At 40.0% G+C, this 60,948-nt stretch overlaps 2 protein-coding genes across 2 annotated transcripts; both read right to left on the reverse strand.

Moving 5' to 3' along the window:
• Positions 1 to 46,685: 46,685 nt before the first annotated feature.
• On the reverse strand, positions 46,686 to 48,820 carry LOC114293628 (protein FAR1-RELATED SEQUENCE 7-like). Its single transcript, XM_082918724.1, has 3 exons — positions 48,392 to 48,820; positions 47,812 to 48,109; positions 46,686 to 47,455 (listed from the first exon to the last, which is right to left on the reverse strand). Exons 1-3 carry the CDS (start codon positions 48,818 to 48,820, stop codon positions 46,686 to 46,688), a joined length of 1,497 nt encoding a protein of 498 aa, XP_082774850.1.
• A 2,362-nt stretch (positions 48,821 to 51,182) lies between these two features.
• LOC145822124 (uncharacterized) lies at positions 51,183 to 53,125 on the reverse strand. The gene is made up of 6 exons (XM_082918725.1): positions 53,016 to 53,125; positions 52,344 to 52,440; positions 52,119 to 52,262; positions 51,791 to 51,910; positions 51,481 to 51,696; positions 51,183 to 51,224 (listed from the first exon to the last, which is right to left on the reverse strand). The coding sequence occupies exons 1-6, from the start codon at positions 53,123 to 53,125 to the stop codon at positions 51,183 to 51,185; spliced, it is 729 nt and encodes a 242-aa protein (XP_082774851.1).
• Between the last annotated feature and the right edge of the window lie 7,823 nt (positions 53,126 to 60,948).

A 60,948-nucleotide genomic window follows, 5' to 3' on the forward strand; every position in this document is an offset into this window, starting at 1 on the left:
ACTAAAACTAATCGATTGAATGTGTCATAGAGTATGACGGTGGATTGAATACATTAATTTTATGTATTGATTAATTGTGTATAGAACCTTTGTGTTTATATGCATTGTGTATAGAGGAGGAGATGGGGGATGTACTCCGCGGTTTAGGGGAAGATGGGGGATGTACCTCTAAACCGGATAGTGTTGGGAGGAGATGGGGGATGAACTCTGTAGATACAGCTCATATGCTTGTCTAGAGAAGTGAAGATACAGCTCATAGGCTTATCTTTGAGAAGTGTAGATACAGCTCATATGCTTGTCTAGTGAAGTGTGGATATAGCTTATATGCTTATCTGTTGATGCGTGATATGTTTATCTATTGATATGTTGATATAGCTAATATGCTTATCTACTAAATAAAGGTGGAGAATGAAAAGTAACATAGACTTGTATGTTATGAAACTGTGATGAGATATATGTGGATGTATCGGTATTGGCCATCTATCAATTGCTAATCTTTTAGTCATCGTTCATAGTTGGTTTAGTATATCTCTGCTGGGCTGTGGCTCACCCTATATGGGAATATCATTTTCAAGTACAGGTAGCATGCCACCTCCAAGGACGTAGCTTGGGAGGCTAGAGGCAGGCGGACTTTTGTCGTTTTATTTCTTTGATGTATTACATGTATATTCAAGCCAATGGCTTAATGTGTAAATGAGTTAGCACTCTCTTGTTGTAACCAAGTGTTAACTTGGAAAGCTGTAAGCCCGTAGGGCATTTGCTTTTGTTGTTAACATGTAATACTTTTGTAAGAAACTACTCTGATGAATAGAAGAATGTTTATCTTTATTACCAATTCATGTCTATATTGATGGGTTTAATGTTATTATTTTGAGAGCGTTACATTAAATGAATTGAAAAAAAAAACCATACAAAAATAATTTAAAAAAAATAAGAATTTAGATATGGATCTCAAAAAAATATGACAATATCTAAATTTGAATGATGATTTAGTAATATAATTATCTATTTTTCTTATGAATATCTATCAAAATTTTGAATCACTTATTGGGACAAATTAATCAATTTTTAAGTCTTATTTAAAAAATAATCTGATTAGTCATCCCAACTCCTACACTTCGCGGGCACTGGCGGATGATCTAATGGAGTGGGTTAGGTGAGGTCTAAGTTGTTGGAGGTAATATTCTCTCATTCAATAAATTTATTTGTTTTTTTCCATGTGTGATTCTCTTTCTCTGTTATTGGTTTCGTTTTGGTTTTGGTTTTGGTTTAGTTTTAGTTTCGGTTTTAGTGAGATTTATGTGTTTGTTTACAGGTTTACATGGTGGAAAAAAATTATTGGTGATTATGGTTGCAATCAAAGTATCTATGTCTGTTCAGTGGTAAGGATTTTAATCAGATTTTGTTTTCTTCAATAAAGACCATAAAATTGAAGTAAAAAAAAGAAAAATAATGCAGACCACTAATTAGTGGTTGCTCTAATTATGTGGCAGTGGGTCCCACCCACTGCCACATGTATTTTGTGTCTTAGTTTTGTTTTGTTTTTTTTTGCTTTCCACATCATTAGTGGTGGTGTTAGTGATAGGAATTTAGTAGTCTGTAGCATTGTTGTAAAAAAAATGGGTATCAATTTTTTTTTATATTTTTTTTATTGTCATTGTAACGCCCTCAAAATAATAAACAAAACCCATCTCATTAGACATGCATTGATACAAAGAAACCAACCACCTTTCCATTAAATCAGAATGGTTCTTACAAGAGTATTACATGTTAACAACAAAAGCAAATGTCCTACGGGCTTACAGCTTTCCAAGTTAACACTTGGTTACAAAAAGAAGAGTACTAACTCAATACATATTAAGCCATTGGCTTGAATTCACATGTAATACATCAAAAGAAAGCAAATAACAAGCAGTCAGTCTGCCTCTAGCCTCCCAAACTATGTCCTTGGAGGTGGCATGCTACCTGTACCTGAAAATGATGTCCCATAAAGGGTTAGCCACAACCCAGTAGAAATACACTAAACCAGCCATGAACAATGACTAAAAGATTAGCAGTTGATAGATGGCTAACACATATACATCCACTTATATCACATTTTGATTTCATGACGTTAAGTCCATGTTACATTTCATTTCCATGTCTTTTCCAACTTTGAGTTTGAAAACAAGGCTCAACACCTAATCAAATAACTTAATGAGATTTAGACTCATCTTTAAAACACTTTCAAAATCCATGAAGGATACACATTTTAATGTTGTATCAACATTACATAGATTCACTTCTATACTTTACAATTGATAACGATATACATTTTAGTGCTATATCAAATCAATTCAGACGCTTCCATAAGTCTCAAATAATACACATTGTAGTGCTGTATTAATGAAACAAAAGCACTTCTAATTCGCAGCCTGATACACATTGTAGTGCTGTACCACTGTCACACAAAATCCGGTTTAGAGGTCCATCCCCTATCTTCCCCTAAACCATGGAGTAGATCTCCCATCTCCTCCCACACAACACATGTATATAAACATAGATCATATACAATCAGTCCATACATAGAATTTATGTATTATTCCACTTGCTATATTCAATAGCATACTCAATCGATTAGTTTTAGTTTGCCTAATCATCATACAGTGTCTACAACAATCAAGACTATCCTCCACCGATAGCCCAAAGCAGTTATTTCTATACTGAAAATAAATGCACCAAATGGATATATAATCAACATTTAAACTAGGTGAGCGATAAACGAATCTAGCTACACCCTTTAATCCCATACACCTCCAATTTCAACATTCTCAACTTAATTCCTCTTTTCTTCAAATTAATTATACCAATTAATTCATCAATGTAATTAGAGCATTTCCCATAATTAACATCACAACCCTAAGGTTCCATTTTTTTACCAATAGACCAATATTGATCTCATTTCTCTATGCCAAACATGCATATACGTTTATATAAATAAAACCCCAACTTTTGTAAAATTACACAAGGGCCCAAACTTTCTCAAAATTACCCAACAACCCCCAACTTATCAAAATGCTAAAATTTAAAGACAGAACTCATGAGAAGGAGTAGGATATCCCTACCTCGAAGTTAGAGCTCAAACGGAGAAGGAAGAGAAAGTGAAAATACCCCAAACACCACGATTCTCGGATCAAAACGAAGCCCTTGACGATCAACACACTTTTTACAAAGACCGGAGGATAGAGAGACACTCTAACTAGATCAAACCCTAGAGAGAAGAGGGTTTCTAGAGAGAGAAGCTCTCAAAATAGCTTTTTAGAAAGTAAGAGAGAGAGAGAGAGAATGTAAAAAGTGATTTTAAAATGCCCAGCTACCAACTGATATACGACATTCTCGCTTGAGCGGAGAACACAACGCTCGAGCGTCAAGAACAAAAAACTAGGTACGCTCGAGCGCAAGATGGCCCGCTCGAGCGCCAAGACACAAGAATAAAGTACATCCGCTCGAGCGCGTAAACCAGTCCGCTCGAGCGTAGATTTCCCCCTCCCAGAACTTACACCAAAAATACTACCCGCTCGAGCTCCATAGCACCCGCTCGAGCGCTACCGCTCGAGCGTAAAGAAACCCGCTCGAGCGTAAAAATCACACCTGCAGAAGTTTTGCAGGGACACAAAAAACTGGGAGTGTACAATCTCCGCTCGAGCGCAACAAGGCCCGCTCGAGCGGAATGACCAAAAACCTGGCAACAAGATTTTTAGACCAAGGTTCAACCCACCTGTTCGAAACAAGCCCAACACATCCTAAAACTCAAACGAATGGAATTAAAGGACGACAACAAGATAGATACAACTACCAACTCCATGGAACTGAGTCCGGAATAAACAGAACAGTAAAGGGACAACCAGGATCGCTATAACCTCTCCCCCTTAAAGAATTTTGTCCCCGAAATTAAATACAAGTTTTCTAAAAACAAGTTTTCTCCATTCTCAACAATATTACGACATAATATTAAACAATCCGACCCATTACCGGTCATCTCATCTCTTTTCAAGAGGCATTTTACAACATTTTCCGCAACATGCATTCTAGTTATGCATTCCCTAAAATTTCACAGTTCTACATCATATTCAGTATTCATGATATATTTCCATTTCCATAATACATCCAACATATGCAATGTTACATTAAACTTCCATTTTGAGACAAGTTTCAAAATACTTCCATTAAATCAAAACATAAACCATGTTTTACAACCTAAGATATATTCAATACTCTTAAGGTCCAACAATACTGCAAAATTATCAAAGCATGGTTACACATCAACAAACAAGTCCGGATGTTTCTCGCGGACCTCTAACTCACGTTCCCAAGTGGCTTCCTCAACTCCATGATATTTCCACAAGACTTTTACCAAGGGAATGGTCTTGCCTCTCAAGACTTGATCCCTCCTATCCAAGACCCGAACTGGTCTTTCCTCATATGAGGCATCCTCATCTACCTCCAAGTCGGTCCAATCTAACACATGGGACGGATCCGGCTCATACTTCCGAAGCCTACTCACATGAAACACATTATGTACTCCGGACAACTGCGGTGGCAAAGCCAAACGATAAGCGACCTCCCCAATCCTCTCAAGGATCTCAAAGGGACCGATAAACCGAGGGGATAACTTCTCACTCTTCCCAAACCTCATCAAACCTCACCTAGGTGATATTTTCAAGAAGACATGATCACCTACCTCAAACGCCAAAGGCCTCCTCCTACGGTCGGCATAACTCTTTTGGCGACTCTGGGCTGTAACAAGCCTCCTACGGATAAGCTCAACTTTCTCCGTCGTCTCCCTAACCAACTCCGGACCCAACAAAGGTGCATCACCCACCTCAGCCCAACACACTGGAGACCTACACGGTCGGCCATACAAGGCCTCAAATGGTGCCATACCGATGCTAGCCTGAAAACAGTTGTTGTAGGCAAACTCCACCAATGGCAAGTGCCTCTCCCACGTCCCACTAAAGTCAAGGACACAACCTTGAAGCATATCCTCAAGGATCTGAATAGTACGCTCGGACTGCCCGTCAGTCTGAGGATGATAAGCCGTACTAAAGGTCAACTTAGTGCCCAAGGCACTCTGCAGACTCTGCCACAACCTAGCAGTGAAACGAGGATCTTTATCTGAGACGATCGTCACTGGGACTCCGTGCAATCTCACTATGTCCCGAATATACAAGTCGGCAAGATGATCTACCGAATCTCTCACGCGCATAGGAATGAAATGCGCCGACTTAGTCAACCGGTCTACAACCACCCAAATGGCATCACTACCCCGCTGAGTCCTCGGAAGACCTACAACGAAGTCCATAGTGACATGCTCCCACTTCCACTCGGCAATAGGCAAGGGTTGCAACAAACCCGCTGGCCTCTGATGCTCGGCCTTCACTTGTTGGCAAGTAAGGCACTTCGATACGAAAATAGCCATATCTCTCTTCATACCCCGCCACCAAAACTGGCGACCCAAATCCCGATACATCTTAGTGCCTCCTGGATGCACCGCAAGGCGTGAATAATGGAACCCTTGGAGTACTTCCTCTCGGCAAGACTCCGGCACAAACAAACAGTCTCGGTATCTCACACTCTGGTCGGGATAGACCGTCAAACCCTTCTCAACTTTCCCACTAGAGATCTTCTCTTGGAAGGATTCTACCTCAAGGTCACCTCTCTGTGCCTCTAATACTCGGGTCACAAGTGTAGGCTGTGCAACAACAGAAAACAAGGCCGCAGCCTCAACAGATACGCCCAGTAGCAAATCGAACTCGCCAAGTGCACCTAGCATCTCCCATTCCCAGATGGCTATACAAGCTACATCACTAATGGATTTCCTACTAAGGGCATCGGCCACAACATTGGCCTTCCCTGGGTGATAGTGCAACTCAAAATCATAGTCCTCAATGAACTCCATCCATCTCCTCTGCCTCAAATTCAAGTTCCTCTGTGTAAACAGATACTTCAAACTCTTGTGGTCCAAGAACACGTCGAACCTCTCACCATAAAGGTAGTGCCTCCAAATCTTCAAGGCAAAGATCACTGCTGCTAGCTCTAGGTCATGTGCAGGGTAATTCTTCTCGTGTATTTTCAACTGACGTGAGCCATAAGCTACCACTTTCCCCTCTTGCATCAACACACAACCCAAACCCTCTCGTGAGGCATCACAATAAACTGCATAACCCATCCCTCTCTCCGGAATAATCAAGACCGGAGCAGTGGTCAATCTAACTTTCAACTCTTGGAACGACTTTTCACAAGTCTCACTCCATACAAATTTGACCCCTTTTCGCATCAATCTGGTCAACGGGGAAGCAAGCCTGGAGAAATCTTTCACAAACCGACGGTAATACCCAGCTAATCCCAGAAAACTGTGGATCTCAAACACACTCTTACGCTGTGCCCAATCTAGCACTGCCTCTACCTTGGATGTATCAACAGACACCCCTTCCCCGGATACCACATGGCCTAAGAATTTGACCTCTCCTAGCCAGAACTCACATTTCCCAAACTTGGCATACAGCCTATGGGCTCTAAGCAACTCAAGCACCACTCTCAAGTGTCCCTCGTGCTCCTCCTCAGAAGGCGAATAGATAAGAATGTCGTCCACGAAAACGACTATAAATTGATCCAAGAATTCTCGAAAGATCCGGTTCATCAAATCCATAAAGACAGCCGGTGCATTGGTAAGCCCGAATGGCATCACCCGAAACTCATAGTGGCCATACCGCGTACGGAATGCCGTCTTAGGAATATCCTCCTCCCTGACCCTCAACTGGTGGTAACCCGATCTCAAGTCTATCCTAGAGAAACAACGGGAACCCTTCAACTGGTCAAATAGATCATCTATACGGGGCATAGGGTACTTATTCTTGACCGTAGCCCGATTCAACTTCCGGTAGTCTATACACAGTCTCAAGGCACCATCTTTCTTTTTAGCAAAGAGGGCCGATGCTCCCCACGGCGAAACACTAGGGCAAACAAAACCCTTATCTAGCAATTCCTGGAGCTGAATCTTCAACTCACTCAACTCGACTGGGGCAAAACGATACGGTGCCATAGAAATTGGCGCTGTGCCAGACACTAAATCAACAGAGAACTCTATCTCTCGGTGAGGTGGCAAACTAATGAGATCCTCGGGAAAGACATCCGAATACTAACAAACCACCCTCGGCAATACAATCTGGGTCTCATCACACTCACCACTCATAAAGCTAGCAAGTAGACCACTAAGCTCACTCCGCCCTCGCGGATCATACAACGGTGGCGATACACTACCAACTCGATCTCTCAAGAAATGGAAACACTCCCCGCTCAAGGTACAAACAGTGACCCTCTGGCGGTAGCAATCAATAACAGCTCGGTATGACAATAGCCAGTCCATACCCAAAATAACATCAAAACCCTTCATGGGCATGACAACAAAAGGAAAAGGAAGTCTATGGTCGGCGACCTCTATGTCACAACCTCTAACACCTTGTTTCAAGATCAACTCACCACCAACAGGCGATACTACACATATAGGAGATGCAAACTGTGCCAACTCCAATTCCCAAATAGATGCAAATGCAGCCGATACAAAAGAATGAGATGCACCCGTATCAATCAATACACTAGCAACCGAGTTGCAAAACAGAAAGGTACCTCTCACAACTGACGGATCAGGTACAAGATCTTGCGCGGTAACAGCATACACGCGCCTTGTAGGTCCCTGATCCAACTGCTCACCCCTCGGAGCATACGACTGCTACACAGACTGGGATGATGAAGCCCCCTGATTGGCCCTCGAGGCCTGCACAGACTGAGCTGGCTGAAAACCCTGTGTCTGCCTAGAACCAGACGCGCCCGAAGTGGCACTCAACTGTGGGCAAAACCTCTTCAGGTGCCCAGGCTGACCACACTGATAACAAGACAAGGGCTGGCCCCTGCCCTGACTCTGGCTCTGCGGTCTAGCTGAAGATGAAGCAGCTCTCTGGCCTCCTCCCCTCTGTGGGCAAACTGAAGCCTTGTGGCCCAACTGACCACACTTGTAACAGGTGAATTCCTCCTGATTACCTCTCCCCGAGCTTGCACTCGGCACTGGAAAATTCAACCTAGTAACACCACCCTAAGACTGCTGAGGGTTAGCACCCCTCTGTCTCCTGCCATCACCCTGACCATCTTGGCTCCTCTTGGAGCCTCTCTGTCCCTCATCTTCCTGCATCATGATCTTCATATGGGCTGCAGCATCAACCAAGCGCCCATAATCTCGGATCATCGAACCTCCAACCCTCATCTTGAGGTCGCGCCTCAATCTCTTCTCGAACTCAATACAGCAGCGTTCCTCGGACGCCACAAGTTCAGGTGCGAACCTGGACAAGCTAGTGAATGTAGCCTCATACTCGGCTACGGAAGAACTCAACTGCAAAAGCTGACAGAACTGGTCTCTCAGCTTCTCCTTGACTGCTGGAGACAAATACTTCTCCTGAAAAGCCTCCACAAAAGCCTCCCACGTGCCAGCAATACGGCCCCTCATGTATTTCCACCACTGACCCGCACCTCCTTTACGCTGGAAGGATGCCAAGGTCACTTTCAACGCTCTGTCCTCGATGCCAAGCATCTCGAACGTCTTGCTCATTTGCTCTAACCACTCGTCAGCCTTCAGTGGCTCCTTCGAATCCCCAATAAACTCGTCCGGGTTAGACCGGAAGAACTCCCTTTTCAAGAAGGAAGGCCCTGCCTCAACAACTTGGGCCTGAACTGGAGCCTGAACTGGATTCTCAGCTCAAAAGATACCCACAGACTCCCTCAAAGCATCGGCTATCCCTCGGGCTAAAGCGCCCATAGCCTCCTGACTTGCTGGCTCGGCCACATTGGCCTGGCCAACCCCCTCCTGCTGTGCCGGAATATCATCCGGTAAAGGCATCTCCTGCCTACCACGTCTGCCACGTCTGCCACGTTTACGTCCTGACATCCTAATAAAGGTAACGAAGAACGTTAGCACATTTATAAATGTGCCAAAACTAAACACCCGCGTCCTAATACATGGACAACTGTAATTCACTCCACGTAAGCACATAAACACATAAGCACTTACGAATTTTATTTCCGGATAATGATAGTCCCGAGGCGTTACTAGAGTTCCAGTTAGAAACAGCATTGATCAAGTGCTTTTTCAACAAGACTCACAGAAACCCAAGGATCCAATCAACATCCTAGAAACTAAATCCCATACCCAAGTAGTCACATAAACATGTTATCAAATAAACACATAATGTCACACATAAGTCTCTAACAAGCGAGACAAACCCATTGTGATACTAATCACTTCCCACGTACCCAAAGTATTCGAACCCGGTACGCTCTGATACCAAGTTGTAACGCCCTCAAAATAATAAACAAAACCCATCTCATTAGACATGCATTGATACAAAGAAACCAACCACCTTTCCATTAAATCAGAATGGTTCTTACAAGAGTATTACATGTTAACAACAAAAGCAAATGTCCTACGGGCTTACAGCTTTCCAAGTTAACACTTGGTTACAAAAAGAAGAGTACTAACTCAATGCATATTAAGCCCTTGGCTTGAATTCACATGTAATACATCAAAAGAAAGCAAATAACAAGCAGTCAGTCTGCCTCTAGCCTCCCAAACTATGTCCTTAGAGGTGGTATGCTACCTGTACTTGAAAATGATGTCCCATAAAGGGTTAGCCACAACCCAGTAGAAATACACTAAACCAGCCATGAACAATGACTAAAAGATTAGCAGTTGATAGATGGTCAACACAGATACATCCACTTATATCACATTTTGATTTCATGACGTTAAGTCCATGTTACATTTCATTTCCATGTCTTTTCCAACTTTGAGTTTGAAAACAAGGCTCAACACCTAATCAAATAATTTAATGAGATTTAGACTCATCTTTAAAACACTTTCAAAATTCATGAAGGATACACATTTTAATGCTGTATCAGCATTACATAGATTGACTTCTATACTTTACAATTGAAAACGATATACATTTTAGTGCTATATCAAATCAATTCAGACACTTCCATAAGTCTCAAATAATACACATTGTAGTGCTGTATTAATGAAACAAAAGCACTTCTAATTCGCAGCCTGATACACATTGTAGTGCTGTACCACTGTCACACAAAATCCGGTTTAGAGGTCCATCCCCTATCTTCCCCTAAACCGTGGAGTAGATCTCCCATCTCCTCCCACACAACACATGTATATAAACATAGATCATATACAATCAGTCCATACATAGAATTTATGTATTATTCCACTTGCTATATTCAATAGCATACTCAATCGATTAGTTTTAGTTTGCCTAATCATCATACAGTGTCTACAACAATCAAGACTATCCTCCACCGATAGCCCAAAGCAGTTATTTCTATACTGAAAATAAATGCACCAAATGGATATATAATCAACATTTAAACTAGGTGAGTGATAAACGAATCTAACTACACCCTTTAATCCCATACACCTCCAATTCCAACATTCTCAACTTAATTCCTCTTCAAATTAATTATACCAATTAATTCATCAATGTAATTAGAGCATTTCCCATAATTAACATCACAACCCTAAGGTTCCATTTTTTTACCAATAGACCAATATTGATCTCATTTCTCTATTCCAAACATGCATATACGTTTATAAAAACAAAACCCCAACTTTTGTAAAATTACACAAGGGCCCAAACTTTCTCAAAATTACCCAACAACCCCCAACTCATCAAAATGCTAAAATTTAAAGACAAAACTCATGAGAAGGAGTAGGATATCCCTACCTCGAAGTTAGAGCTCAAACGGAGAAGGAAGAGAAAGTGAAAATGCCCCAAACACCACAATTCTCGGATCAAAACGAAGCCCTTGACGATCAACACACTTTTTACAATGACCGGAGGATAGAGAGACACTCTAACTAGATCAAACCCTAGAGAGAAGAGGGTTTCTGGAGAGAAATGCTCTCAAAATAGCCTTTTAGAAAGTAAGAGAGAGAGAGAGAGAGAGAATATAAAAAGTGATTTTAAAATACCCAGCTGCCAGCTGATATACGACATTCCCGCTTGAGCGGAGAACACAACGCTTGAGCGTTAAGAACAAAAAACTAGGTACGCTCGAGCGCAAGAAGGCCCGCTCGAGCGCCAAGACACAAGAATAAAGTACATCTACTCGAGCGCGTAAACTAGTCCGCTCGAGCGTAGATTTCCCCCTCCCAGAACTTACACCAAAAATACTACCCGCTCGAGCTCCATAGCACCCGCTCGAGCGCTACCGCTCGAGCGTAAAAATCCCACCTGCAGAAGTTTTGCAGGGACACGAAAAACTGGGAGTGTACAATCTTCGCTCGAGCGCAACATGGCCCGCTCGAGCGGAACGACCAAAAACCTGGCAACAAGATTTTTAGACCAAGGTTCAACCCACCTGTTCGAAACAAGACCAACACATCCTAAAACTCAAACGAATGGAATTAAAGGACGACAACAAGATAGATACAACTACCAACTCCACGGAACCGAGTCCGGAATACAACAGAATAGTAAAGGGACAACCGGGATCGCTATAGTCATTTTATTTTATAGAAAATGTGAAAATTTATTGAGAATTCAAGATTTTACTATAACATTAGGTAAATTTAAAACTTTTAAATGTCATTGTGTTATTTATTTTTATCCTCTTTTTATCCCATTATACAATTACAACTATTTGTTAGTTTGTTAATTATAATTCAATTAATTGAAAATGAAAACTTAATATAACTTTTCACATATATTATAGTTAATTTGTTATAGCTATAATTGTATATAATAACATAATATATAGGATAATCTCTAAATATAATTTCTATATTTTATGTGATTAAATAGTCCATCTTAAATAGTTTATAGACGAATTAGATGGCTTCTTTCATCTCTAAAAAACACAATCTAATTTTTTTGTTTTACTTTTTTTTTATATAAATTGAAACATCAATTGTTTATGTCCATAAAACAAAACTGATAAACATATATCCAAAAGCAACACTTTTTTTTAATATGTAGGATATTTACAAATGAAAAATGTTTGACAACTCAAATTTTTTTTCCATAATCTGACTTATAATGATGTAGTCATAAGTGTCAATTTTTATACAAATATGATAAGAGAATTAATTAAATTATACATTTCAACCGACTACATACTCAAATTTTGACTATTTAAAGATGTTATTTCACTATAATTCCAATTAAGAGAATTTTCAACCATTAATATTTTTTTAGTCAAATTATAATTTGATAAAAATTTAAAAAGATGAAATATTGAAAATTATTGTTTTTTCCATCAAAATTGGTGAAAAGGAAAAAAAAAATGGGATAAGAATGAAATTATTTTAAAAATTGATAAAAATTTAATGAAAAATTTAAAGTAATTCATATAAAATCAAAAATTATTTTCAAATTTAAAATCAAATGAGATAAAAAAAAATGGATGAAAGTTTGAAAATATTTTGAAACCTTCTTATTCTTAAAGATTAGAAATCCATGTGTGTATCATATTCATATTATATTTTTAGTTATGAAATTGAAATAAAAAGAAATGTAACTTAAATTATTGGATTAATAATAGAAATATCATATTAATTATTGTTAAATACCACTTCACTTCATATTTAATAATAAAATTGTATATTTGTCTTACATATAACTTTTAAATTTGTATATTTTCATAATAAGAAGAGGTATGTCATAACTCATTTAATCTCATTTAATCAGATTTAACTTTTCTTTTTTAATACAAATGATCAAAATTGCACTAATTAGACTTATATATATATATATATATATATATATTTTTTTTTAAATTTTTTTTTAAACTAATAATTTTAAAAGTTATAAACATAAAAGTTATCTTATAAATTTTATGTATACCACAAGATAAAATATTAAATTATTTCAAGATAATTATAATAATTTTTTTAATTTATAAAATCTTGTGCATAGCACGGGTTACCACTAGTCTATACTATATATTAAGCAAAATGGGGTTTTTAACCCAAGCCTTGTGGAAGCTCCAATCTCCCAATCTAAATTTCCTGATTTTTTGATTTAAAAAAAAAAAACCTTAGCATTTATTAGCTTCTCTCAACCCCCAAGTCTTACCCTTATAATAACACTTTGATGCATTAAGAATAAGCATAAAAAAAATTCTTTCAAATCCAACACATATGAATTCCATGACAAGTCCCAACACATATGATTATTATCCCTCATAATAACACTTTAATGCATTAAGAATAAGTATAAAAAAAATTATTGAAAAGTCCAACACATATGATTATTATCATAATATTAAACTATAATATAATATAATAAATAAAAAAGAGACATTTAATTCCTTGAAAAGTCTAACACATATGATTATTATCAAAATATTAAACTTTAATATAATATAAAAAAATGAAAAAAAGAAGGCATTTAAAAATTTCTTGATTTTTTGATTTAAAAAAAAAAAACCTTAACATTTATTAACTTCTCCCAACCCACAAGTCTTACTCTCATAATAACACTTTAATGCATTAAAAACAAGCATAAAAAAAATTTCTTTAAAAGTCCAACACATATGATTATTATCAAAATATTAAACTTCAATATAATATAATAAAAAAAAAAGAAGACATTTAATTCTTTGAAAAGTCCAACACAAATGATTATTATCAAAATATTAAACTTTAATATAATATAATAAAAAAAAGGAAGACATTTAATTCCTTGAAAAGTCCAACACATATGATTATTATCAAAATATTAAACTTTAATATAATATAAAAAAGGAAAAAAAGAAGACATTTAAAAAAAAAATTAAAAATCGCAATTCACATATATAGATAATTGTAAATATATTAAGGAAAATGGGGTTTCTAAACCGCAAGCCTTATGGGAGCTCCAATCTCTCAATTTTAATTTTCTAAATTTTTTATTTAAAAAAAAAAATCTCAGCATTTATTTATTTGGTCAAAATTCCCTGATCAGCATTTATTAATTTTTTTCAATCCACATGTCTGCATTTATTGGTTTGGTCAAAATCCCTGATTAGCATTTAAAATCCCCTCATACAAATAATTATAGATACAACTCATGCATAGTTACTGTAGTAGCCTTTTTAATTTCTTCTGTACACTATAGTTGGTGATAAGATTGTTAAATTGTTTTTATAAAAAATCTTTAAAAACATAATTTATATATTAAAAAAAATTAAAACAAATACAAATATCTATAATTATCCCGTGCATAGCACAGGTGATAGGCTAGTCTATATATAAGGAAAAGGGAGTTTTTAACCCCCAAACCTTGTGGGAATTTCAATATCCTAATCTTAATTTTTTAAAATTTTGATTTAAAAAAAAAAACTCAGCATTTATTAACTTTTTCCAATTCACATGCCTTTCCTCATGCTTGCATTTATTGATTTGGTCAAAATCCTCTAATCAGTATTTATTAACTGTTTCCAATCCACATGCCTTTGAGAGCTTTGGTCAAAATCCCCTCATACAAATAATTATAAACTAGCATATCACCCGTGCTATGTACGGAATTAAATTTAAAAAAAAAACATTCATAGTTATGTCAAACATATTTTTAAGTTGTTAGCATAAAATATATGTAATTTTAAAAGAAAATATTGACATTGCATAATTAAAGTAATAAAAATAAGAATTTATTACATTTGTTCGAAATTCACTGAATAAGTAAAACAAAAAATAACTAAAATCTAAATTGTTGTGGGCCTTTCATCAGCATTCCTGCATTGTCAACATGATAGTTAGTATTATAATTAATGAACAACACATATATTATGTATTTATAAAATGTTATAAAGTAAAAATGTTATACTTACATTTTTTTTTTACTTTCTGAAAGGTATAGACATTCTTCAGACCAATCTATAATTATAATTTTTTTTTCGTCAAAATACAATCTAATCATCATCAATAATTGGTACATTATGTGACCCTAATGAGTACAATCCATTTTGTTTTTCAAAAAATACAGTGAGTTAAATATCCAATCACAAATTAAGTGAATTGATAGTTAAAAAAACACAAATTTATTTTTTCAAAAAACACAGTAAGTTAAAAAAATCAATTACAATTTTTTTTTTCAAAATACAATCTAATCATTAACAATAATTGGTACTTCAAAAATCAAATAAAAAAAATCAAATCAAATCAAATCACAAATATTTTTATGCTATCTAACTACAATAATATTTTTTTTCATAAATAATTGTAAAAAAAAAATCATTAAAACAGTAAATAAAAGATTAAATCACATTAAAAAAAAGAACCATTGAACAAATTACAATCACATCACATTTTTTCCATAATAAAAAAAATAAATAAATAAAAAAAGAACCATTGACTAACTACAATCACATTAAAAAAAATATTGAACTAACTACATTCACATTTTTTTCTTTGTGAGTGCTTTATAGTTATCTAAGTTCAATCATATTAAAAATAAAATTAAAATAGTAAATAAAAAGATTCAATAACATTAAAAAAAAAATATTGCACTAACTACAACAATCATATTAAAAAAAAGAGGCATTGAACAAACTACAATCACATCACGTTTTTTCCATAATAAAATAAATAAATGAAAAAAAAACTATTAAACTAACTACAATCACATTTAAAAAAAAAAAATCATTCAACTAATTATAATCACATTTTTCTCTTTGTGAGGGTTTATATTTATCTAACTTCAATCATATTAAAGAATCAAAAATAAAATTAAAATAGTAAATAAAAAGATTAAATAACATTAAAAAAAAACCATTGAACTAACTACAACAATCATATTAAAAAAAAAGAGTCATTGAACAAACTACAATCACATCACATTTTTCCCATAATAAAATAAATAAATTAAAAAAAAAGAACTATTAAACTAACTACAATCACATTACAAAAAAAATCATTCAACTAATTATAATCACATTTTTCTCTTTGTGAGGGTTTATATTTATCTAATTTCAATCATATTAAAAAATCAAATTATAATTTTTTATTCGCTAGACAAATCACAAATATTTTTATAACCATTGAACTAACTGCAACAATCATAATAAAAAAAATATTCATTGAACAAACTACAATCACATCACGTTTTTTCAATAATAAAATAAATAAATGAAAAAAAAAGAACTATTAAACTAACTACAATCACATTAAAAAAAAAAGAATCATTCAACTAATTATAATCACATTTTTCTCTTTGTGAGTGTTTATATTTATCTAACTTCAATCATATTAAAGAATCAAAAATAAAATTAAAATAGTAAATAAAAAGATTAAATAACATTAAAAAAAACCATTGAATTAACTACAACAATCATATTAAGAAAAAGTGTCATTGAACAAACTACAATCACAGCACATTTTTCCCATAATAAAATAAATAAATTTAAAAAAAAAGAACTATTAAACTAACTACAATCACATTAAAAAAAAAATCATTCAACTAATTATAATCACATTTTTCTCTTTGTGAGGGCTTATATTTATCTAATTTCAATCATATTAAAAAATTAAATTATAATTTTTTATTCGCTAGACAAATCACAAATATTTTTATAACCATTGAACTAACTGCAACAATCATAATAAAAAAAATAGTCATTGAACAAACTACAATCACATCACGTTTTTTCCATAATAAAATAAATAAATGAAAAAAAGGAACTTTTAAACTAACTACAATCACATTTAAAAAAAAAAAGAATCATTCAACTAATTATAATCACATTTTTCTCTTGTTGAAGGTTTATATTTATCTAACTTCAATCATATTAAAAAAAATCAGAAATAAAATTAAAATAGTAAATAAAAAGATTAAATAACATTAAAAAAAAACCATTGAACTAACTACAACAATTATATTAAAAAAAAGAGCCATTGAACAAACTACAATAACATCACATTTTTCCCATAATAAAATAAATAAATAAATAAAAACTATTAAACTAACTACAATCACATTAAAAAAAAAAATCATTCAACTAATTATAATCACATTTTTCTGTTTGTGAGAGTTTATATTTATCTAATTTCAATCATATTAAAAAATCAAATTATAATTTTTTATTCGCTAGACAAATCAAAAATATTTTTATGAGCTATCTAACTATAATATTAAAACAGTAAACAAAAGAAAAAGTCAAGAAGGAGAAAACAAAAAGAAGATTTACTGTTTGCATATGTGGTCACTGAAGTTGAAAGTATAGAAGTGAGAAGTCAAGAAGGAAAAAAAAAAAACTATTAAACTAAGTACAATCACATTAAAAAAAAAGCATTCAACTAATTATAATCACATTTTTCTCTTTGTGAGGGTTTATATTTATCTAATTTCAATCATATTAAAAAATCAAATTATAATTTTTTATTCGCTAGACAAATCACAAATATTTTTATACGCTATCTAATTACAATATTAAAACAGTAAATAAAAGGAAAAGTCAAGAAGGAGAAAACGAAAAGAAGACTTACTGTTTGCATACGTGGTCACTGAAGTTGAAAGTGTAGAAGTGAGAAGTCAAGAAGGAGAAAGCAAAAAGGAGACTCACTGTTTGCAATAGGTATGTGAAAAGTTAAAAAGAGTGTATGTATTGGAGAAATTAAAAAGACTTAAAAGAATTTAATAAGTGTTAAATTTTTTTTTTCAAAAAAAATCAAAAAAATTGAGAGAGAGAGAGAGAGAGAGAGAGAGAGAGAGAGAGAGAGAGAGAGAGAAAAGAAGCAAGGAACGTGGGCGCTTAACTGAGGAGGTACCCCAAAGGCAAATGCCCTTTTTATCATCACACATATACACACCACATAGCCACATAGCCATAGCCCCTCTCTCTCTCTCTCTCTCTCTCTCTCTCCATTTATCAACTGTAGTGTAATTATAATCTTTGAACCAATCACCAAGCAACCCCCAATATTATATTGGAACTCTCACAAAATTTGTGAGTTAGATATAGATATAGATATTTATATTTGTTTTAATTTTTTTAATATATAAATTATTTGTTTTGGAAAAAGTACTGCAGTAATTATGAGAGAAGTCAAAAAGTTTTGTAGGTTGAGAGAAATTAATAAATGCTGAGGTTAATTTTTTATTTTTTTTAAAAAGATAAAAAATTAGAAAATTAGGATTGATATATTGAAGCTCCCACAGGCCTTGGGGGTTAAAAACCCCCTTTTGCTTAATATATAGTATAAATACAACCCGTGCATAGTTACTGCAGCACCCTTTTCAACTTCTCCTATACACTATGGTTAGTGATAAGATTGTTAAATTACTTTTATAAAAAATCTAAAAAAAATAATTTATATATTAAAAAAATCTAAAACAAATATAAATATTTATAAATATTCCGTGCATAGTACGGGTAATAGGTTAGTTTTATTATAACAAAATAATCTATTTGGCCGCCACCGTCTTCTGGTCTCTGCAGTCTTGTAAGGTGAAAGGTTGAGTTTGTACTAAAAATATTTTATTTTATAAATAAAAAATATAATAAAATAAAAATAATTTATCAAACAAATCAATTTATCAAATTAAATTATATATTTTTTTAAAAGATTAATTTCAAAATTAAAATCAAACAAACCACACATATTTTGACTCTTTCAAAATTGGTTTAAATGCATCAAAAGTGAAATTGAAATGGAAAAAAATTGTAATTGAACAAATCAATTTATCAAACCATAAGCAAAAAAAATGTAACTTCAAAAAAAAAAAAAAAAAAAAGTTGTATAAAAAAAAAAAAATAAATAAACCAACTAAGGCCAAAATATATTCAATTCACATCCAACATCTGTATAAAAAATAAATAAAACAAAATTCTGAGGCATTCAAACTTCAAAATCTCCTACCAAATATCCCAAAATTTGTCTCAACCATTCTAATCATCCAAACAAAATTCTAAAAACCTTCAATTACAATTCTCAAAACAAAAACTACTAAGTGGATCCCCATGTCAATTTTGTGGAGGCGGTTGGGAATAAATAGAAAAATCAAAAGAACTCTCATTTCTATATTCGGTCTCCATTGGATTGTGCCCTACTGGATTAAGTGATATTCCCTAAAAAAAAGAAAAGAAAAGAAAATTCATTAGAATAAATTTTACGAATTACATTACAAACATATATATATATATATATATATTACTTACTTGAGAACTTTGTGGACTATGTGATGCTTGGAAAGATAGAGGTTGTGATTGTGGATACCTTAGTGAGTATGAATTAGTATCACGTGTGAGAAAATTATACCCATAATTTATCAATTGTGGCCAATAGAGACTCTCAACATCTTACTCCATAAAACACCGTGAAAAGTAAATAAACTAGTATAACGTAGTCTAAAAAATAAACAAATAACATAAAACAAGAGCTAACCTGTGTATAGTGATCCCGGGTTTACCCTTGCTGTACAGTGATCCGGACATGTGTCCGTGGATGTTGGTAGTTGTTTATTATCTTGTTTGCATCCTTTTTACTTTGTATATTGAATTATGGGATGTGTTGGGCAGGTTTGTTACAGGTTGGTTGTGTTTGGGAGCCTAGTGTTGCTGCCCAGATTTTTGGACCTTCGCTCGAGCGAGGAGTTGGTTGCTCGAGCGAGAGTGAAGTTTGTGTCTGGTAGGTCGACCCAGGGTGGCTTCGCTCGAGCGAGTGTTGCGTCTGGTTCTGGACCTGAGAGTTGCCTTCCTTGGCTCGAGCGAGCTTCCTTCGCTCGAGCGGTCTGGGTTTTTCTTCGCTCGATCGAGAACTTCTTGGCTCGAGCGAGATTTTCTGTGTCTGGTCGCTCGAGTGACAAAGGCTTCGCTCGAGCGAGCGTGTTTTATATCAGCGGACAGTAGCGATTTTGAACTTCAGTTTTTCACTTCTTTTTTTTGATCAAACCCTAGATCCGAGACTCTCTCTCTCTACACTTATATTCTCTCTAAAAATTGATCTCCCTAGAGTGTGAATCTAGCCTAGGGCCTTTGTTAAAAAGATAGAGGGTGTTGAGAGCTTTGTTTTAATCTGAAAAAGTTTGGATTTGGAGCACGTTGATCTTCGAGTCTTCATCTCCTTTTTGGCTCAAACTTCGAGGTAGGGATACCCTACTCCTCTCTATGGATTTTGTCTTTAAATTTTGGTATTTTGAGATGTTGGGTTTGGCTTGGTAATTTTGTGAAAGTTTGGGGCTTTTGTGTAATTTTACAAAAGTTGGGGTTTTATTCATAATAAACCTAGATGCATGTTTGGCATAGAGAAATGGAATTGATGTTAAATCATTGATGAAAATGGGACCTAAAGGATGAAATGGTAATTATGGAAAATGGCCTAATTACATTGTTTGATTAATTGGGATAATTAATGGTGAGAAATGAGGAAATGAAATGTTGATTGAATATCCATTTGTGCATTTATTTTCTATTTAGAAATAACTGCTTGGGCTATCGGTGGAGGATAGTTGTGATTGTTGTAGACAATGCATGATGATTAGGCAAACAGAAACTAATCAATGGAATGTGTCATGGAATTTGACGGTTGATAGAATACATTAACTGTATGTATTGAGTGATTGTATATAGAACCAATGTGTTTGTATACGTTATGTGTAGAGGAGGAGATGGAGGATGTACTCCGCGGTTTAGGGGAAGATAGGGGATGTACCTCTAAACCGGATAGTGTTGGGAGAAGATAGGGGATGAACTCCGTAGATACAGCTCATATGCTTGTCTAGAGAAGTGAAGATAGAGCTTATATGCTTATCTTGGTAAAGTGTGGATACAGCTTATATGCTTATCTGTGAATGTGGGATATTGTTGTTATACATATCTGTTGAGAATGTGGATATAGCTTATATGCTTATCTGAATGTGGGATATAGTTTTTATACATATCTGTGGAAATGATGATAGAGCTAGCATGCTTATCTGTTGAAAAAGGGAAAATGAAAGGTAACTTAGACTCATAAGTTGTATGACATAAATGTGTAATTTATGTGAATGTATCTGTGTTAGCCATCTATCAATTGCTAATCTTTTAGTCATTGTTCGTGGTTGGTTTAGTGTATTTCTACTGGGCTGTGGTTCACCCTATATGGGAATATCATTTTCAGGTACAGGTAGCATGCCACCTCCAAGGACATAGCTGGGAGGCTAGAGGCGGACATACTTTTGTCGCTTAACTTTTGATGTATTACATGTAACTTCAAGCCAAGGGCTTAATGTGTAAACGAGTTAGTACTCTTTTGTTGTAACCAAGTGTTAACTTGGAAAGCTGTAAGCCTGTAGGGCATTTTGTTTTGATGTTAAGATGTAATACTTATGTAATGGAACTCTAATGAATAAAAGAATGTGGTTAGTTTATATGTAAATGCATGTCTTATCTGATGGGTTTAATGTTGTTATTTTGAGGGCGTTACAACTTGGTATCAGAGCGTACCGGGTTCGAATACTTTGGGTACGTGGGAAGTGATTAGTATCACAATGGGTTTGTCTCGCTTGATAGAGACTTAGATGTAGTGTTATATGCTACGTGCTTAATTGATAACATGCTTATGTGACTATGTGGGTATGGGATTTAATTTCTGTGATGTTGATGGGATCCTTGAGTTTCTGGGAGTCTTGTTGGAAAAGCACTTGATCAATGCTGTTTCTAACCGGAACTCTAGTAACGCCTCGGGACTATCATTATCCGGAAATGAAATTCGTAAGTGCTTATGTGTTTATGTGCTTACGTGGAGTGAATTACAGTTGTCCATGCATTAGGACGTGAGTGTTTAGTTTCGGCACATTTGTGAATGTGCTAATGTTCTGTGTTACCTTTATTAGGATGTCAGGACGAGGAAGAGGTGCTAGGCGTGGTAGACCTGCAAGGCAGGAAGCACCATTACCGGGTGAGATTTCGGCAGTGCAGGAGGGGGTTGGCCAGGCCAATGTGGCTGAGCCAGTGGGTCAGCAGGCCATGGGTGCCTTGGCCAGAGAGATAGCAGGAGCTTTGGGTATTCTTAGAGCTGGGAATTAGGCCGCTGAGGCAGGGCCTTCTTTCTTGAAGAGGGAGTTCTTCCGGTCTAATCCGGATGAGTTTGTCGGGGATCCAAAGGAGCCACTGAAGGCTGATGAGTGGCTAGAGCAAATGAGTAAGACGTTCGAGATGCTTGGCATCGAGGACGGAGCACTGAAAGTGACCTTGGCATCCTTCCAGCTGAAGGGAGATGCGGGCCAATGGTGGAAGTACGAGAAGGCTCGTGTTGGTGGTACTTGGGAGGCGTTTATAAATGCTTTTCAGGAGAGGTTTTTGTCTGCAGCAGCTAGGGAGAAGCTGAGGGACCAGTTTAGCCGGCTTAATCAGCAGGGCTTGTCAGTGGCCGAGTTTGAGGCTACCTTTACTAGTCTGTCCAGGTTCGCACCTGAACTGGTGGCGTCCGAGGAACGCCGTTGCTATGAGTTTGAGCGGAAGTTGAGGCGGGGCCTCAAGTTGAGAGTTGGTGGGTCTTATATCCGAGAGTATAGACACCTAGTGGACGCTGCAGCTCATATGGAGCTCATGATGCAAGAGGAGGATGAGGGGCAGAAGGGCTCCAAGAGGAGCCAGGATAGTCAGGGTGATGGCAAGAGGCAGAGGGGTTCTAACCCTCAGTAGTCGCAGGGTGGTGTTGCTAGATCGACCTTCCCAGTGCCGAGTGCAGGCTCCGGGAGAGGTGGTCAGGGGGATTTCACTTGTTACAAGTGTGGCCAGTTGGGTCACAAGGTTTCTGTTTGCCCGCAGAAGGGTAGGGGTCAGAGAGCTGCTTCTTCTTCAGCTAGACCGCAGAGTCAGAGTTTGGGCAGGGGGCAGCCCTTGTCTTGTTATCAGTGTGGACAGCCTGGGCACCTGAAGAGGTTTTGCCCGCAGTTGAGTGCCACTTCGGGAGCGTCTGGTTCTAAGCAGACGCAGGGTTTTCAGCCAGCTCAGTCTGTGCAGGCCTCGATGGCCAATCCGGGAGCTTCGTCATCCCAGTCTGTGCAGCAGTCTTTTGCTCCGAGAGGTGAGTAGGTAGACCAGGGGCCTACGGGGCGCGTGTATGCTGTTACTGCGCAGGATTTAGTACCGGCGCCATCGGTAGTGAGAGGTACTTTTCTGTTTTGCAACTCGGTTGCTAATGTGTTGATAGACACGAGTGCATCTCATTCTTTTGTATCTGCTGCATTTGCATCTGTTTTGGAATTGGAGTTAGCACAGTTAGCATCTCCTATTTGTGTGGTATCGCCTTTGGGTGGTGAGTTGATCCTGAAACAGGGTGTTAGAGGTTGTGATATAGAGGTCGTCGACTATAGGCTTCCTTTTCCGTTTGTTGTCATGCCCATGAAGGGTTTTGATGTTATTTTGGGTATGGACTGGTTATCGTCATACCGGGCTGTTATTGATTGCTACCGCCAGAGAGTCACGTTATGTACCTTGAGCGGGGAGTGGTTCCATTTCTTGGGAGACCGGGTTGGTAGTGTTTTGCCACCGGGGTATGATTCGCGAGGGCGAAGTGAGCTTAGTAGTCTACTGACTAGCGTTGAGACTGGTGAGTGTGATGAGACCCAGGTTATATTGCCGAGGGTGGTTTGTGAGTATTCGGATGTCTTTCCCGAAGATCTTGTTAGTTTGCCACCTCACTGAGAGATAGAGTTCTCTATTGATTTAGTGCCCGGCACGGCGCCGATTTCTATGGCACCTTACCGTTTTGCTCCAGCAGAGTTGGTTGAGTTGAAAGTTCAGCTCCAGGAATCGCTCGATAAGGGTTTTGTTCGCCCTAGTGTTTCACCGTGGGGAGCACCGGCCCTCTTTGTTAAAAAGAAAGATGGTGCCTTGAGATTGTGTATTGACTATCGGAAGTTGAATCGGGCTACGGTTAAGAATAAATACCCTATGCCCCGTATAGATGACCTGTTTGACCAGTTGAAGGGTTCCCGTTGTTTCTCTAAGATAGACTTGAGATCGGGTTACCACCAGTTGAGGGTCAGGGAAGAGGATATTCCGAAAACGGCATTCCGTACGCGGTATGGCCATTATGAGTTTCTGGTGATGCCATTTGGGCTTACCAATGCACCGGCAGTCTTTATGGACTTGATGAATCGGATTTTCCGGGAGTTCTTAGACCGATTTGTGGTCGTCTTCGTGGACGACATCCTTATCTATTCGCCTTCAGAGGAGGAGCACGAGGAACACTTGAGAGTGGTGCTTGACTTGCTTAGAGCCCATAGGCTGTATGCCAAGTTTGGAAAGTGTGAGTTCTGGCTGAGGGAAGTCAAATTCTTAGGCCACGTAGTATCCGGGAAAGGGGTGTCTGTTGATACATCCAAGGTCGAGGCAGTGCAGGATTGGGCACAGCCTAAGAGTGTGTTTGAGATCCGCAGTTTTCTGGGATTAGCTGGGTATTACCGTCGGTTTGTGAAAGATTTCTCCAGGTTAGCGTCACCGTTAACTAGACTGACTCGGAAGGGAGTCAAGTTTGTGTGGAGTGAGACTTGTGAAAAGTCGTTCCAAGAGCTAAAAGTTAGATTGACCACCGCTCCGGTGTTGATTATTCCGGAGAGAGGGTTGGGTTATGCGGTTTATTGTGATGCCTCACGAGAGGGTTTGGGTTGTGTGTTGATGCAAGAAGGGAAAGTGGTAGCTTATGGCTCACGTCAGTTGAAAATACACGAGAAGAATTACCCCACACACGACCTAGAGTTAGCAGCAGTGATCTTTGCCTTGAAAATCTGGAGGCACTACCTTTATGGTGAGAGGTTCGAGGTATTCTCAGATCATAAGAGTTTGAAGTATCTGTTTACGCAGAGAGACTTGAATCTGAGGCAGAGGAGATGGATGGAGTTCATCGAGGATTATGATTTTGAGTTGCACTATCATCCAATGTTGTGGCCGATGCCCTTAGTAGGAAGACCATTAGTGATGTAGCTTGTATAGCCATCCGGGAATGGGAGATGTTGGGAGCACTTGGCGAGTTTGATTTGCTACTGGGCGAATCTGTTGAGGTTGCGGCCTTGTTTTCTATTGTCGCGCAGCCTACACTTGTGATTAGAGTGTTAGAGGCACAGAGAGGTGACCTTGAGGTAGAATCCCTCCGAGAGAAGATCTCCAGTAGGAAAATTGAGAAGGGTTTGACGGTGTATCCCGACCTAAGTGTGAGATACCGAGACCGTTTGTTTGTACCGGAGTCTTTCCGTGAGTGTAGACACCCCATTTTTGACCGACCTTGAGACTCAGACGTCACCGATTGAGCGCTTGGTGATGTTGCATAATGTGCTCGTTCAGAAGTTTCAGAGTCGCGGCCGTAAGCCCTGCCTCCGGACTTCCGAACCCTTTCCTGTGCCTTGTCTCGGTTTCCGAACCAGACTCGGTTTTCTTTGTTTCTTTTCTTGAAGGGAGGGAGAGGTCCCGTAGACCATCTCTCAATGTCCGTAGGCTACATTTGGTGGCCGTAGGCCATTTTGCCCATTTCGGAGTCCGGTTCCCGGTTTTCGGAGCCGTCAGGCCGTGTGCCTCGGTTCGGGACCGCTTGACCATCTCCTATTGCTCTTTTTTTTTGGCATACATCTTATTTCATCCCTTTTGAGGGACACTGGGGGCTGAGAAACCCACTTCGAGGTCGAATACAATTTTCGGTGCTTAACAGCCCATTTCCGGGACCCCGAACTGCGTGTTTTGGCTCCGGAACATTCGTTTTGCAACGGTTTTCGCTCATTTTTGGCAGGTACCTCTGTTTTATCCCGAGGAAGGTCACTGAAGGGTGGGAGGCCAGCAATTGTTGCAGCAACCAGTTATCTCTCCTCCCGAGCCTCCCGGCGCCCGTTTTTCGCACTTCCGGGCTAATGTTGAATACCTTAGAGCTAGCGTTGCCAACTTTCAACCACATATCTGTGATCTACACATCTGGGAGGCCCCTAAAAGTTCATGGCCGGCCATTAAGGTCACCTGACCCTTTTGACCCTTTTCTTCCGGGCTAATGTTGAACCCCTTGGACCTTTTTTCTTGAACTTTGAACCACATATCTGTGATCTACACATCTGGGAGGCCACTAAAAGTTCATGGCCGGCCATTAAGGTCACTTGACCCTTTTGACCCCCTCTTTCCGAGCCATTGTTGAACCCCTTGGGCCCACTTTCTTGGAATTTCAATTACATGGTTGTGTTGTACACACATAGGGCTACCTCCCCAATACCTGGCCGGCCAGAAAATCTGGTTGACCCTTTTGACCCCTAGCCGGCCGGCTAGGGGGTGTGGCCGGCCGGCCACCTCCGGCCAAAGTGAGCGGCCGGCCGTGCTCTCCTCACTGTGCCCTTTCCAGCTGTGGGGCAATATCCCCCAGATATTTTCTGTATCCGGGGGATATTTTGGGAGAGAGTTTTCCTCTCCATTTGACCCCCCTTTTACACCCCTTTCTTGACCATATAAACCAGCTGAGGGTCTTCTTCATAGAGGTTAGAAAAATTCATCTCCAAGGCTCAACCCTAAACTCCATTGTTATAACTCTCAAAACTTCAAAAAACCCTAACTCCTTAACCTTCATTTCTTCTACACCACCAAGCCCTACCACCACTATCTCATTTCCAGCAACAAAGAAGGGTTCTTGAAGGCCAAAGGAGCAGCAAATCCATCCAAGAAGCAACCAAAGTCTAGATCTTCAAGGGTAAGTTACACTTTTACCCTTTTGACCCTTTTTCTTAATCAATATGTAAGCCATGCATGCTTTTTGTGTTGAGCTTCGGCCTTAACTGAAAAGGGCCATATTTTGAGCTCATCTTCACTTCTCATCAAGGGCTCAACCCTGTTTGAGCCCTCCATAATACACTTGCTTCTTTGACCATCTTGTATGTCATAATTTTGCATGCTATTTTTGACCCATGAGTAATTTATTTTCGAGCATGTTGTAAACTGATTTAGGGCTTATTTTGAGCCCCTCTTCAACATTGGAGAAGGGCTCAACATTGTTTGGTGTTTCCATATGTCACTTGTAGTTATATCCCCTATTTGGCCCTTTTTTTTGCATAAATTAGCAGCCCTCTTTGTTTCTGTTTTTGGACCTTGGTCCGAACTGAAAGAGGTCTTATTTTGGCCTATACTTCATGTTTCATTCACACTTTTTTTCTGTTTGGTGATTAGTTTATACACTTCATGTTTTAGCACCTTTTGAGCCTTATTTTGCATCATATTTTTAGCGTGTTTGTATACTGATTTTGAGGCTGCCATATACTGTAAATGTTCATATTTTTGGTCCATCTTCAGTGTTGTAGAAGGAAATTTTTCAGTTTGAGTTTTGCTTACACCACTTGCTTCTTTACCCCTCTTTTGGCCCCCATTCTTGCATGCTATGCTTCCCTTACCTATGCTTGCTGTTTGGCCATGTTCATAACTGCGAAAGTGCATCTTTTGGGACTGTCTAGCTTCTGTCTTTGCATTGCATGTCCATGTTGTGCATATTTAGTATGGCTATAGGCCATTTCGGATGCCTAATGTTGCATTTCGGGTCATTTCCTTACATTTCATGTCATTTCACTTCATTTCGGGACTGTTTTCCCCCATATTTTGTTGCTGAAATTCCATTAGCATGCTTACATATCATTTTCCATGTCATTCGCATCGCTTTTGCATTGCCTCGGTTTGCGTGCCCGCGTGCACGCATTTCGAGGCACTTCATTTTCTGCCATCGGCATCCGATGTGAGTGTGGCTGAGGCTCACTTGTGTTGGTATAAGCCCATTTGTCATTTTCCATGTCATTTGCATTGCGTATGCATTGCCTCGGTTTGCGCGCCCGTGTGCACGCATTTCGAGGCACTTCATTTTCTGCCATCGGCATCCGATGTGAGTGTGGCTGAGGCTCACTTGTGTTGGTATAAGCCCATTTGTCATTTTCCATGTCATTTGCATTGCGTATGCATTGCCTCGGTTTGCGTGCCCGTGTGCACGCATTTCGAGGCACTTCATTTTCTGCCATCGGCATCCGATGTGAGTGTGGCTGAGGCTCACTTGTGTTGGTATAAGCCCATTTGTCATTTTCCATGTCATTTGCATTGCGTATGCATTGCCTCGGTTTGCGTGCCCGTGTGCACGCATTTCGAGACACTTCATTTTCTGCCATCGGCATCCGATGTGAGTGTGGCTGAGGCTCACTTGTGTTGGTATAAGCCCATTTGTCATTTTCCATGTCATTTGCATTGCGTATGCATTGCCTCGGTTTGCGTGCCCGTGTGCACGCATTTCGAGGCACTTCATTTTCTGCCATCGGCATCCGATGTGAGTGTGGCTGAGGCTCACTTGTGTTGGTATAAGCCCATTTGTCATTTTCCATGCCATTTTCATTGCATTTATCATCGCCTCGATTTGCGTGCCCGTGTGCACGTACTTCGAGGCATCTCATTTTCATTGCATTTATCATCGCCTCGATTTGCGTGCCCGTGTGCACGTACTTCGAGGCATCTCATTTTCATTGCATTTATCATCGCCTCGATTTGCGTGCCCGTATGCACGTACTTCGAGGCATCTCATTTTCATTGTATCTGCCATCGCCTCGGTTTGCGTGCCCGTGTGCATGCATTTCGAGGCACCTCATTTTTAGCACTGTGTATGTTAGGATCACATCTTAGTTACATTTCATGCATATCATGCATATTGCATCGTGTCCGGAATAAGAGTTAGCCCGGGCACGGGAAACGAGGTTCATTTCGTACTCCGAGTGACGGAATGTGTCTCAATTCCCCAGTCACCGACACTCCGGATTATCCATGATGGAGTTAGGTTTTAGCTGTAGTTTCATGTGCATTCATCCTATATTGAATTGTGCATTTCGACTCCTCGACCATCATGCCTCGGTATGCGTGATTGGTGGCACGAGGATCGAGACATGCATATATTTGTGCAAATACATTGCTATGCCCCTTTCCTGCTCTCTGTTACAGCAAAACCAGGAATCAGCAAACTTTTGGGGCTTGGCACGCATTTCAAGAACAGGTGTAAACAGAGGCTAATTGGGGCATTCCGGTGGATTTCCGCGCAAGACAGTCCGGACATGCATCGTCCATCAGAAGCAAGACAGCCCCCTGGCTTGCATGCCAGTTTTATCTGCTTTCTTAGTTAATTCATTAATTAATTAGAATTCTGTAATATTATTTTGGACTGTAATATTCTTTTATTCGGGACTGTAATATTTGGATTGTATATTTATTCGGACCCTCCGAGTGAGGGCACAACTGTAATAAGTGTGCGTGAGTATGTTGTATGTCTTCCAACCCCACGTCTTTCTCCCTTTTATTTACCTGCTTATGGTTAGATTAGGGCATATTTCAATTAGCATACAGTATGATAGCATGTTTGCATTCATTCATCTGTTTTGCATGCACCGGGCTCGGCGCATCATACTAACTGCATCGTACTTTCAATTCCGAGTTGAATACATGGTAGTTGTAGCATTTCATATACCATCTTAGAATAGCCGAGCCTGCTATAGTTGCATTTTGCATGTGTTGCATTAGGCATTTCTGTATACTTAGGATCATGCATAATTTCTAATGTAGTTTCTATTTTGGCTTAGAGTACTCAGTGAGTTTTATGCTTTAGCATCCTTGCATGCGTGTGAGTGACTGCCATGATAGCATGCTTACCATGAGGCTATGTGCTTACATGACATATCTGCCTGAATGCCTGTGGGTGAAGGTTGGGTTATCTGGATTGGAATAAATCATCAAATGTGTGTTTTAAGCCCACTAGATAGTGGCAAAACCATCTTTACTAAGCCCACCCGAGGGTGGCAAAATTTTCATTTTAAGCCTACTTGCGAGTAGCAAACCATCTTTCAAAAAAAACAAACATGAAATGTTTTATTCCAATTCTGACGATCCAGTCTATATTTGTATGCTGTGCGCATCACATAGTAACCTAGGCTAATAACCGGAATAAGAACTCACAATGTTTTCAAAAATTGATATCATGGTTAGTAGAGGCCGGTCTATGACCGGGCGAGCGGGGGTGCTCACGAAGTGACCTTCCCCAATCGTACCCAAGTTCCCGAGCCGAGGCAACTTTGGTGATGACGGACACGTGGCCTTTTGGCACCGAGTCAGGGTTTCCTAAATTTCCCAAAATAAAATATTTAGGTGGCGACTCTGTATCTGGCAAAGCAGTCCATGTTTGGCACTTCTTTCAAAAATCTGTTTTCTCAAAACGATTTGCCGGATTTGGACTCTTTGGTTCAGACTTAGAACCGTGACTACGAAAAGTCGAGTCCGAGCTGTAGCGAGGTCCCCCGCGGGCTTGTTACAGTTTCTGGCGACTCTGCTGGGGATTTAGAGAACTTGACTCGAACTCATGATATCTATTTTTGACTACACTTGTGTGCTTCTTTGCATTGCATTTGCATTGGTGCGCCTAGGACACCGTGTTTGCCATCTGCTATTCCTGAACGGTTTGCCGGAGGCTTGTCTTGTCAAGGCATGACCATAAGGCTGACCGGTTGTGGGCTCTGCCAGTATGGGAACACAAACCCCGGTTTAACCGGGGCACCCTCTTTGACCATTCGACCTAGTGCATATTCGGATCCATAGTGACCATTCCAAACTAGGACAGGTTGCTTACCCGTTTATAGGTTGTTTGAAGCCGCTGTGTGCGTAATGAAACCCTAGCTCCTGACAAAATAGGACAGGGAAACCTTACCCTAACATAGGGGTGTTTTGGCTCTCACTCATCTGTTATGTGCTTTAGAGTGGTCTCTACAGGAATGCATGTATCAGTATATGAGTTTGGGCATCAGGCCTGCGGGCACCAGTTTGCGAATTTTGGCATCAGGCCTGCGGGCATTACTATCAGTGTTTGGGAGTCAGCTTTACCCATGGGTTTCAGACTCAGATTTTGAAGCCGAATTTTGGGGCAGAATTCAGTAGAGAGCACACTCATTCAACTACGCTCAAATCTGTTCTAGGAAATCGGGCTGAGATGCTGCATGTTTTCCCTTTTGCCAGGTAGTCTTGGAACCATAGCTTCAGAAGGCCCCGATATCCCCCGGGTAGTTTGGATTCGTGTTGATAGACTTTGTCAGGTCGGAAATTCAGTTCAAGGGCAAATCAGTGTTTCTTCGCTGTGGTAAGGCAAAGGAGGGCCAGTTAGGGTTCATTTTGTTCATCTGATCCGACGGTCACCAGTCACATCATCAGCAGACCCGTGATGGCACAGGGTTCGGAAGATCTTCAGAGAACTGTGATAGGTTTGGCCTCTGGGACGTCGGCTCCATCATCGACCACACCACATACCGGGAACTTCATGTCAAAAGACTCCCCGATGTTGGGACGGGCAGCATTTGAGGAAAGCCAATCCCTTGGCAAAGTGGAGGCGAGTGGAAGGAACGAGGTAGGGGTGGACATGGATCCTCATAAACATCTTCTGTTGGCTGTTGAGGCTTTGAAAGCCGAGGGACTGAACAAAGAGCAAGTGTTCGCAGTCTTTGCAAAAACTGTGGACGACATTTTCGCCACTCAAGTTGGGGGCAGTTTGAATCAAGGGGCAAGCCGGGAGAAGGGTCGTTGTATCAGAAACGTTCCTTTCGACTATAATCCTGCACTTGGAAAAGATCAGCAAACTAAGACAGCACCTGCTAATCCCCCTGCTGGCGCGTCCAGCAAAAATCCACAAACCTCAAAATACCCACCTCGAGGCCAGAGGTTGTTCGCACCATTATATATGTCTCTATCAGCGGCCTTTAGGATCTTGATTAGAGAGGGGGATTTGAAGCCCCTGAAGCCGCAACCATTACCAAAGGACCTCCCTCTCTCGCACAACCCAGCCGACTACTGTGCCTTCCATCAGCGAGCTGGCCATGACACTGACACGTGCTTTCGTCTCCGCCACGAAATACAAGATCTGATCGACAACGGGGTCATCCCCGTACCAGGTCCTACAAAGTCTATCGGCATTTGATCAGTGAACTTATGGGGGATAATGTGATCAAGGGATGAACCACCTGCGGGCAGCGCTCAATTTACTTCAGACGTGGGAATGACATGCACTGTTCTGAGCAATATGCAAATACCAGTTTTTTGTGCTCTCTGACTTGGGTATTGGGCCAGTTTTGTTGTTTTGTTTTGAGTCTGTCTTTTTGTTTTAAGTCAATCTCTTTTGCTTTGGGTCTGTCTCGTTATATTGAGTCAGTCCTGTTGTATAGGAAGTCGGGTGATCCCGGGGGTGTTACCTCAGGCGTCACCATTTTGTTTTGTGTCTGTCTTTTTCGTTTTGTTTTGAGTCTGTTTCTGCCAGGGAGCCAGTAACACCAACAGATTTGAATGAAACAGCAGTAATTTTTGCACTTCTGTGTTCGCTTCTGCCGTGTGCTAGTTGTGGCGGAATTTGAATGAAACGGCAGTACGTTCCACCTGCTCTCTTCTGCACCCCAAAATCATTGCATTTAACCTAAGTTTTTCAAAACTTTTTGACCACTGCGGTGAAAACAAAGAGGAAGTAATTCCTCGGGTTTTGCAAAACTTTGATCATTTGAGAGAAAGAGAGGCATGCTAAACCCTTAATGAATGAAATCATGCTTGTTAGCGTGAGTACTGAGAAAGACCCTGGCTTGATCCAGATTGGTTCTACACTATCTTCAGCGCGAGCGATTTGTCGCTTTCTTAAAAATTTTCAAAAACAAAATGTTTTGCGCGGTCTTGCGAAGACCTGTGTGGAATCGCTCTTGAGATTGTGCAGCCTAGGATCGCTCTCAGCCTCGAGACTCAACCCCTTCGCTTCCAAACCTTGAACTTGAAATCAGAAGGTTCGACGGTCAACTACGATATGAGGCCTGTGTGGCTAGATTTGAAGCAGCCCTCGAACAAGAGGCACCAAAGTCAGGTCAAGAAGATCAGATCTCATCAGAAGAAGCTTACAAAGCAAAGCAGCAGCCATTCTCCTGGATTCAGATGACTCCAAGATCTCAAAACCATTTGGCATGGACTCGTTACGCTTTCACCCTTAAGAGGCTCGCTGGGCCGAAAACCCGGAAGGGCGACCCAGGCAAAAGTTAGAGCAAGAGAAAAATACAAAAAAAGAAGAAGCAAAAAATGCAAAAAGAAAAAAAGAGAACAAAAAAGAAAGATGCAAAGAAAAGAACGAAAAAAATCAAAAAAAAAAGAAATGAAAAGAATTGAAAAGAAAAGAAAAACAAAGCTCGCAAGGTCGAAAACCTGCAACAGGCGCCTTGGCAAAAGTTAGAGCCTAAAAAGGAGAGGTTAATACCCGAGTGTACCTTAACCCCGAACTACGTGAGGCTTGATTCCCATCTTTGGGATACGTAGGCAACTTCATTCTGAAGTCCAGCCGCAAAACAATTCGATCATGTCCATGTAATGGTTCTGATAATCTTTGTCTTCTCTGTATCCGAGAGTTCGATTGCAATCATCGCTCTGAGGACTGACTACAATACACTACGGTGCCGTTCAAACAAGGGGCAACTTTCCGTTGCCATTCAATGTGCTGCGGTGCTATCCAAACAAGGGGCAACTTTCCGTTGCCATTCAAAACGCCGCAGTGTCATTTCAAACAAGGGGCAACTTTCCGTTGCCATGCAGTTCCCCTCAAGCAAGGGGCAATCTTCCTTTGAATCCGAGGTTGCGCATCTCAAGATTAGGTTCCGTGCTCGTTGAGCAGTGGTCGTTTGTAAAAATAGTTTTTGAGAATTTTTACTAAGGTTGACTAATCTTCTCGAAAGGTATTCCATTTTTAAAACTGGACCATTTCTTGGACCCCAAAAAGGAAAATTTTTAGTGCTCACAGCCTAACTTGCATGATTTTAAATCAGAAAATTGAACAAGCATGTTAATCTAACTCTCATTTTGGTCAAAATTTTTTTTTAGGAGAAAACTAAAACAAAAAATGGTCAAAATGATGAACTAAGGGCATAGTTGAGTCAGGCTTCCTGTCTTTCCCATTGTCAACATACTTGCCAAGAAGGGCACTCTACCTGCCAGAAAAGGGCACAACTAAGGGCAGAAAGCTCTCACATCCTCCAAGCAACGAGGTATCAAGCAAAGTGCGAAGCACGAACTAGAATGGGGCAAGATATTCCACTCTCTTGTCTGGACACATCTGATCACGTCCAAACTCCCCAGCAGAGCATCATCAACCGATGTTAGCTGAAGATTTGCTACACACCCAGTTGTAGCGCAACCTTTCCATAGGAGGAACTCACTGTTGTGAGCAGAAGAAAGAGAATCTAGCAGAATGCTAGGGACGTGAGCCCACAATTTGCTGTTCGTCCATCAACCACCCAGGGGAGGGATGAAAAATGAGAGATTGAAGAATAGAGAGACGTGCGTTGAGAGAAAAAGTGAGAAAAGGGCTTTTTCAGAAAAACAGAGCTTGAGGGCCGAGCGATGTGAGAACTACAAATGAGAAAGGGTGGGAAACATTACCCGGTGAAACAGGCTCCCTGTGCACGTCTGAGTGTCGTGTCTTTTTGTTTTATCTCGATTCTTGTTTTGAGTCGTTTCGAGTGTTACTCGATGTGTCTAGGTTGTGTGCCTTTTATTTCTTTGTTGAGTCGTTTCGCTGTGTTCAGTCGTAGGCTCAATACCCGATCGAGAACTCATTTATCAATTCAAGAATAAAATTGTTTTGCGCTCCGAGCGCCGTGCCGTTCTCCACATCTGTGCAAAAACAAGATTCGTTCTTTCATAAAAACCGCAGGGTTCAACCCAGGTCATGCGAGAACAGTAGAACTAGGACCTATTTGAAGCTATATGGGTTCCAGACTGCAAAGCAAAAGCAAAAGAGGAAATGTCGGGCATCTGAGTTTGTTTCAACTTCAGTAAGTTCCGAGACTACATTCCGTGATGTATACCTCTTTAAGTCTTGCCAAAGCTCCGAAGTATGAGTGTGCCTCTACCTCAAGCTCAAGATCAAGTCTGATTCAAGCCAAAATGGTAATCAGAAGTGCTCTCCCTGAGTACCATTCCCCGCCAGAGGCATCTTGGCTGTGTTCGCAATGAGTTCCTAGGAGACCAACTGCGACGGTGGGAACTAGAGTTCGAATGGCTGATGCCTAGAACGCAAAGGTTCGGGATTTCCGAGACTAAAGTCTGGTTTAAATACCCAGAGGCGTGTCCTCGGCTTGAAATCCGTATGGAAGCCCCATAGGTTGAGATAGCGTGTATGCACCTCAATTCTGGATACTGAACCAACCTAGTCTGTCACCCCGTTGGAGAATAGGGAAAGTTGCGAATATGATCAGGAAGAAAGGCAACATCCAAAGTGTTCTACATGAAGAACCCTTGTCAGTATTTCAGAGCCTTTGTGCTGTAAGTTGAAGGTAAGTGTTCAAAGAGCACGAAGGGGAGATCCCCGTCAGAGTAGAGCGGTTCATCGCCACTCACCCCATGAGGTGCTTTCTAAAAGCGCCGCCACGCTTGTTTATTGCTTTTCTTAAGCATCATGCATTGTATTGCATTGTACCTATCAAGTTTCTTTCTCATTCATACACGATATTGTATGTACGGTTCATTCAAAGAAGTTCCGTTTGAGATCATTCATTTAGTGTATCAATCACACTTCATTCATTTAGTATATCAATCATACTCTTTACACCGTTGTTTTTCTCGGTTAAAACCTTCCCTCTCTCCGTATGAAATACGTTGAGATACGCCTGTTGGTTACACCATTGTTATTCTCCTCGGTTAAAACCTTCCCTCTCTCTGTATGAAATACGTTGAGATACGCCTGTTGGTTACACCATTGTTATTCTCCTCGGTTAAAACCTTCCCTCTCTCCGTATGAAATACGTTGAGATACGCCTGTTGGTTACACCATTGTTATTCTCCTCGGTTAAAACCTTCCCTCTCTCCGTATGAAATACGTTGAGATACGCCTGTTGGTTACACCATTGTTATTCTCCTCGGTTAAAACCTTCCCTCTCTCCGTATGAAATACGTTGAGATACGCCTGTTGGTTACACCATTGTTATTCTCCTCGGTTAAAACCTTCCCTCTCTCCGTATGAAATACGTTGAGATACGCCTGTTGGTTACACCATTGTTATTCTCCTCGGTTAAAACCTTCCCTCTCTCCGTATGAAATACGTTGAGATACGCCTGTTGGTTACACCATTGTTATTCTCCTCGGTTAAAACCTTCCCTCTCTCCGTATGAAATACGTTGAGATACGCCTGTTGGTTACACCATTGTTATTCTCCTCGGTTAAAACCTTCCCTCTCTCCGTATGAAATACGTTGAGATACGCCTGTTGGTTACACCATTGTTATTCTCCTCGGTTAAAACCTTCCCTCTCTCCGTATGAAATACGTTGAGATACGCCTGTTGGTTACACCATTGTTATTCTCCTCGGTTAAAACCTTCCCTCTCTCCGTATGAAATACGTTGAGATACGCCTGTTGGTTACACCATTGTTATTCTCCTCGGTTAAAACCTTCCCTCTCTTCGTATGAAATACAGTTAGGTATGCCTGCTGGTTACACCACCTTTCACGTGAAACGTGTTAGGACTTTGTGTTAATCTTTAGTATATCAATCATACTCTGTTCACATAGTGCATCTATCACACTTTGTGTTAATCTTTAGTATATCAATCATACTCTGTTCACATAGTGCATCTATCACACTTTGTGTTAATTTTCAGTATATCTATCATACTTGTTCACTAAGTGCATTTATCACACTACGTGTTCACATTCAGTATATCAATCATACTCTGTTCACATAGTGCATCTGTCACACTTTGTGTTCACCTTTAGTGTATCCATTACACTTTGTTCACTTCACCCCTTTGTATATCACTTACACTTTGCCCAAACAGTGTATCTATCACACACTCGCTTTGCTCACTTAGTGCATCTACCACACTTTGTGCTCACCTTTTTGTGTATCAATCACACACTCTCGCTTTGTGTATCTATCATACTTATTCACTTAGTGCATCTATCACACTCTGTGTTCACCTTTTTGTGTATCAATCACATGTTTGCTCTGTGTATCTATCGCACATGCACACTGTATTTGCAGTGAGAATTCCATAATTTTCTTACATCCTTTCTGCACGAGGTGTAGTTTGGCTCGAGTTTACTTGCTTGCCTAGCATTCGCTTAAAATGTTGCATTTATTTCGCATAATTGCTTCATTACAGCCCTCTTTGCATAATCATGAGTCAAAATCGGCTTCGCGTAGCGTATAAGTCCAATCTTCAAAATCTTCTCGCATATCATTTTGCATCTTGCCCCCCCTGCCTGCGGGCATGCCTGCGGGCACATTTCTGTTTATCTTGTATGTTTGTCTAAGTCTTCGGCCTTGTCAAAAATGGGTCGTCTCTGGGCTTTGACATTCACTCCCGTCACTTGTGACTTCCGAGTTCTGTCAAAGAGGGGCAACTGTAGACACCCCATTTTTGACCGACCTTGAGACTCAGACGTCACCGATTGAGCGCTTGGTGATGTTGCATAATGTGCTCGTTCAGAAGTTTCAGAGTCGCGGCCGTAAGCCCTGCCTCCGGACTTCCGAACCCTTTCCTGTGCCTTGTCTCGGTTTCCGAACCAGACTCGGTTTTCTTTGTTTCTTTTCTTGAAGGGAGGGAGAGGTCCCGTAGACCATCTCTCAATGTCCGTAGGCTACATTTGGTGGCCGTAGGCCATTTTGCCCATTTCGGAGTCCGGTTCCCGGTTTTCGGAGCCGTCAGGCCGTGTGCCTCGGTTCGGGACCGCTTGACCATCTCCTATTGCTCTGTTTTTTTGGCATACATCTTATTTCATCCCTTTTGAGGGACACTGGGGGCTGAGAAACCCACTTCGAGGTCGAATACAATTTTCGGTGCTTAACAGCCCATTTCCGGGACCCCGAACTGCGTGTTTTGGCTCCGGAACATTCGTTTTGCAACGGTTTTCGCTCATTTTTGGCAGGTACCTCTGTTTTATCCCGAGGAAGGTCACTGAAGGGTGGGAGGCCAGCAATTGTTGCAGCAACCAGTTATCTCTCCTCCCGAGCCTCCCGGCGCCCGTTTTTCGCACTTCCGGGCTAATGTTGAATACCTTAGAGCTAGCGTTGCCAACTTTCAACCACATATCTGTGATCTACACATCTGGGAGGCCCCTAAAAGTTCATGGCCGGCCATTAAGGTCACCTGACCCTTTTGACCCTTTTCTTCCGGGCTAATGTTGAACCCCTTGGACCTTTTTTCTTGAACTTTGAACCACATATCTGTGATCTACACATCTGGGAGGCCACTAAAAGTTCATGGCCGGCCATTAAGGTCACTTGACCCTTTTGACCCCCTCTTTCCGAGCCATTGTTGAACCCCTTGGGCCCACTTTCTTGGAATTTCAATTACATGGTTGTGTTGTACACACATAGGGCTACCTCCCCAATACCTGGCCGGCCAGAAAATCTGGTTGACCCTTTTGACCCCTAGCCGGCCGGCTAGGGGGTGTGGCCGGCCGGCCACCTCCGGCCAAAGTGAGCGGCCGGCCGTGCTCTCCTCACTGTGCCCTTTCCAGCTGTGGGGCAATATCCCCCAGATATTTTCTGTATCCGGGGGATATTTTGGGAGAGAGTTTTCCTCTCCATTTGACCCCCCTTTTACACCCCTTTCTTGACCATATAAACCAGCTGAGGGTCTTCTTCATAGAGGTTAGAAAAATTCATCTCCAAGGCTCAACCCTAAACTCCATTGTTATAACTCTCAAAACTTCAAAAAACCCTAACTCCTTAACCTTCATTTCTTCTACACCACCAAGCCCTACCACCACTATCTCATTTCCAGCAACAAAGAAGGGTTCTTGAAGGCCAAAGGAGCAGCAAATCCATCCAAGAAGCAACCAAAGTCTAGATCTTCAAGGGTAAGTTACACTTTTACCCTTTTGACCCTTTTTCTTAATCAATATGTAAGCCATGCATGCTTTTTGTGTTGAGCTTCGGCCTTAACTGAAAAGGGCCATATTTTGAGCTCATCTTCACTTCTCATCAAGGGCTCAACCCTGTTTGAGCCCTCCATAATACACTTGCTTCTTTGACCATCTTGTATGTCATAATTTTGCATGCTATTTTTGACCCATGAGTAATTTATTTTCGAGCATGTTGTAAACTGATTTAGGGCTTATTTTGAGCCCCTCTTCAACATTGGAGAAGGGCTCAACATTGTTTGGTGTTTCCATATGTCACTTGTAGTTATATCCCCTATTTGGCCCTTTTTTTTGCATAAATTAGCAGCCCTCTTTGTTTCTGTTTTTGGACCTTGGTCCGAACTGAAAGAGGTCTTATTTTGGCCTATACTTCATGTTTCATTCACACTTTTTTTCTGTTTGGTGATTAGTTTATACACTTCATGTTTTAGCACCTTTTGAGCCTTATTTTGCATCATATTTTTAGCGTGTTTGTATACTGATTTTGAGGCTTCCATATACTGTAAATGTTCATATTTTTGGTCCATCTTCAGTGTTGTAGAAGGAAATTTTTCAGTTTGAGTTTTGCTTACACCACTTGCTTCTTTACCCCTCTTTTGGCCCCCATTCTTGCATGCTATGCTTCCCTTACCTATGCTTGCTGTTTGGCCATGTTCATAACTGCGAAAGTGCATCTTTTGGGACTGTCTAGCTTCTGTCTTTGCATTGCATGTCCATGTTGTGCATATTTAGTATGGCTATAGGCCATTTCGGATGCCTAATGTTGCATTTCGGGTCATTTCCTTACATTTCATGTCATTTCACTTCATTTCGGGACTGTTTTCCCCCATATTTTGTTGCTGAAATTCCATTAGCATGCTTACATATCATTTTCCATGTCATTCGCATCGCTTTTGCATTGCCTCGGTTTGCGTGCCCGCGTGCACGCATTTCGAGGCACTTCATTTTCTGCCATCGGCATCCGATGTGAGTGTGGCTGAGGCTCACTTGTGTTGGTATAAGCCCATTTGTCATTTTCCATGTCATTTGCATTGCGTATGCATTGCCTCGGTTTGCGCGCCCGTGTGCACGCATTTCGAGGCACTTCATTTTCTGCCATCGGCATCCGATGTGAGTGTGGCTGAGGCTCACTTGTGTTGGTATAAGCCCATTTGTCATTTTCCATGTCATTTGCATTGCGTATGCATTGCCTCGGTTTGCGTGCCCGTGTGCACGCATTTCGAGGCACTTCATTTTCTGCCATCGGCATCCGATGTGAGTGTGGCTGAGGCTCACTTGTGTTGGTATAAGCCCATTTGTCATTTTCCATGTCATTTGCATTGCGTATGCATTGCCTCGGTTTGCGTGCCCGTGTGCACGCATTTCGAGGCACTTCATTTTCTGCCATCGGCATCCGATGTGAGTGTGGCTGAGGCTCACTTGTGTTGGTATAAGCCCATTTGTCATTTTCCATGTCATTTGCATTGCGTATGCATTGCCTCGGTTTGCGTGCCCGTGTGCACGCATTTCGAGGCACTTCATTTTCTGCCATCGGCATCCGATGTGAGTGTGGCTGAGGCTCACTTGTGTTGGTATAAGCCCATTTGTCATTTTCCATGTCATTTGCATTGCGTATGCATTGCCTCGGTTTGCGTGCCCGTGTGCACGCATTTCGAGGCACTTCATTTTCTGCCATCGGCATCCGATGTGAGTGTGGCTGAGGCTCACTTGTGTTGGTATAAGCCCATTTGTCATTTTCCATGCCATTTTCATTGCATTTATCATCGCCTCGATTTGCGTGCCCGTGTGCACGTACTTCGAGGCATCTCATTTTCATTGCATTTATCATCGCCTCGATTTGCGTGCCCGTGTGCACGTACTTCGAGGCATCTCATTTTCATTGCATTTATCATCGCCTCGATTTGCGTGCCCGTATGCACGTACTTCGAGGCATCTCATTTTCATTGTATCTGCCATCGCCTCGGTTTGCGTGCCCGTGTGCATGCATTTCGAGGCACCTCATTTTTAGCACTGTGTATGTTAGGATCACATCTTAGTTACATTTCATGCATATCATGCATATTGCATCGTGTCCGGAATAAGAGTTAGCCCGGGCACGGGAAACGAGGTTCATTTCGTACTCCGAGTGACGGAATGTGTCTCAATTCCCCAGTCACCGACACTCCGGATTATCCATGATGGAGTTAGGTTTTAGCTGTAGTTTCATGTGCATTCATCCTATATTGAATTGTGCATTTCGACTCCTCGACCATCATGCCTCGGTATGCGTGATTGGTGGCACGAGGATCGAGACATGCATATATTTGTGCAAATACATTGCTATGCCCCTTTCCTGCTCTCTGTTACAGCAAAACCAGGAATCAGCAAACTTTTGGGGCTTGGCACGCATTTCAAGAACAGGTGTAAACAGAGGCTAATTGGGGCATTCCGGTGGATTTCCGCGCAAGACAGTCCGGACATGCATCGTCCATCAGAAGCAAGACAGCCCCCTGGCTTGCATGCCAGTTTTATCTGCTTTCTTAGTTAATTCATTAATTAATTAGAATTCTGTAATATTATTTTGGACTGTAATATTCTTTTATTCGGGACTGTAATATTTGGATTGTATATTTATTCGGACCCTCCGAGTGAGGGCACAACTGTAATAAGTGTGCGTGAGTATGTTGTATGTCTTCCAACCCCACGTCTTTCTCCCTTTTATTTACCTGCTTATGGTTAGATTAGGGCATATTTCAATTAGCATACAGTATGATAGCATGTTTGCATTCATTCATCTGTTTTGCATGCACCGGGCTCGGCGCATCATACTAACTGCATCGTACTTTCAATTCCGAGTTGAATACATGGTAGTTGTAGCATTTCATATACCATCTTAGAATAGCCGAGCCTGCTATAGTTGCATTTTGCATGTGTTGCATTAGGCATTTCTGTATACTTAGGATCATGCATAATTTCTAATGTAGTTTCTATTTTGGCTTAGAGTACTCAGTGAGTTTTATGCTTTAGCATCCTTGCATGCGTGTGAGTGACTGCCATGATAGCATGCTTACCATGAGGCTATGTGCTTACATGACATATCTGCCTGAATGCCTGTGGGTGAAGGTTGGGTTATCTGGATTGGAATAAATCATCAAATGTGTGTTTTAAGCCCACTAGATAGTGGCAAAACCATCTTTACTAAGCCCACCCGAGGGTGGCAAAATTTTCATTTTAAGCCTACTTGCGAGTAGCAAACCATCTTTCAAAAAAAACAAACATGAAATGTTTTATTCCAATTCTGACGATCCAGTCTATATTTGTATGCTGTGCGCATCACATAGTAACCTAGGCTAATAACCGGAATAAGAACTCACAATGTTTTCAAAAATTGATATCATGGTTAGTAGAGGCCGGTCTATGACCGGGCGAGCGGGGGTGCTCACGAAGTGACCTTCCCCAATCGTACCCAAGTTCCCGAGCCGAGGCAACTTTGGTGATGACGGACACGTGGCCTTTTGGCACCGAGTCAGGGTTTCCTAAATTTCCCAAAATAAAATATTTAGGTGGCGACTCTGTATCTGGCAAAGCAGTCCATGTTTGGCACTTCTTTCAAAAATCTGTTTTCTCAAAACGATTTGCCGGATTTGGACTCTTTGGTTCAGACTTAGAACCGTGACTACGAAAAGTCGAGTCCGAGCTGTAGCGAGGTCCCCCGCGGGCTTGTTACAGTGAGGAAGTACTCCGAGAGTTTCATCATTCGCGCCTTGCGGTGCATCCGGGAGGTACTAAGATGTATCAGGATTTCGGTCGCCAGTTTTGGTGGCGGGGTATGAAGAGAGATGTGGCTGTTTTCGTATCGAAGTGCCTTACTTGCCAGCAAGTGAAGGCCGAGCATCAGAGGCCAGCGGGTTTGTTGCAACCCTTGCCTATTGCCGAGTGGAAGTGGGAGCACGTCACTATGGACTTTGTTGTAGGTCTTCCGAGGACTCAGCGGGGTAGTGATGCTATTTGGGTGGTTGTAGACCGGTTGACTAAGTCGGCGCACTTTATTCCTATGCGCATGAGAGATTCGGTAGATCATCTTGCCGACTTGTATATTCGGGACGTAGTGAGATTGCACGGGGTCCCAGTGACGATCGTCTTAGACAGAGATCCTCGTTTTACTGCTAGGTTGTGGCAGAGTTTGCAGAGTGCCTTGGGCACTAAGTTGACCTTTAGTATGGCCTATCATCCTCAGACTGACGGGCAGTCCGAGCGTACTATTCAGATCCTCGAGGATATGCTTCGGGGTTGTGTCCTGGACTTCAGTGGGACGTGGGAGAGGCACTTGCCATTGGTAGAGTTTGCCTACAACAACAGTTTTCAGTCTAGCATCGGTATGGCACCGTTTGAGGCCTTGTATGGCCGACCGTGTAGGTCTCCAGTTTGTTGGGCCGAGGTGGGTGATGCACCTTTGTTGGGTCCGGAGTTGGTTAGGGAGACGACGGAGAAAGTTGAGCTTATCCGTAGGAGGCTTGTTACAGTCCAGAGTCGTCAGAAATCTTATGTTGACCGTAGGAGGAGACCTTTGGCGTTTGAGGTAGGTGATCATGTCTTTCTGAAGATATCACCTAGGCGAGGCTTGATGAGATTTGGGAAGAGTGGGAAGTTATCCCCTCGGTTTGTTGGTCCTTTTGAGATCCTTGAGAGGATTGGTGAGGTTGCTTATCGATTAGCCTTACCACCGCAGTTGTCCGGAGTGCATGACGTGTTTCATGTGAGTATGCTTCGGAAGTATGAGCCAGATCCATTACATGTGTTGGATTGGACCGATTTAGAGGTAGATGAGCATGCCTCATATGAGGAGGGACCGGTTCGGGTCTTGGATAGGCGGGATCAGGTCCTGCCTGGCAAGACCATTCCTTTGGTGAAAGTCTTGTGGAAACATCACGGAGTGGAGGAAGCCACTTGGGAACGTGAGTTGGAAGTCCGAGAGAAATATCCGGACTTGTTTGTTGATATGTGATCTTGTATTTAAATTTTGCATTATTGTTGAACTTAAGAGCTTTTATATATGTCTTAAGTTGTGAAACATTGAAAATGTTTTGGTTTATTGGAAGTATGTTTTGGAACTTGCCTCATATGGAAGTTGAATGTGACACTATATGTGTTAAATATATTGTTGAAATTGGAAAGATAACGCATAATGTTGATGCGTGTTGAAAGTACATATGTTGTTTACATAATGTGAAATGCCTCTTGTTACAGAGATGGGATGACCGGTAATGGGTCGAATTGTTGAATGTTAGTGTAACATTGTTTAAAATGGAGAAAAACTTGTTTTTTGCAAACTTGTGCTTAATTTCGGGGACGAAATTCTTTAAGGGGGGGAGGTTATAGTGATCCCGGGTTTACCCTTGCTGTACAGTGATCCGGACATGTTTCCGTGGATGTTGGTAGTTATTTATTATCTTGTTTGCATCCTTTTTACTTTGTATATTGAATTATGAGATGTGTTGGGCAGGTTTGTTACAGGTTGGTTGTGTTTGGGAGCCTAGTGTTGCTGCCCAGATTTTTGGACCTTCGCTCGAGTGAGGAGTTGGTCGCTCGAGCGAGAGTGAAGTTTGTGTCTGGTGGGTCGACCCAGGGTGGCTTCGCTCGAGCGAGTGTTGCGTCTGGTTCTGGACTTGAGAGTTGCCTTCCTTGGCTCGAGCGAGCTTCCTTCGCTCGAGCGGTCTGGGTTTTTCTTCGCTCGATCGAGAACTTCTTGGCTCGAGCGAGATTTTCTGTGTCTGGTCGCTCGAGCGACAAAGGCTTCGCTCGAGCGAGCGTGTTTTATATCAGCGGACAGTAGCGATTTTGAACTTCAGTTTTTCACTTCTTTTTTTTGATCAAACCCTAGATCCAAGACTCTCTCTCTCTCTACACTTATATTCTCTCTAAAAATTGATCTCCCTAGAGTGTGAATCTAGCCTAGGGCCTTTGTTAAAAAGATAGAGGGTGTTGAGAGCTTTGTTTTAATCTGAAAAAGTTTGGATTTGGAGCACGTTGATCTTCGAGTCTTCATCTCCTTTTTGGCTCAAACTTCGAGGTAGGGATACCCTACTCCTCTCTATGGATTTTGTCTTTAAATTTTGGTATTTTGAGATGTTGGGTTTGGCTTGGTAATTTTGTGAAAGTTTGGGGCTTTTGTGTAATTTTACAAAAGTTGGGGTTTTATTCATAATAAACCTAGATGCATGTTTGGCATAGAGAAATGGAATTGATGTTAAATCATTGATGAAAATGGGACCTAAAGGATGAAATGGTAATTATGGAAAATGGCCTAATTACATTGTTTGATTAATTGGGATAATTAATGGTGAGAAATGAGGAAATGAAATGTTGATTGAATATCCATTTGTGCATTTATTTTCTGTTTAGAAATAACTGCTTGGGCTATCGGTGGAGGATAGTTGTGATTGTTGTAGACAATGCATGATGATTAGGCAAACGGAAACTAATCAATGGAATATGTCATGGAATTTGACGGTTGATAGAATACATTAACTGTATGTATTGAGTGATTGTATATAGAACCAATGTGTTTGTATACGTTATGTGTAGAGGAGGAGATGAGGGATGTACTCCGCGGTTTAGGGGAAGATAGGGGATGTATCTCTAAACCGGATAGTGTTGGGAGAAGATAGGGGATGAACTCCGTAGATACAGCTCATATGCTTGTCTAGAGAAGTGAAGATAGAGCTTATATGCTTATCTTGGTAAAGTGTGGATACAGCTTATATGCTTATCTGTGAAAGTGGGATATTGTTGTTATACATATCTGTTGAGAATATGGATATAGCTTATATGCTTATCTGAATGTGGGATATAGTTTTTATACATATCTGTGGAAATGATGATAGAGCTAGCATGCTTATCTGTTGAAAAAGGGAAAATAAAAGGTAACTTAGACTCATAAGTTGTATGACATAAATGTGTAATTTATGTGAATGTATCTGTGTTAGCCATCTATCAATTGCTAATCTTTTAGTCATTGTTCATGGTTGGTTTAGTGTATTTCTACTGGGCTGTGGCTCACCCTATATGGGAATATCATTTTCAGGTACAGGTAGCATGCCACCTCCAAGGACATAGCTGGGAGGCTAGAGGCGGACATACTTTTGTCGCTTAACTTTTGATGTATTACATGTAACTTCAAGCCAAGGGCTTAATGTGTAAACGAGTTAGTACTCTTTTGTTGTAACCAAGTGTTAACTTGGAAAGCTGTAAGCCCGTAGGGCATTTTGTTTTGATGTTAACATGTAATACTTATGTAATGGAACTCTAATGAATAAAAGAATGTGGTTAGTTTATATGTAAATGCATGTCTTATCTGATGGGTTTAATGTTATTATTTTGAGGGCGTTACACTGTGGTTGGCTTAAAGATGAATTTTGAACATTTGTGATATTGCTTGATTGATCAATAGTCTAAATAAGTTGTAAAATTTATCAATACATTACACAATTTATAATAATAATAATAATAATAATAATAATAATAATAATAATAATAATAATAATAATAATAATAATAATAATAAATAACATAAAACAATAGCTAACCTGTGGTTGGCTTGAAGATGAATTTTGCACATTTGTAGTGTTGCTTGATTGACCAATAATATAAAGAAGTTCAAAAAGTTATCAATACTTTACACAATTTAAAAAAATAAATGCGTGTCATTTGAAATTTCAAAAGTACGTAGGTAATACCTTACTAAGGCAGGAAGGTTATGAAATAACTTTTGTTTTCTTATTCATCATCCCATGCCAAGGTTTTAATCTGCCCCTCCCTTTATGTCCAACATCTTTCTTCTTTATGCCCTTAACTTGTGCAAAGTTGGAGTCATCCACATCTAATTCTTTGGTACCAAAATTTCCAACTCCCTTCATCATATTATTTACTTTTACACATAATTCCTTAATCCTTTCATCAAGCAATTGATAGGCATGTTTGTGCATAGATGCTTGAGTTGCTAGTTTCACCATTCTTGAACAAAGATCTCTATAACGTGCTAATATTAACAACTTCGGATCATCCTCATCCACTATAACATTTTTCTCTTCAACTTCACAATCTTTTGCATCCAATCTCCATCGGCCTAATATATACCTTTCTGGAATTTCCATAACATTCATTCTATCAAGTGCTTTGATTGCACGACTACATAAAATTCTAAAGTTCTCAAATTTCTTACAAGTACAATGTATTTCTCGATATCTTTTTTCTCCTCTTAGCCCAGTAACGTCCACCATACTCTCCACAATATACTCTTCATCATTACCATACAAGCCAATCACGCAGTTAACTTCTCCTTCTAACCCATGGAATTGCTTCACTTGACAACAAAGAGACATATCCAACTCATAATGAAATAAATCAAAGATAGAAGGGATGTACAAACTCGCAACTTGGATTGAAATAGAAGACTTTTTCAATTTCATTCTTGGCAACTTTTGTCTAGAATCATATGTTGCAGAAATTTCCTCATACCGCTTATCTACAACAATTTGATTGAAGTGAGTAAAGAATTGAACAATGTTATGATCACTTTTCAAATATCCCCTTGATGTTCTATTTAGACTTTCACTAAGTTGTGTGCTTCACATTTCTCCAGTAAAAACCCACTTCATATATACATGCGCCCACTGCTCTCTTTTTCTCCAAGTTCTTTTCATCAATTCATTCTCTTGCAAGTTGTATTTATTAATCAAAGAATTCCAAGCTTCAATTAATTCATGCTTATTCTCGTAGTCATAAATGCAAGCTTTTAAATCGCTACTAAATTTTGAACCACTCTTGAACAAGTAACCTAAATGCTTCAAAGCATTTTGCATTAGGTGAAAAGTGCACAACCCATGAAAAATCTTGGGCATGATTTGTGAAATTGCCTTAGCCATTGCTTGATCTTGGTCTGTGAAAAACTAACAGGCTTTTTTCCCGACATTGTATCCAAAAAAGTTTCAAATAACCATTCAAATGACTCTGCAGTTTCATCATACAATAATGCTGCACCAAAAATCACTGTCATTCTAAAGTGGTTAAAGCCAGAAAATAAAGCAAGTGGGCAGTACTCCTTATTTGTTCGAAAAGTTGTGTCGAATGACACTGCATCACCGAAAAGCCCATAATCTGTTATCATCGGATGATCAGCCTAAAAAATATTAGTAATCATCTCATCTACATCCAACTGAATGACATAGTAAAAATATGGATTTCCTGTCACTTGCTTGTGGAAATATCTTAACAAATTCCCTGCTTCACAATATTGCAAGTTTTGTTGTCTTTTTGCACATAAGTAGGTTTTCTGATCCTCCCCCGTGAACCCTACAAATTCCTTCCCTCCTGCTATAGCACTAATAAGATCATGTGAAGCCTTAAGAGATATTCCAATCTCATCAGCTATATAAATATTTATACATTGAGCATGACATACCTTTCTTTGAGATGGTATCAAATGAGTACATTGAGGAAGATGCAAAAGGTGATTGTGGTTGTTATCAAACTTTGACACAATCCACTTCGACAAGTCCCGCTTAAAAGATATATGCATGAATGCTTTACAATTTGTTCTTGTCTCACTTCGAGGATTTTTTATCATCGTGTACCGTTTATCTTTTTCCCTCTCTCCCTCCTTACAATAAACAAACTTTCTACTAGTCATGACACCATCTTTCTTCCTTTTGTTACAATAATCTCTTCTAATACTAAACCTCACAATTCTTCCATGTTCATTATAAAACTCATATGCAATTTCTTCTAATGGAAACTCCATACCAAGATATGGTGATTTATCCTTGGCCAACTCTTCCATTTCTTCGATGGATCCCTCAAGTCCACCATCATCCATTATACCATCGTCCATTTCAACACAAACAAATATGGAAAAAAGAAATTAAATGAAACAAGAATCTGAGCAAAAAACTTATTAATTAATTTTCAATGTTAAGTAATTAAACAATTTAGTGAAATCTAATAAATCAATTAATAATGTAAATTAATCAAAAGGATAGGAGAGAGGAAAAAAAAGATGTGTAATTTGTATAGTAACAGTGACAGTGAAAATTTATTGTGTCCAAGTAGATTATAATATACAATTGCAAAATTATATTAGAATTAGTATAGTATATACTATAATGAATCTTTTGGCAGACACGCTTAAAGATGCCAATTATATGCCCTCTTATTATATAAATTCTTGATATATGTTTCGTATTTTTGTCACAAATGTTATGTCATTTTTTATTGAGTTATGACAATTTATGATTAAAAAATTAAATTCGCATTTTATAGTAAGGCTATAGATTTTTTTATTGAAACTTTTTTTAGACCATAAAATGCATAACATTATTAAGAAAATACATAACATTGTTATAAAAATGTGTAATATTTCCACAAAAATACATAACATTGTTATAAAAAAAAATTATGAATTACAAATTATCGTAACTCCTTAAAAAAATTATATAATATTTATACAAAAATACATAACATGTACAAAACAAATTACATAATAAAGAAATTTTCTTATAATATACAATTGTGTTTCTCAATCCATTCACAAAAAACAAACCAAACCATTATACTTATTGAACCCACTAACACACTGTACAAAATAAAATACAAAACATATATACATATATAATATATATATATATCACTACAAAAAAATTTGTTTTTTGCGACGGTAAACGGCCGTCGCAAATGCTCCCAGAAGCCGTCGCTAATACCTTTTGCGACGGTAATATGGCTTTTTGCGACGGTAAGGGGGGGTCGCGACAGATGGGGTTGCAAAAGACCTTTCGCGACGGTATGTACCGTCGCCATTAGTTTCTGCGACGGTAAGGTGTGTTTTTTGCGACGGCATTTTTCCCGTCGCAAATAATGGGGGAAAAATCACTTTTCGCGACGGCACGTAATTACCGTCGCTAAAAGTGAGTTTTTTGAGACGGGAACATTACCGTCGTTAAAGGCTCTGGCATCATATAAGTATTGGCGACGGCACGGTTTACCGTCGCTAAAGGTGTCCTGTACATTCAATAAGACAGCTTTTGCGACTGTGTTGGTACCGTCGCAAAAGCCTATTAATGGTTTTTGCGACGGGTTCTTCTCCCGTCTCAAAAAATTTAAAAAAAAAAAAACCCTGCTAATAAATTATTAAAAAAATTAAAATAACCTGTATTAGATAAAAAATAAGTATAAAAAATTGAAAAATTACAGAATAATATAAATACGTACATAAATAAAAATTGACAAATAATGAAAATTAATAATATTGTTCCATTCATAGCAATACATAAATAAAAATTCATAACAATAAAAATTATGCCACTACATAACGTCGCATAATACATACATAATGTTGCTCCCAAATTTAAATAACATAAATCAAAATCAAAAGTTTTCGTCTTCATTCGTTCGTGGGTTACAAAAACAAAAATTGGTCATAATCTTGATACGCCCGCATTCCAGAAAAAGCCAACTGCTACTCAGGAAATATCTGAAAAAAACAAGATAAAAATAATTAAAAACCATATAATGTGTTAATATTTCAATTATAGAAAAATATAAAAAAAAAATTGACTCATAAGTGAAATCCGACTCTAACTCCCAAACCGGGAACCCGAAAAAAATTAATTTTTTTGAAACTCCCGGACTCATATTATAAAGCTCAAAAAAATTCCCGGACTCAAGTCTGATTTTTTTGAAATTCCCGGACTCAAGTCTGTTGACATGTTGCTTGAGTTACCGTCGCAAGTCTGTTGACATGTTGCTTGAGTTATTGAATGAGGCGTTTCCGTTGGGTGTGAAACTCCTGGACTCATATTATAAATCGGACTCTAACTCCCGGACTCAACCATCTATTGTGAACCAGTGTCAGTTCATTGCTAAAATTCATTATTTATAGAAGCACGGTTAAGAGAAAACTATAAATGTCTTAACTATCAGGAAGAAGGACAAAAATACGCACACAGTTAAATGACCAACTCTATAAATTGCAACCATTTCTGATATTCTCCATTTACCAACATAAAGTCGGGAAGCATGAATTGCAGCATTTTAGAATCCAAAGAAGGTTAGTGTCAAAACATACTAGAGGAAAAATAAATCATTTTTGTGTGTATACAACAACTAGCCAATTCTTTGGCTACATGCAAATAAAAACCATATTTATGATTACAACCCACCATTTGATCATACTAGATGTTGGATCCAGTGGTGCAAAACTAACCAACTGAATCTCTACAGCATTCAATCCATGAAACTTTCTGAAGTACAAGAGATTAAAAAAAATACAATGGTTTGTAAGAACTACTTGAATCTGGTTTCTTTCTCCACATTGGTTGAAACAAGCTCAGCCAAATAGTGAACCACAGTAAATTTTGCCATGTCACGGTATTGTTTTAGTAGTCCATTGAATGTACAAGATTGAAATAATTACAAGTTTTTTTTGGAGAGAGAGAGAGAGATAGAGAAACAACAGAGAAACTTTAGCATGAAGATTATTAGCAGATAAATACATACTTGAGGCCATGGCTCTGGATTAGGAGGAATGCAGTTTGAGATTGTACCAACCAAAGACGAAATAATATATGGGATATGAAGGGAAACATGTTCATTTCCAGCCTCAACCAAGGTACCAAGAAGCTGAAACAAAATGGAGGTCTCTTCACCTTCATCAGCAATCCGACTAACCACAATGTGAAGAAGGGGTAACCATTCAGGTGGCAAGTAGTCATTCTGCAAAAAATAGAGCAAAAATCTTATCACAACTCAAACTTAGATTGTAGGCCAATTATAAAAATTAAATATGTGATTTGGGAGACATACAAACCTCGACGAGTTCGGTAATTGCACCTGCAGCAGACACCCGAACAGGATAACAAGAAATATCTCCCATATCTGGCATACTCAATGCTTTCACCAGTGAAGAATAGATATCAGCACTCATCTCCTGAATAGTTAAAAATGAACCTGTTAAGGACATGTTTAAATGTGCATGCTGTAATAACTATTCAGGTGGTTAGAGGATATATGGAAACATTCAAGAAAAGAAATGAAATGAAACATACAAAAGCAGCAAGTAAATAATTTTATAAAGACTACATTTGTACGAAAACAGCAGCGAACAAGGAGATAAGCATGAACAAAAACAATCTCACTTCAGGAAGACAGGATGCAAGCTCCCCAAGCACCCAGTTCGCAGAGGCAATCAAATATGGTAAACATGTGGAGATCGTATACAGTGGTAAGACCCGCATACGAACAAGAGTTGCTGTGTATTCAGCTCTTTGCTCGCTTAGAAACTGCATAAGCAATGATAGTTTTGTAAACTCTCAATTCCTAGACTCTAAATAAACCAAATTAATAAGGTAATAGTTCCTTACATCTTGAAGGCTTCCATATGCCATCAAAACACCATAGTACCTGCAACAGTTGATATGGAAACCAAATTTAGGAGAGAAATATGAGTAGCGTGTACACCTGAGGTTTATAATGATGAGAAAGAAAAGGATAAGGGTTGACACTCCGTAACATAATGACATTTATTTATTTAATAAGCCATTTATGAACAAAACTGCCTCAGAAGCACCAAAATTTAAAATAATAGAAATAATCTTTTTAATAAGAAATGATTAGATTCCAGAACAAAGTCTACTAATATATTTTTTCAATCAAAATTATCTCAATAAAATTAACCGTATATATTCAAAGTAAGCAAATAAAACCTTGAATAAAATTAAACAGGATAAACAAGGTGAACAAAAAATTGAGTAAGCTCGCAGACCAGGAAAAAGTGGATCAAATAATAAACATTGAAAGGGAAAAGAAAGATAGATCGAAGAAAGAGGGAGACCTTTCGAACGTAACCGTACTCGCTCTCCTTCTCTGAATCTTCGAAAGTTGTCAATCGAGCTCCGTATACGGATGGCATTTTGTGAGACGGATCAGAAGAGAAACCGAAATAAAAAAAATCTAAACTTCAATTCTGTAGATCAGATCGTCAAGGAAACACAAGGTTTCCAATGGAATTCCTATATATAGAGCGGGTTGGCGACATTAGGTTTCTGAGCAGCTCCTTCGCCACTGGAATGAGAGCAGCAGAGGGAAAGCCAATGGAATGAGAAACAAAAGAGTGAGGCTCCTGAACCCCGTCACTCGACGCCATCGTCTGCCGTGCTCACAGTCGCGAGAGAGACGGAGATGGGGATTTTTGGTTCAAAAATTAGGGATTTGAGATTTGGGAATTTTTGGTTGAGGGGGGAAAAACGAGCGGGAATGGAAAAGGGGGAAGGGATTAGGGATTTTTGACATTGGGAATTTTGGGTTTGGGGTGGGGGGGATTAGGGATTTTTGACATTGGGGATTTTGGGTTTGGGGTAGGGGATCCCGAGTAGAAATGGAAAAGGGGGTGGAAATTTTTTTGGAATTTTTTATATTTTTATTACAAATGAATATTTAAATAATAAAATGATTTTTTTTTTTTTTTTTTTTTTTTTTTTTGCAACGGAAGATTTGTTAAAAAAATTATTTTTTATTAAAATAATTTTTTTTATAGTTGATGAATTTTATTTTTTTTTACATTTAGTAATGTTGAAAATTTATTTGTTTCATATTTATTTTAATGAATAAATTTTTTTTTTTTTTATTTGGTAGAAGTAGGGATAATATTTTCCATTAAAATAAAGTTAATTTTTTGTGGTCAATGAAAATAACTTTTTTGTGACTCATTTTTTTTTTTATACTAAAAATCAAGAACTAATTTTTTGTGGTAGAGGATAGAAGTGGCAGTAGTGGTGAAAGTGGTGGATAAGAAGTGATAGTGGTGGTGGTAGTGATGGTGAATGAGATAAGTGATGAAGTTGTGGTAGTGGTAGAGGAGATAGAATAGCGGTGGTAGATGAGAGGTAATGGTAGTAGTAGTGGTGGTAATGAAGTGGTAGCGATGATGGTAGTAATGATAGTTGTAGAGGTGGAGTGACAACAGTGGTAGTAGTGGAATGACATTTGCAGTAGTGGTGAATATGGTAGAGAAGATGGGTGGTGAGAGAGAGATAAGTGAGAGACAGATAGAGAAGAGAGAGAGAGAGAGAAACAGACAGAGACAAAGTGATGAGCGAGAGAGAGACAAAGTGGTCGCTAAAAGTGCATTTTCTTATAGTGGATCGATAAATCGAAAGGGAGCTCAGTAAATAGAGAAGACGGGAGTGAGAGAGTGAGCAACGCAAACAGAGAAAAAGAGAGAAAAAGATAGAGAGTAAGAGACAGAAAAAGAGATAGAGAGAGAAGAGAAATGAACGAGAGAGATAGAGAGAAGAGAGATGAACGAAAGAGACAGAGAGAGAAAAGAGATGAGAGAAGAGATAGATAAATAGAGAATATGAGAAGGAGAGAGTGAGCAAGGCGAACATAATGAGGGAGAAATAGACAAATAGACAAGCATACAGAGAGAGAGATGAGTGATAAGTGAGAGAGAGTGAGAGTGAGAGAGAGACAAAGAGAGAGAGATAGACAGAAAAATAGACAGAGAGAGAAAGAGAGAAAGAGAGAGAGAGAGATAGAAGGAGAGATAGAAAAAGAGAGAGAAACAAGAGATGAGCGAAAGATAGACAAAAAAGATAGAGAAATAAAGCGAAAAGAGATGAGCGAGAGAGAAACACAGAAAAAAAAAGAGACATAGAGAGAAGAGAGATAGATAGACAAACAGACAGAGAGAGAAGAGTGATGAGTGAGAGAGAGAAAGAGAAGAGAGAAAGGAAGATGGAAAAATGAATAAAAAGATATAGACAAAGAGAGAAAGAGCGAAAAGAGATAAATGAGAAAGAGACAGAGAGAGATGAGCGAGAGAGATAAAGAGATGAGCGAGAGAGATAAAGAGATGAGCGAGAGAGATAAAGAGGCAGAGAGAGAAGACATGTCACGCCCCCAAACCGCCCCTAGTAGTTTGGTGCCGTGATGGCCAGTAACCCGAGGTTACCGAAGGCCGTCTTACAAAAATCACACACAATCAGAGTATGAAATATGGGGCTTACAAGAGCGGAAGCAAAATATACATATAAACCGAGTTGTCCATGAGAGCCGTGCATAAGTCCAATGGAATGCCATACATCAAACATCTTTACAAGTCTTACAATTTTAGATACAACAAAATGGAACACAAAATACATCCTGACCAAAAGGCTTCTCAAGCCGACATATGCCAAAACAAACAAAGAAAACATAAGCCGAGAAGCATAATCTTCAAGACGATGCAAAACGCAAATCCAAAACATGTCGGCAAAGCACCCAAAACACATCGGCAATCACGTCTAGGCCTCAATGCCTTCTTGTTCATCACCTACATATATATAGAGAGGGTGAGCTTGGATACTCAGTGAATGATACTAGAAATAAAGGTTTTGCATGATTGATATCCAAGATTTCTTTCAAAACTATACATAACATACTTTTCGATCAAGAGGGAAATCAAGTTCATTTGCCGGCTTTCATGTTCCTTGGATGTTAATAACATCTACTTATTTCAAGGGGTGATGACATATCAAGACAAGAGTTTCAAGACAAGCTGTGCTGCGAAAGTTTAGAGTCCTCTAGCACTAAGGACTGTCAAGACAAGCTGTGCTGCGAAAGTTTAGAGTCCTCTAGCACTAAGGACTGTCAAGACAAGCTGTGCTGCGAAAGTTTAGAGTCCTCTAGCACTAAGGACTGTCAAGACAAGCTGTGCTGCGAAAGTTTAGAGTCCTCTAGCACTAAGGACTGTCAAGACAAGCTGTGCTGCGAAAGTTTATAGTCCTCTAGCACTAAGGACTGTCAAGACAAGTCATCAAAACAAGATAGCATTTGATATACAAAATAGGGATAGTCATTCATGCTAGATCAAGTACTTTTCAAAACAAGGCAAGACGAGATTTATGAAAGCAAGTGTAACATAGCTTTATTAAAAATACCACTCACATCGTTTCTTCACACGTCGGGGTCGAGACAAGCCCAAGTCCTACAACACATGGCAAAGCCTATTGAATGCGCTTTCAAACGAGTCTCTCATATACACAAATGTTTTCGGAAAACATGCTGGGCACCAACCAGGTCTAGGCCGAGGTTCCACACCTCCTTGCCGAGGTGTGTTCCCGAGGGCCACATGCAAGGAAAGAGGTCGGGAAACTCTGGGTTTCCCTCTGTTGATGAACATGAAGAACATGAGTGTGAAAACATGGAAAATACGAATGCTTGATCATAATCCGCCATCACAAATCTGGGATTTTCGTGCTATGAGTTTGAAAACATGGACCTGGGTACCCGTAGTTGAAAATCATGCAAGAACAAACACAAAACATGAGTCTAGGCGAAAAGCTTTCGGATCAAAACAAGACTTTTCTTGAAGAACACATGAATGTCATTTTCTCTTTCTAAAATCGAGCTTCAAAACGATGCATGGCTTACAAATCATTTTCAATCATGCAATGCAATAACATAAACATAAAGAACATTACGAGTAGATCAAGAATCTAACCTTAGAATGCGGATCTAACGGTTGGATCTCTAGAAATCAAGCTTGAAGATCTACTTCTCTCTCAAGAACTCTTCTCCCTCTTCTAGAGCTTCTCTCTCTACAAGGCAAGTTTATGATACCAAATGATAGTTTTCTATACCCGGTTCTGGGGTTAACCCTCTGCTGAGACACGTGGCGGCGATTGGTTGGGTTCATCCTGAAAAGGTGGCTGACAGGCCAGACAAAGCATGGTGGAAGGGTGTTCAACAAGCAAAACGGTATGGGCTCTCTGACAGGCTATGACATCGGCTAACAACGAGGCATACTAAGATGACAATGACCTCGGCTAGGAGGGACAACACTTGACTAAGCTGTGCCACATCTTGGCCTAGATGCGCCACACCTCGGCCTAGGTCATACCGCTCCAGGACGAGATCACTCGGGTGCAAGGTATCATCTCGGCTAATGTGGTCAAGGCAAGGACTGAGGTCAACAAGGGGTTTCAAGATACTAATACTAGACTAAGGATGACCTCGGCATTGAAATAACGTCGGCTAGAGGCAAGGCGTGACCTAAGTTTTAACATCAAGGAAGGAACAAGACAAGTACACTACGCTTAGACAAATCACAAGGCTTCAAATCAAGGCACGAATCTCACTTGTTAAAGCAAAACAAGTCACAACACACACATGCAAGCTTAACAAGTCATAATCATGCAAATGCTCATGAACATGATTAAGATGAAAAAAAATGTGGGTTCTTACAGTCTACCCTCCTTAAGGAAGTTTGGTCCCCAAACTTAAGTTACCTTGACCTACGAATAACTCCGGGTAACAGATTTTCATCTCCTCTTCCTTTTCCCATGTGGCCTCCCCGCCATAATGCTTCTCCCATTCGATTTTCACCATCGATATCGACTTGTTTCTCAACTGTCTCACTTGTCTGTCAATAATCCTCATCGGTTTCTCTTCGTAGCCCAAGTCTTCATTAACTACAACCCCGGAGTAATCTATTACATGCAGTGGGTCTCGGATATATTTTCTCAGCATCGAAACATGGAACACACTGTGGACTCGACTCAAATCTGGTGGCAAAGCAAGCCTGTAAGCAACGGTGTTAATCCTCTCAAGAATTTCAAATGGCCCAACGTATCGGGGTGCAAGCTTGCCCTTCTTCCCAAATCTCGTAACTCCTGTCATCGGCGAGACCTTCAAAAATACATGGTCCCCAATTTCAAATTCTAACTCCCTCCTTCTTTGATCGGCATAACACTTCTGTCGACTCTGTGCAGTCTTAATCCTTTGCTGAATGAGTTTGATCTTTTCAGTTGTCATATGAACCAACTCGGGGCCAATTAGGGCTTTATCTCCTACTTCAGTCCAACATATCGGCGATCTACACTCCCTTCCATACAAAGCTTCATACGGCGCCATGCCTATGCTGGCTTGATAACTGTTGTTGTATGCGAATTCTACTAATGGCAAATGCGATTCCCAACTTCCCTGGAAGTCCAACACGCACAGTCTGAGCATGTCTTCGAGTGTCTGAATCGTCCTTTCTGTCTGTCCGTCGGTCTGGGGGTGAAAGGCTGTGCTAAATCTCAATTCTGTTCCCAAGGCTCCTTGTAGACTCTGCCAAAATCTAGAAACGAACTTCGGGTCTCGGTCTGACACGATGGACATCGGCACACCATGAAGCCTAACGATCTCATTCATGTACAATTCGGCAAGTCGGTTGGCATTGAATGTAGTCTTGACCGGCAAAAAGTGAGCTGACTTAGTAAACCTGTCGACTATAGCCCAAATGGAATCCATACCTCTTTGTGTCCTCGGCAATCCCACTACGAAATCCATGGGGATGTGCTCCCATTTCCACTCAGGAATTGACAAGGGTTGAAGAAGTCCTGCTGGTCTCTGGTGTTCTGCCTTCACTCGCTGACAACACAGACACTGAGATACAAATTCGGCTATCTCTCTTTTCATGTTTGGCCACCAAAAGGTCCGCTTTACGTCCTGATACATCTTGGTGCTCCCTGGATGGATGGCAAACTTGGAACTATGGGCCGCTTGTAAAATCTTCCTTTTTAACTCTGGTACGTCGGCCACGCACAATCTTTCTTCGAACCTAAGCACCTGATTCTCCACTGTGTAACCTGGCCTCGGCTTCGAGACGAATTCATCAGTTACCTTCTTGAGGAATTTATCCTCCCTCTGACTAGTCTTCACTTCCTCAATAATAGTTGGTTCCACCGAAACCGCTGTCAGGCACGCCAAACTTCCAACTAACTTCCTGCTCAATGCGTCGGCTACGGAATTTGCCTTACCTGGGTGGTACTGAATCTGCATGTCATAATCCTTCAGTAGCTCGAGCCATCTTCTCTGCCTCATATTTAACTCTTTCTGGGTGAACAAGTATTTCAGACTCTTGTGGTCGGTGAAAACTTGGCAAGATGTTCCGTACAGGTAATGACGCCAGATCTTCAGAGCAAAAACCACGGCAGCTAACTCCAGGTCATGGGTAGGATAATTCTTTTCATTGGGCTTCAATTGACGAGACGCGTACGCTATGACTTTACCTTTTTGCATTAAAACGCAACCCAAACCTTTGTGTGAAGCATCGCTGTAAATCTGAAATTCCTCATTAGCTGATGGTAGTACCAAAACTGGTGCTGTAACCAACCTCGCCTTCAGCTCCTGGAAAGCTGATTCTCTTTCGTCGGTCCATTCATAAGCTGTTCCCTTCTTGGTTAGTTGTGTCAAAGGCACTGCAATCCTCGAGAAATCCTTCACAAACTTTCTGTAATAACCTGCCAAACCCAGGAAACTACGAACCTCGGACACGTTGGTCGGCGTCGGCCAACTCACAATGGCTTCAATCTTACTGGGGTCAACTGATATACCGTCTTCATTAATCACATGCCCTAGAAATGAAATGCTGGAAAGCCAAAACTCGCATTTACTTAACTTGGCGTACAACTTCTTATCTCTCAAGGTCTGTAGGGCAAGTCTCAGATGATTCTCGTGCTCGCTCGCACTCCCGGAATAGATCAATATGTCGTCGATAAAAATAATGACGAACTCATCTAGGTACGGCTTAAAGACTCTGTTCATCAGGTCCATGAATGCTGCTGGGGCATTGGTTACTCCGAAGGGCATTACCAAAAATTCGTAGTGACCATATCTTGTCCGAAAAGCAGTTTTCTCAATGTCCTCGGCTTTAACCTTCAACTGGTGGTAGCCTGACCTAAGGTCAATCTTGGAAAAGACTCGTGCTCCTCGTAGTTGATCAAGCAAATCATCGATTCTTGGCAATGGGTATTTGTTCTTAATGGTCACCTTATTAAGTTCTCTGTAGTCAATGCAAAGACGAAGGGTGCCGTCCTTTTTCTTAACAAATAGAACGGGTGCTCCCCACGGTGAAGTGCTCGGCCTGACGAATCCCTTATCCAACAATTCTTGTAATTGCGATTTCAGTTCTCTAAGTTCGGCTGGAGCCATTCTGTAGGGTGTTTTGGAGATAGGTTGCGTTCCTGGCAGGACGTCCACAGTAAACTCTATTTCTCTATCGACAAGGTGGCCAGGCAACTCATCCGGAAAGACGTCGGGGAATTCCTCAACAACGGGTATGTCGGCTAACTCAACATTTCCATTCAGATCACTTAGTATACTGCATAAATAACCCTTACATCCTTTTTGGATCAACTTGTAGGCCTTCATGGATGAGATTAAGTAAGGTGGGGGTACTACTCCTTTACCCTGGAAAATGACCTCGGCTTGACTTGGGGTCCTCAATGTGACGCTCTTAGTAGCACAATTAATGGATGCTTGATTCGCTACTAACCAATCCATTCCCAATATAACATCGAAGTGAGTCATGTTTAATGGCATCAAATCAACTAACAATTCTACACTCTCAATCATAGCAATACACGCCCTATAAATGGATGTAACAATCATATTTCTCCCAGATGGAGTAGACACAGATAATACATAATCAAGGGGTTCTAATTCTCTATCCAACTTCTCGGCGAATATAGTGGACACAAATGAATGCGTAGAACCCGAATCAATCAATACGTATGCATCTTGAGAACAAATTGAAATGGTACCTGACACCACTGTTTCAGCATTCTGGGCGTCTCCTGGCACCAATGCGAAAACTCTGCCCTGCCTCGCCTGTACTCCCCCGATGTTATTCTTCTGCGCAGAGCCCGAGGTGCTTCCAGTCCTCTTCCCATCATCGGTCCTTGCTTTCGGGCAGTCCTTCACGCGATGGCCTATCTCGCCGCACTCATAACAAGCTCCCGTTGCCCAGCGACAAACCCCGAAATGTTGCTTTCCACAACTCGCGCACATCGGCTTGGCGTTACCTTCCTGATTTGAGTTGCTGGAACTGTCTGTGCTCATTCTCTTCTTGGCATTGAACGGAACTCGGCGACTATCATAATTCTGTCTCTTCCTCTGACCCTCACTTGAACTCTGGTATCGGTTTAAATTAGCTTCAGC

The sequence above is a fragment of the Camellia sinensis genome, chromosome 3 (genome assembly GCF_055761805.1).
Source record: "Camellia sinensis isolate YWXY chromosome 3, ASM5576180v1, whole genome shotgun sequence".
Lineage (NCBI taxonomy): Eukaryota > Viridiplantae > Streptophyta > Magnoliopsida > Ericales > Theaceae > Camellia > Camellia sinensis.

Excerpts from the sequence above, each read along its gene's own strand:
- LOC145822124 (XM_082918725.1), bottom strand. The coding sequence starts at position 53,125 with ATGGCGTCGAGTGACGGGGTTCAGGAGCCTCACTCTTTTGTTTCTCAT. Across the intron at positions 52,441-53,015 it reads GAGCTGCTCAGAAACCTAAT|GTGTACACGCTACTCATATT; the intron begins GTCGCCAACCCG and ends TATAAACCTCAG. Across the intron at positions 51,225-51,480 it reads ATCCAGAGCCATGGCCTCAA|AAAGTTTCATGGATTGAATG; the intron begins GTATGTATTTAT and ends CTTGTACTTCAG.
- LOC114293628 (XM_082918724.1), bottom strand. The coding sequence starts at position 48,820 with ATGGACGATGGTATAATGGATGATGGTGGACTTGAGGGATCCATCGAA. Across the intron at positions 48,110-48,391 it reads TGATACCATCTCAAAGAAAG|GCTGATCATCCGATGATAAC; the intron begins GTATGTCATGCT and ends AATATTTTTTAG. Across the intron at positions 47,456-47,811 it reads ATGCCCAAGATTTTTCATGG|ATAAGCGGTATGAGGAAATT; the intron begins GTTGTGCACTTT and ends AAATTGTTGTAG.